The sequence below is a fragment of the Xyrauchen texanus genome, chromosome 24 (genome assembly GCF_025860055.1).
Source record: "Xyrauchen texanus isolate HMW12.3.18 chromosome 24, RBS_HiC_50CHRs, whole genome shotgun sequence".
In the NCBI taxonomy this organism is placed as follows: Eukaryota; Metazoa; Chordata; class Actinopteri; order Cypriniformes; family Catostomidae; genus Xyrauchen; species Xyrauchen texanus.
In genome coordinates, this window is record NC_068299.1 from 11,580,659 (window position 1) to 11,652,747 (window position 72,089).

General features: G+C 40.7%; 1 protein-coding gene across 4 annotated transcripts; it reads left to right on the forward strand.

Moving 5' to 3' along the window:
• Nucleotides 1-32,084: 32,084 nt before the first annotated feature.
• btbd3b (BTB (POZ) domain containing 3b) lies at nucleotides 32,085-44,702 on the forward strand. Of its 4 annotated transcripts, none has more exons than XM_052089444.1 (5): nucleotides 32,085-32,447; nucleotides 32,605-32,997; nucleotides 36,253-36,343; nucleotides 38,844-38,962; nucleotides 40,442-44,702. In XM_052089444.1, exons 2-5 carry the CDS (start codon nucleotides 32,687-32,689, stop codon nucleotides 41,472-41,474), a joined length of 1,554 nt encoding a protein of 517 aa, XP_051945404.1. In that variant the 5' UTR covers nucleotides 32,085-32,447; nucleotides 32,605-32,686; the 3' UTR covers nucleotides 41,475-44,702. The 4 variants fall into 4 exon arrangements, with proteins under 4 accessions (XP_051945404.1, XP_051945403.1, XP_051945405.1 ...); XM_052089443.1 differs by having other exon boundaries at nucleotides 32,675-32,997; XM_052089445.1 differs by having other exon boundaries at nucleotides 32,745-32,997.
• Nucleotides 44,703-72,089: the final 27,387 nt, after the last annotated feature.

A 72,089-nucleotide genomic window follows, 5' to 3' on the forward strand; every position in this document is an offset into this window, starting at 1 on the left:
CGCGTGAACCAGGTGGAGGGCTGGGCAGAGGAGACGACTGAGGCGCTGTGCACCTGCCTTGAACAGCAGAGGAAACTTCAGATCAAAGTGCTTGACTTAGAATCACGATCCAGAAGAAATAATATACGTGTCTTTGGGGTGCCAGAAGGACAAGAGGGAGACTCTGTAACGCAGTTTATGGAGAAGCTTTTGCAGAGCCAGCTACAATTACTGGAGGATTTTAACTTTAAAATACAACGCGCACATCGGGCTCTTGCAAGTAAACCCCCGCCTGGAGCATCACCGAGGGCTGTAATTGTCCATTTTCTGGAGTTTTCTACGAAAGAAATGATCTTGAGGGAAGTGTGGAAAAAAGGCAAGATACAGGTGGGCTCCGCATTTATACATTTCGACCATGATTACGCACCCGAGATTGTTAAGAGGCGCAGAGAATACAATGCCATTAAAAAAATACTCAAGGACAAAGGCATACGTTCACTAACATAAGGATACATTGGGAGACAGGCGTGCGCACATACTCCAGCGCTCGGGAAGCCTATAAGGAGATGAAGAGACGCGGATTTCAAGTGGAGGAGCCGGTTACAGCCGACGGAGGGACCAGCGCGGAGTCTCGTCTTCGGGAGCTACTGGGCTGGCAGCCGGCGAGCAGCAGCGGGCCCGCTGTGGTGCTCAGAGCAAAGGCCAAGTTGCAAGTATTCCAGAGGGATCAATCTGATTAAAAAGGAGCAGGGCATCACGCTACAACGCGATGTTTTTCAGGCCAGGACTTGATTATCTACTATGTGGGAGAGGTTACACTTTTTCGTTTATGTTGGACTAATAGGATGGACGTGTTTTTACATCCAGACACATCTACTGTCTTTTTCGGGCCCTCTCGTCCAGAGAGACTTGACCCTCAACCTGCCAACGGGGTTACAGGGGAGGAGGAAGAATCCTCTTTTCGTTTGGAAGTCAGTTCATTAAGGTTCATTTTTGTTTTTGTTCAATGTGCGCTTTTAGGGGTCGCTAAATCATGTGAGTGTGCTTGGTATTATAATGGGGTCATATGATTTAAAAGTTGCTTCTTTAAATGTAAATGGCTTGAGTAGTCCAGTGAAAAGAAAAAGGGTTTTAACTACATTTAGAAAAGATGGGATACAAGTAGCTTTCCTACAGGAGACGCATATGTCTAAGCAAGAACATGATAAATTTAAATCATTAGGGTACTCAAATACATTTCATAGCCGGTGTAAAAAAAATAGTAGGAAAAGGGGGGTGGCTACGCTCATTTCCAACTCTTTAAACTTTTAATTAATTTCTGAAAAGGTTGATAAAGAAGGCAGGTTTATTATTATAAAAGGGAGAATTGATAATGTTGTGGTCACGTTTGCTAACATTTACGTCCCACCCGAAAGTGACAGGACATTTTTAAAACTGCTTTTTGATACAATAATCTCAGTAAGTGAGGGGATTCTAGTTTGTGCTGGAGATTGGAATACAATCTTAAATTATGCCATGGATACAACCAGCTCCAAAAAACAAAAAACTGGCAGGTCAAAAGATCTTAATATTTTAATTAGAGAGACGAGTATGTTTGATGTCTGGAGGGATTTCCACATTAAAGAGAGAGATTTTACCCATTATTCCCTCACACATAAAATCCACTCCAGGATTGACTTCTTTTTGATGAACACCACTGACAGGTTTAGGGTAAAGGAATGCAGAATTGGAACATCTGATATATCTGACCACAATATTGTTTATTTGTCTAATCAACCAAAAACAACTTTATGGAGATTAAATATAAGCATTCTCAACAAGGAAACCACAATGAATGACATTAAGAAGGAAATAGCAGAGTGTATAGAAGGTAATAACGATGGTCAGGTAAATCCTGCTTTGGTTTGGGATACAGTTAAAGCAGTAATGCGAGGCAGACTCATTTCAAGAACTGCCTATTTGAAGAAGATAAAACGATTAAAATATGATGAGTTGGAAAAGACACTTAGGAGTTTAGAACTAAAGCAACAAGAAAGTACTAATGATCAAGAATTAACCGAACAAATAACAGTTATTAAAAATAATATAAACGATATGATACACAAGGAGATAGAGAAAAAATTATGATTTTCAAAACAGATTTTTTACGAATCTGGTCCAAAAGCCACAAGAATTCTAGCAAGGCACCTCCGAAAGCAGCAATTGAAGCACTCGATTACCAAAATTAGAGACCCTTTAACTGATAGCTTGACTTATGATATTAATCAAATTCACAACATTTTTGAAAGCTATTATCAAACACTATATACATCCCCAAAACCAGTGAATGAAAGTGTTATTACACAGTATTTGGCAAGATTAGACCTGCCTTAGGACTAATACAAAATGTAGCATTAACTGCCCCTATCACTCGAAAAGAATTGGATGCAGCTATTGGAAATCTGAAAACTAACAAATGCTCAGGGAGCGATGGGTTTTCAAATGAGTGGTACAAGATTTTAAAGGAGGAGCTTGCTCCCGTTCTGCTGGAGACTTTTAATTGGACTCTGAGTAGAGCAGAGATACCGCCATCATGGAGAGGCTGTAATATCTGTCCTCCCTAAGGAAGGAAAAAATATAGAATACTGTGAGTCATTTCGCCTGATCTCAATACTGAATGTTGATTACAAACTCTTTACCTCTATAATCACTAAGAGAGTGGAGTACTAACTTATAGATTTGATTCATGAGGATCAAACAGGGTTCATTAAAGGCCGTCAAACTCACAACAGTATAAGAACATTGCATGTCATAGACCAAGCCAAGAAACAACAACTGAATCTGGCTTTAGTCAGCCTCGACGCGGAGAAAGCCTTTGACCGGGTCAGCTGGCCCTTTTTATATAAGGTACTCGAGCGTCTTGGCTTTAATATTCAATTTATTAGGTGTATCCAGTCACTGTATCATAGTCCGAGGGCCAGGGTAAAAATTAATGGCCACCTAACTGATAGCTTTCAATTGTATAGAGGTACTCGACAAGGCTGTTGCCTCAGTCCAGCGCTCTTCGCGTTATTCATAGAGCCCTTGGCACAGGCTATTAGGCAAAATGAAGAGCTTAGAGGCATTACTATTGCAAATACTGAACATATAATTGGACTTTTTGCGGATTATATTATTGCCTACCTCCAAAACCCAGATGTAAGCCTCCCTAAACTTATGAGTACTCTGACAGAGTTTGGTCAGTTGTCTGGTTATCACCTAAACATTACCAAAACACAAGTCCTGACCATTAACTACTCCCCCAGTAAATCCATACGACACAATTATAAACTTAAATGGGAAGACAAAAAGTTAAAGTATCTAGGTGTGTTTATTTCTGAAGATCTAGATGATTTGTTCAGTTTGAATTTTGAGAAAGTTACTGACTCAATACAAAAAGACATGAAGCGCTGGGCAATGCTTATACTAGACTTCAATGCTAGATTGGAAATAGTGAAAATGAATTTGCTTCCCAGTTTTTTGTATCTTTTCATGTCATTGCCTATCAGGATTGCTGACTCACACTTTAACGCTTGGGACCGGTTAATATCACGATTTATTTGGTCTGGGGCTAGACCAAGGATAAAATTTAGGACACTTCAGATTGATAAAGATCCTTTAGCCCTTCCAAATCTGAAGGAATACTACTACGCATCTCAAATGAGAAATATGGTCCACTGGTGTTCCCCAGAAATTGAGGCTCGATGGAGACTGATTGAACTAACCCAGGGACAGAGCCAACCTCAAACCCGTCTAGGAGGTAAAGTTATCACAAACAAAGATGGGAATCGTATAGATGAAGATACGCTATTAGTTTGGAAGGAGGTTGTAAAAAAGTACAAATTGGCTAACGATATTAAACTTTTGACCTGGCCCTCCTGCAACCCGAGCTTTCGACTAGGTGAAATAGACTCTTCATTTTTGAGTTGGAAAGATCAAGGCCTCGTGGCCCTGTGTCAGTTTGTAGACGGCAACACCTTTAAGACATTCGAACAACTCAAGACACAATACAAACTAGAGAACAGAGATTTATTCAAATATTTTCAAGTGAGACATCTCTATAACAGTGAAATAAGAAAAGGTATCTCTCCTGAAGGCAATGACATTGTTAAAGTTTTTATTAATGCTTATAAGCTCCTACCAAGTAAAACTGTCTCTAAATTGTACAAAGCACTGCAGAAACAAAATGGAAATAATACCTTGTATATTATGTCAAAATGGGAAAAGGAGCTGTGTATGGAAGTGTCAGAGGGTGATTGGCTTTCGATGTGTGTGACACAACAGACGTCTACTAGCTCTAAAAGATGGAGGGAATTTGGGTGGAAGAGTCTGGTCAGATTTTTCATTACACCTCATATTATTAGTAATCAAAGGGGTGAACAACAGCAATGCTGGCGACAGTGTGGACATCGGAACGCCAATCATTCTCATATATTTTGGACGTGCTCAAAGTTAGAACAATTCTGGGACAGTATCTTTTTAATTACTTGGAGGATATGACATCCCTAAAGACCCTAAGTTTTTCTTGTTAGGTCTACTACCTGGTGAGGTGGTCCAAAAAGACGACACCTTTCTTTTTAAAATGATTATTTTATATATATTCTAATGATTGCATGTAAAAAGGCTATCACTCGGTCTTGGCTAAAGATTGACCCACCTCGGACTGAACAATGGAAAGCAATAGTGGAGGAGATACACTCAATGGAGAAGATGACATACCTTTTACGTATCAAAGGACACATATATAATAAGCGCTGGACAAAATGGTTTGCATATAAAGAAGCAGAACAATTTTAGTACTTTATTTTAATACTTTATTTTGTTATTATATAATATATAGTGCCCCTTGTTCTTTGTCTTTGTATGTTGTGTTGTAATAAGAAAATGCCAAATAAAGAGTATACAAAAATAAATAAAAAAGTGCAATAAGTGCAATAACATTAAAAAAAAATAAACATGAGAGGAGCACGTGCCAGCATTACTCATCAACCGGAAGAGTGTAAATAGAAAAGAGAGAATAAAACCTGTGATAAAGGGAGGTATGTAACTTTCAATTCAAAGAACCAAACAATGGGTTTTGTGTTCAAGATGATTTTATTCACTGTTTTGTCTCACACATGTCTCGAGTGAAAGGTGCACATTTCATTGCGACTCATGTTTGTCGGGCTTAGCCTTCTGTGCCTGTAAATGAGAAAAGGTGAATGTAATTTATATAAATGAGCTGTTTGTTAATGGTGAATCTTTGTCTTACCTTCTTCCTGGAACTTCCTAATAGGAGGGGCTCGCCAACAGGAAGCCTGATGTGGCAGCGGGGGCATGGTCAAGCGCCCGTCCGGGAGAGAAAAGCGGTAAGGGCGCTCACACCTGAGCTAAATTATGTCTAACACCTGTCTCTAATTGCAGTAGAGCGAGGAGAGCGGATAAAAAGCCAGCGGCCACAGAGCAGAGAGAGCCCGACCTACAGCAACCCAGTGTTTCTGTGTTGATATGTGTGTGTGTGCACAGTATAAAGTGTCAATAAAAAGGCTTACCTTGTGCCGGAGACCTGTTTCCCTGTCCTCTTTCAAGGAAGTTGTCACACTGGTGCTGAAACCCGGGATCATTAATAATGGAACAAAGTCGCCCCATAGAGTCCTCCCAGCTGGCGGAAGTCCTCCAGTCCCTCGCGACACTCCATCAGAGCCACCAACAATCCCTGCTTGAGCTCCGGCAAGACCAGGATCGTCGGTTCTTCGAAATCATGCGGGCTCAAGCAGAGGACCGACACGCCATCCGGAGCCTACTCAGCCAGGAGGCCGCTCCAGCCGCAGCCGCGACCCCGGACACCAGCGCCACGTTGCTCCCCACCAGCTGCAGAAGATGGGGCCGGCAGATGACCCTGAGGCGTTCATCGACCTCTTCGAGCGGACAGCAGAAATTTGGGGTGGCCCCAAGACCAATGGGCGGCCCGTCTAGTCCCTCTTCTGTCCGGGAAGCACAACTCGCGGCCCAACAACTGCCGGCAACAAGCCTCCTGGCCTACCACGACCTGAGGAAAGCCATCCTGCAACGGGTTGGTCGGAGCCCGGAGGAAAGTCGCCAGCTCTTCCGGGCCCTGAAGCTCGAAAAGTCCGACCGCCCGCTTGCTTTCGCTCAGCGGCTCCGTGATGCCTGTCGGAGGTGGCTGCTCTCGCGGGACCGCGCGTCGAGGAACTAATCGACCAGGTGGTACTGGAGCAGTTTGTTCAGCGTCTGCCCCGAAGACGGCCGAGTGGGTCCAGTGCCACCGCCCGGCGTCGCTGGAGGAAGCCGTCCAACTCGCGGAGGACCACATGGCGGCGATTCCCAGGGCGGATGAGCCCTCTCTGTCTGTCTCCCCTTCCCCTGTGTCTTCCCCTGTTTTTTTTCCCTCCCCTCTTCCCTCTCGCTCTGCTCTCTCCCCAGGGTCCGTTCCTGCCCCCGCAGGCGCGGAGCGCTTATGCACCCAGCTCCCCGGCCTTGGGAACACCCGCCAAGCCCTTCCCCATCCTTCAGCCGCTCTCCTCCTCAGGTGGGGGCACCCGCCAGCACGGGTGCGGCCGCAGCGCCTGGGCCGGTCTGCTGGAGGTGCGGAGACCCGGATCACTTCCGGGATCAGTGTCTGCTGATGGAAATAGGGGCAGTGGTGCGGGTCTCCGATGTTCCGCAGGCTGCCCCCGATCGGGCTGGAGCGTACCGGATTCCAGTAAGAATCCAGGGGGGTACATACCAAGCTTTGTTGGATACCGGCTGTAACCAGACCACCATCCACCAATGCTTGGTTCAACCCGGGGCTTTGGGCTCAGCTAAACTTGTGAGGGTAAGGTGTGTGCACGGGGATGTTCACAAATATCCCGTGGTGACTCTGGCGATCAAATTCAGGGGAGAAAAACATAGTGTAGAGGCAGCGGTTAGTTCCCGCCTCACCCATCCGCTAATTTTGGGTACGGATTGGCCGAATTTTAGAAAGTTATTGGAGGGAGTTTGTGCGGATGGGTCCTGCGTGAAAGCAAAGGGGTGTGTGATGTGCGATGCTTTGGTGGGGGAGGCGGAGCCAGGGCCGTCCTCTGCTGCTCCGAGTGACGTGGGAAGGGGCGAGGTGGACGCTCCTCCTCTCCGGGAATTCTCGGAGGGGACTTCCCCTTGGAGCAGTCGCGGGATGAAACCCTTAAGCACGCCTTTGACCAAGTGAGAGTAATCGATGGTCAACATCTCCGGCCGGGTGTCGCCGTTTCATACCCGTATTTTTCACTTATTAAAGATCGGTTATACAGGGTGACGCAGGACGCCCAAACAAAGGAGGAAGTAACCCAATTATTGATTCCACGGAGCCGCCGGGAAATGGTTTTCCAGGCGGCTCACTATAATCCCATGGCCGGTCACCTAGGGGAACGGAAAACACTTCTCCGTCTAATAGCCCGTTTCTATTGGCCGGGCATTGGCGGTGACGTCCGCAGGTGGTGTGCGGCGTGCCGTGAATGTCAGTTGGTAAACCCACCGGCCACGGTAGTTCCGGAGAGGGCGGAGCTCGGACCGGAGATAAACAAAAACTACAATCTCAACACTCCGGTTCCCTGTGGAGACCAACTCTCACCGCGGCAGCTCACAGAGGTTTCTGAATTACAAAAAGAATTTGCGGACGTGTTTTCCCCTCTACCGGGCCGCACAAACATCATACAGCACCACATCGAGACCGAGCCGGGCGCGGTGGTGCGTTGCCGCCCCTATCGCTTACCCGAACATAAAAAGAAAATAGTACGGGAGGAATTAGATGCGATGCTTGATATGGGCGTAATAGAGGAATCCCACAGTGATTGGTCCAGCCCGGTTGTTCTTGTTCCCAAGAGTGATGGGTCTGTTCGATTCTGTGTGGATTACAGAAAAGTCAACGCGGTGTCTAAATTTGACGCATACCCAATGCCCCGTGTTGATGAACTGCTCGATCGGTTAGGTACTGCTCGATTTTATTCGACCTTGGATTTAACGAAGGGTTATTGGCAGATCCCCTTGACACCAATGTCCCGTGAGAAAACAGCCTTCACTACGCCGTTTGGATTACACCAATTTGTGACGCTTCCTTTCGGTTTGTTTGGGGCACCAGCCACGTTTCAGCGACTCATGGATCGGATCCTCAGACCGCACACCGCGTACGCCGCTGCCTATTTAGATGATATTATCATTTACAGCAATGATTGGCAGCGACACATGCAACATCTGAGGGCCGTCCTGAGATCGCTGCGGCGGCGGGCTCACCGCAAACCCCAAGAAGTGCGCGGTTGGGCGTGTGGAGGTACGGTATCTGGGGTTCCACTTGGGTCATGGCCAGGTGCGTCCCCAAATTGATAAGACCGCGGCGATTGCGACTTGCCCTAGACCTAAGACCAAAAAGGGGTGAGGCAGTTCCTGGGGCTGGCTGGCTATTACAGAATATTTGTACCCAATTATTCGGACGTCACCAGCCCGCTGACTGACCTCACTAAAAAGGGGCTCCAGATCCGGTCCAATGGTCAGAGCAGTGCCAACAGGCGTTTACGCAGGTTAAAGCTGCACTTTGTGGGGGCCACTTTTGCATGCACCTGACTTCTCTCTCCCTTTGTATTGCAGACGGACGCTTCAGACAGAGGGCTGGGGGCCGTACTCACGCAGGTGGTGGAGGGAGAGGAGCCCGGTGCTGTACATTAGCCGGAAGCTCTCCTTAAGGGAGACTAAGTACAGCACCATAGAGAAGGAGTGTCTGGCCATCAAGTGGGCGGTCCTCACCCTCCGATACTACCTGCTGGGGCGGGCCTTCACCCTCTGCTCGGATCATGCCCCACTACAGTGGCTCCACCGCATGAAAGATACTAACGCCTGGATCACCCGTTGGTATCTGGCCCTCCAGCCTTTTAAGTTCAAGGTGGTCCACAGACCGGGGTGCAGATGGCTGCCGCTGACTTTCTCTCCAGAAATGGGGGAGTGGTAGGCAGGCCGGATGACGCCCGGCCTGAGTCGGGCGGTGGGGGTATGTGGCAGCGGGGGCATGGTCAAGCGCCCGTCCGAGAGAAAAGCGGTAAGGGCGCTCACACCTGAGCTAAATTATGTCTAACACCTGTCTCTAATTGCAGTAGAGCGAGGAGAGCGGATAAAAAGCCAGCGGCCACAGAGCAGAGAGAGCCCGACCTACAGCAACCCAGTGTTTCTGTGTTGATATGTGTGTGTGTGCACAGTATAAAGTGTCAATAAAAAGGCTTACCTTGTGCCGGAGACCTGTTTCCCTGTCCTCTTTCAAGGAAGTTGTCACACCTGATTTATACCTTCCCAAAGGAGGAGGAGTTTAAGTATTGAAAATGTTGAATTGTATTACATTGAATGCATGTTTTTTAAGATTCTCGTTGGTTTTCATGATGAAAATAGAGCTTGATAACGAGGATGCTAATATTCATGTTTGAAGGTTGATATTATATATGATATTATAAATAAGTTCTGTAGATCGTATTTAAGACAGCCTTGCCATTGGTATGTTTGAATTTGAGGGGAGGAGCCTCAACTATAAAGAGTCTAATTGTTTGGACAAAAAGAAAAAAAAAAGAGAATGAAGGGTGACCGTTGGGCCAGTAGCCAACGTGTTTGATGTTTTTCATGTAAATATTATTTTGTTATGTTTTTTTTTTTTTTCCCCTGTATTGGAATTTGGTGGATGGAACCCTGTTACACTGTTTGGAGCATGCCCTGACAAGAAAATTAAATCACCTTTGAGAGACTTCAGAGTTTTTTACTTTTTCTTGCTGCCTGCCTAGCCACAGAAAAGACTATCTTACCACAAAACCACAGAAATTCAAGAAATAATTTTGTGACAATAACTTTTAATTGTCCAATTCAGCCTATGTCATGATAATGTTTTTTTATTCAAGCATGAATTTAAAGACATATTTATTTTTCGCTAAACAATTCTGGTACTGCATTCAGACAGCCAATTGATGTCCAATGTGAAATTTGTGTTCTAAAGCAAAAAGAGTTGAGAAACACTGGTTATTCAGATGTTTTCTAAACATTATGATCTGCCAATCTGACCAAACACGTATTGTTATCATCCGAGATGCACACTAATTATCTAAAGAAGAATAAAGTCATTTTGATTCATCAAGAACCATTAGCTAATTGACTGTCAGTGAATGATATGCTAGCTGGTCTCAGAACTGGAAAATTCTGAGCTGGGAATTTATATAGTATTCTGAGGTACTCAGAAATAGCAATGAAATAATCAGTTTTATGAAATCCTCCATGCCACAAATCAAGAAGTGCTCACCTGTGGAGATATCCGGAGAAAAATTCTGCAGCTGTGTCTGCCTTTCATCCCTTCCGCTCTATCCCTGCGCCCTGGGTTAATACTAAAATTTCCCTGGAGACCTTTGTGCTATTTTGTAACCTGCGTCTATAGTGGTTTCTTTTGGTTGCGTTTGTTTATTGACTTTTTTAAGCTGTACTCCTTGTATGAAGCCAAATTTATTTTGAAAATGTCTTGGTTCACTGATGTGTTTATTCTTGCGATATTCACAGGGATGGAAACGCAGCATTTATGAAAATGTTTTCATTCAGAACATACCTAATTAGCACGGTGTATTGGAAGGGAAGGGCAGCTCTAATGAATGTCAAATGTCAATCAACAACCAGCTAAATGTTTTATTTTACATTAGCAAATCAGTAAGTACAGCATCAAAGGTTATACACCTTTAAGAAAGCAGCAGTCTAATATGAGGAACCTGCCATGTTATTAGTGAGTCAGATTCAGAGCTTCAGAGCAAACTGTTTTTGTCAGCTGCCCTGCTGCTTTAACCAGCCTAATCTGGTTTAAGCTGGTATTCCAGGCTGATTAAGCATGTCTATCTAGTCTCCTAGCCTACCTAGCTTAATATTGCCCAAAACTTCTCTAAAACCAGCCGGCTGTGCAGCCTTAAATCAGGCTGGGAGACCATCTAAGACCAGCCAACCTGCTTAATCTTGTGTGGTGATTTGGGCATGGCTGAGTGACGTCTGTGGAGACTGAGAATGGGAGAGGAGAACGGTAAGGATTGACACCTGTGGGGAATTATCTCTAACAGCTGTTCTGTGTTAAAGTGATAGCTGGAGAGGGATAAAAAGGGAGTCCAGACCACCGGAGGAGAGACAAAGCTGTGTAAGTGCGCATTTATGTTGAGCTGAAAAGCTACCAGTTTGTGTTGTACTGAAAAGTATCAAAAATAAAATGCTTACGTTGGATTGTTCACCTGGTCCCCGCTTCCTCCTTTAGCAGAGGGCTAGTGATCTGTCACAGCTTGTTTTAGCGGCATGGCTGTGTCTGTATTTTTGCTTGTAGTATGAGGTACAAAAGGGCAGTGCATGTGTGTTGCCTTTAATGTTAACACCTCATTATCCTGATTAGCATCACATGTTAGCTCTGATGAAAACTGAAAAGGTCAGACTGAGGAGACATGTTGTTAAGCTTAGAGGAAATCATTAGGAACTAGCTTTAAAAATAAAATGGAACTGGCTTTGAGGATGTTAACCAATCCTGGTCTGAAAAACAACTGTTTGCTTATTTTAGTGTGGACTAGGGGTTGCTCAGACTAGTAGACACCATCAGCCTGAAGTTGACTAATCGCTCACCAAATACAGTGGGTGTGAAGACTGGTGGCCTCAGTGGCTCAAATATAGGCTGTGATGTTCTGTCAGACTCACATTAAAAGAAGCACACACATAATGCACTTCAGAACTGGTGGTTTTATTTGACTGTGTTGCTCTGCTCAACAATGTATCAACAACAATCTTACACATTCTTAATATCTGTATTGCATATATACATAGCATTTTATCAACACTGATAATGTTGAGAACATTCCATAAGCTACTCTGATAAAGATGACACAAATGCTACGGAAACCTGCAATAACTGCAAATTGGCTTTCAGAATTAACCGGAATACTGGTGCTATGTTCAGCGACAGTTAGAAAAGGTCAGAAGACCTGACAGTATACATCCTGATTGTCGAATTTGTGTGTTGGGACATCTGACTTTATTGATGTTCGTTCCTTCAAGAATGCAATTTGGTGACAGTTAAGAAAAGCACTTCAAATTGGAGTCCAATGATGTGACGGAATGCATTTGCATAGTTAGTGCACATTAGATCCCTGAGCCGTCCGAAGCCATCCGAAAAAGCAACTGCAAAAGGATGAAGATCTGTCTGCAGCTACAGGTAGTCCAGGCTGAGCTAAATATGTTCAGATACTTATGTTAACTTTTATCTACGTTACAGTTCAACATATCCCTACTTATTGTGGCACTCTTCCAATTAAAAAGGTGCTTATGAGGCGATAACGTTATTATGGATGTTCATTTCATATGCTCTGATCTGTTTACATACAAAACAACGCTCAGACCATCGTCATTATTTTCCCTTCAGGTGTCAAACTGGGTTTCCATGGCAACGTATAGGACCCCAAGCACAGTCTAACTGGCATTCTAATGCCAGACGACATATAGCTGGGTAAAACTTTACACTAAGGTTACAGTATATTCATTAACATTAGTTGATGCATTAGGTATCATGAACACACAATTAACAATATATTTTCACAGTAAAGAATTTTAGTTCATAAAATAAATTGTAAAATAAAATAATTGTAAAAGAATTGTTCATAGTTAGTTCATGTTAACTAATGTTGTTAACTATTTTTAACAAATAGAACTTTACTGTAAAGTTTTACCAACATTTATGTAAATACATTACATTTTAACCCATGACATTGCAAATGTAGCGAATGTAGATCTACAGTATCTACTGTGGGCTGTGGTTTGGGGGTTTATTGACATCACAAATATTCAAATTCGACTTGATTAATTGTCACGAGCACACTGGGCTCTCCCTCACCATCAGCCACCCGCTCTCACTCACCCGAGTGTTAATCATGCACATCTGCAGCAAATTATTATCTCCTTTGGACCTGCACTTAACCCACTCACTCACACTCAGTTAGTGCCAGGCCTTGTTGTAGGTACCTTGGACTCACCTTTCACTCTGACACAGTGGCAAACTGCTTCTCTTTGTATCACCAACCTGTTTATCAATGACCTGTTCAGGATTTGCAAGATAAGTGACTTTGAATACTCTGAGTGTATGGCATGCTGACTCACCTGTATTAACCCCACCTGTTTATTGATTAACTGCTCTGGATATGGAAGAGGAGCGATCGATGTGAAACCTGAGTTACCCATGTATACAGGTCCTTCTCAAAAAATTAGCATATTGTGATAAAGGTCATTATTTTCCATAATGTAATGATAAAAATTAAACTTTCATATATTTTAGATTCATTGCACACCAACTGAAATATTTCAGGTCTTTTATTGTTTTAATACTGATGATTTTGGCATACAGCTCATGAAAACCCAAAATTCCTATCTCAAAAAATTAGCATATTTCATCCGACCAATAAAAGAAGTGTTTTTAATACAAAAAAAAAAAAATCAACCTTCAAATAATTATGTTCAGTTATGCACTCAATACTTGGTCGGGAATCCTTTTGCAGAAATGACTGCTTCAATGTGGCGTGGCATGGAGGCAATCAGCCTGTGGCACTGCTGAGGTGTTATGGAGGCCCAGGATGCTTCGATAGCGGCCTTAAGCTCACCCAGAGTGTTGGGTCTTGCGTCTCTCAACTTTCTCTTCACAATATCCCACAGATTCTCTATGGGGTTCAGGTCAGGAGAGTTGGCAGGCCAATTGAGCACAGTAATACCATGGTCAGTAAACCATTTACCAGTGGTTTTGGCACTGTGAGCAGGTGCCAGGTCGTGCTGAAAAATGAAATCTTCATCTCCATAAAGCTTTTCAGCAGATGGAAGCATGAAGTGCTCCAAAATCTCCTGATAGCTAACTGCATTGACCCTGCCCTTGATAAAACACAGTGGACCAACACCAGCAGCTGACATGGCACCCCAGACCATCACTGACTGTGGGTACTTGACACTGGACTTCAGGCATTTTGGCATTTCCTTCTCCCCAGTCTTCCTCCAGACTCTGGCACCTTGATTTCGAATGACATGCAAAATTTGCTTTCATCCGAAAAAAGTACTTTGGACCACTGAGCAACAGTCCAGTGCTGCTTCTCTGTAGCCACTGGTTCAAAAGTGGCTTGACCTGGTGAATGCGGCACCTGTAGCCCATTTCCTGCACACGCCTGTGCACGGTGGCTCTGGATGTTTCTACTCCAGACTCAGTCCACTGCTTCCTGCAGGTCCCCAAGGTCTGGAATCGGGTCCTTCTCCACAATCTTCCTCAGAGTCCGGTCACCTCTTCTCGTTGTGCAGCGTTTTTTGCCACACTTTTTCCTTCCCACAGACTTCCCACTGAGGTGCCTTGATACAGCACTCTGGGAACAGCCTATTTGTTCAGAAATTTCTTTCTGTGTCTTACCCTCTTGCTTGAGGGTGTCAATGATGGCCTTCTGGACAGCAGTCAGGTCGGCAGTCTTACCCATGATTGCGGTTTTGAGTAATGAAACAGGCTGGCAGTTTTTAAAAGCCTCAGGAATCTTTTGCAGGTGTTTAGAGTTAATTAGTTGATTCAGATGATTAGGTTAATAGCTCGTTTAGAGACCCTTTTCATGATATGCTAATTTTTTGAGATAGGAATTTTGGGTTTTCATGAGCTGTATGCCAAAATCATCAGTATTAAAACAATAAAAGACCTGAAATATTTCAGTTGGTGTGTAATGAATCTAAAATATATGAAAGTTTAATTTTTATCATTACATTATGGAAAATAATGAACTTTATCACAATATGCTAATTTTTTGAGAAGGACCTGTATATCCTTATCTGAGTTAAACTTACCTGTTACCTATCACCCCGCTCTGTACGTGCTGCAAACTTCTCTTTAAGAACACTGTATGTACTTTGTGTATTGATACACAGACCTGCTCAACAGTTTATGGAAGGAACTCCCTTTAAGGCCTGTCTGAAGCTTAAGTTTCCTCTTTTGGCAAGTGCTGCGTAGGGATTTATGGTCGTGCCCTCTGCAATTGTTCTATGTTTAACTGAAAAATGTGTTCCAAGACTTTACTTTACCTGAATACCCTGCTGTCACTTCTTACCTGTTTCTCCTGTGTTTTGTGAAATAAATTCCCACAACTGGGTTCATCAGAGCTCCCGACTCGGTGTGTTGTTACACTAATGGGCTTGACTACTCAAGTCTTAGTGGTTGTGCAACTCCTAGTGTAGACCAGAATGGACCTGGGTTGAAAAGTTTGGTTGCGCCAGGAACAGAAACCCAGAAACTAACCTCCAAACTTTAAACGAAACTCTGTTTTTGGAATTGTTACATTGCACCACTTCATAAGCTGCTTTGAAAATGTTCTTGTGTGATTGCTGTGGTTTGTTAGTTAGACCCTATCTCTCCCAGACCCTCTTTCACAAAACTCAATTTTCTACAAACAATACCTTTTATCTGCACAACTGCTCTCCCTGCCTAGCTCTCAGCTCTGGAGAAAAATAAATGAATTATCATAAATATATGACAGAGAAAGCTTTTTAATTGACCAGTGTAAGAAAAAATGTGTTACATTTTTATAATGATCCAGCACTCCAAAGTTTTTCTTTTTTCCTCCTTACGCTCTCTCCTCTACATCTCTTTCTTTAAATGTCATTAGAAGAAAAGGACAGCATCATTATTGTTATCTTAAAAACATCCATGCTCACTTTTGTTAAGGCAAAATAGAGACTTTTTTCCTCCTGCTCCTGACAAAAGTGTGTTCATTATAGACTTTCTCCCTCCTTTTCTCAATGTGAAGAGTGTCAGAACTGCCAGCCCTCATTGTGAAGCCTGGTTTATACTTTGGAAGAAGCAGAACTTTTTTCTCCTGGATGAACTAAAGCACCCAAGGCGAACGAAATTGCCATTTATACTACGCGCAACGTTGTTTTAAAATAACTTTGCTTGGGGTGATATCACAGTGTTTAACGTACTGTTCCAGTCACAAGTAAAGCCAATAATGCAATTCTCTCCGTGGACCACTGCTTTTAGCGCTGTCCCTATTCTTTGCTTTAGTAAACTTCTCATGGCCCCTTTCACATTTAAAACTTGAATCTCTCCACTCATTTGTCGTGGCCATGCTGTCTTTGTAGAGTTTGTGTTGCAAATCATGTAAAAAGGTATACTTCCACGCAATCTCTGAGAGACAGCTTCAAAATAATCAATAGTAAAGACCGTGACCTAGGTAACAACTCCTAAGCTAACACGTAAAGTGTCATGTCCAAATCACACACACAAATAGTTTTAACCAATTATCAATGCTTTTCGAACAGCCTAGCTCTCTTGGGTCAAGAATTTCAGAGATGTGCGCAAACAGTCGGAATCTCACCAAACGAACACCTTGGCAGAACAAAAACGTCACTGCATTTCGTTATCATTTGTAGGCGAACTAAGCAAAGCCTGTTCGCCCAGTAAGTATAAATTAGCCTTAAGACTCCCATACCTGGGGTGACAACCCCACATGCCTTTAAATCTACCCCATTTGATGGGAGTTTTGTTGTATTGAGGATAATGGAGAGGAGCTTTCTAGCCTTTCATCAGTACTGGGTTACAGGCTCCACATCAAGGAAAAAAATACACTTATGTGTGTAAAATTTGTACATACATGAATCTTCACTGCAAGATAAGGACTAATACAAATTTTATTGGAACACCACAGACTTTTATTAGGTCTGGTGTCCCACCCTGCTAAAAAAACAAAAAAACATCTTAAACCTAAAATGGTTAGCTGGTCCCACAGCCTAATGAAGTGATCAGTTGGCTGGATTTTAGAGAGGTTTGGGGCATTTTTTTTAGCTGGTCAGGCTGTGAGACCAGCAGTGTTGGAGGATCTGCTTTAAATTATGAGTACATTGGGAAGCTTCAATTTCAAAGTACTTGAACTTGGACTCAAGCTATTCTTTTAAAATGAGTAGTTAGTTACATTGAAGTTTTGTGTGTGTGTGCGTGTGTGTGTGTATAACAATTGGAAGATTTTATTTAATTTTGCAATCAGAGTTTGATACTTCACAATGCAAGTGAATAGTGGCCAGAACTCTGAAGGATCAAATATTGCATAAAGGAATCCTAAAAGTAATCCATACAACTCCAGTGGTTTAATCAATGTCTTCTGAAGCGATAGAATCTATTTTGGATGAGAACAAACCAAAATATATATTTTTTTTTACTGTACACCTTGCCATTGTAGTGTCTAGGCGCCATCGTTATATCAAGCTCAACTACACTTCTTAGTGCTTGAAGCATGTGCAGCGCGTTTGATGGCGCTACAAGAATTGTAATCAAGCTTGAAATCATGATCGCTAAGGAGACTGCTGTGAAGATTTATATTGGAAATGGAGATACATTTTGATTTGCTTCAAAAAGACATTGACCACTGGAGTCGTATGGATTACTTTCATGATGCCTTTATGTGATATTTGAGCCTTCAGAGTTCTGGTCACCATTCACTTGCATTGTGAGGACCTACAGAGTCTAAATATTCTTCTAAAAATCTTAATTTGTGTTCTGCAGAATAAAGAACATCATACACCATCTATAATGGTATGATAATGACTAAATTATGAGAGAATACATTTTTTGGGGTCAACTATCTCTAAGTTCGTAGCATCACTACTTTTAGGAACTAATTCCCAACACTGACCAGATAAACAGTTGAGTACTAGTTTGGCTAGGCTGGAAGACCAGCTTAAACCAGCTAAAACCAGCAAACCTTCTTAGGCTGGTTTTAAGTTGGGGGATGAGTAATGCATCTATTTTCTTTCCCCTCCATGTTTGTGAGTTGCATGCTGAATATGATATGACCTCTCTGTCACTGCATATGGCCAGGCACATGATCACTGTGCAGCACTGATAGAGCCATATGGTGCAACGCAAAGAGACACATCAAATTATAGAAAAAATACTCTCAAATCTGTCTATAATTAGTCTGTTAATATCTGGGAAAGGTGGCTGGGGGATTGAGAGACAGATTGTTTACAGTAGTAAAGATGGACTCTTTGGACTGAAGATGTGAATTGACATGTTGGTGTAATAACGTGTGTGTGTGGAAGAGTGAGAGAGAGAAATGAAGGAGTAGGTACTTGTGCTCTGTGCTCTGTGCTCTTGGCTCGGAGTGAGAGTGTCAGCTCTCCATGCAGTCTGCTCAGAGCAAATGCACTCCTCCACAAACAGGACTCTTGCCCAATCCTGTGTCTACTTGACTACAATGTGCTTCCAATCTCCACAAGCATCTCCCTATCAGCAGATTCTAATTTAGGAATTTAAAAGCTGAGAAAAGCTTCTAGTTTTTATAACATTATTCTAATGCTGTCTTTACCTAATAGTAATAATGTACAGAACGATGTTTTATTTTTTTTTACAATCCGCAGGCTAATTGTAACTTATCTTATTAATAGTAACTAACAATTTTGTCTCTTGATCACATGTGTTCAGATTGCAAGGTGAGAGTCTCTATATCCACGATGACATACATAAATCATTACATCAGTGTGTTACTGCATGATAATAAAGCATGAAAAACTAAAAATAATAAAAGTGCTAAAAACTGGCACACCGTTTCTCTTAATTGTACTTCAATTTAATCTTAGTGCAAACATGACGTTTAGAGCAGAATTATCATGAGTATTTACACCACGAGCCCAATGTGGTAACGTGTTTTGAAGTGGACAAAAGAGTTTGCACCTGTCTTTAGCATCAATACACATATTTACACCAGGAGTTAATGGGGCCATAGTGTAAATGTTCATCCCTTTGAATGCATTCAATCAGCATCGAAGCACAGCCTGTAGGATTAAATGATTTATGGGACCAGAAATCCATCTAAAGCATACAGAAGTATCAGTTTCAAATAATCAACATTATTTGTCATTCATCTTACATTGCTTAATGTTCTTGAACAGAAGTAGGACATATGTCTGGATCAGCATCCTTTTTTTTTTTTTTTTTTTTTTTGGAGCAACAAAGCAGCAAGCCCACTGTTTTTATCAGTAGTGTTTAATTGTTAATAGTAATGCTGTTGCAAGGAATGCTGATCCAACAATATGCCCCATTTGTGTAACTCTTGTTAAGTATCTTACATATTATATAGATTTTATTTTGTGTCATCTGTTATTAATATATTTCCCTGCTCCATCACAACAATCTATACGATGTCTCTGTGGATGTTTCAAAAGTCATGCATAATGTTAAATCCCACTGTATACATTTGTTATTCATTCTTTTACTTTTTTAAATATAAAGGTCCTTTAAGGTCACCTTGCTCTCTCTACAGTGGTGTTTACAGTTGAGATGGAAATGGAGAGGTGACCGAGTGAAACCAAAGGGACTGTCTGCAACTAAATGAAAAAAGGTTGTCTCACTCACTCCTCCTCAGAATCCAAATAAGCCAGAGTCACACACCTTCCCTCCTCTAACGTCACCCTGCACCTGTCATGTCTGACCTAATGGGCCAATGGTCAGAGAGAAGGAAAATACAGTAATGCCCCACAAAGCGAAACACAAAAAAAATATTTCATAATTGTATAACTTGCTCTAAATATTGATTTTCTTTTTGACTGTTGTCACATTCTACCACTTGTCAAAATCAGTTTGGACCCCAAAGGGTAACAATTTGAAATGCCTGATTAAAAAGCCCTTTAGGAAGATATATTATGATTTTGTGTAATACATTTCTTAGGGTGTATTATAGGTTTGCAGGCTAATCGGTTAGCGTTATACTACGCTATCAATTCTCCTGTTTAGTCCATATTGTTATCACCTATTAAACTTTCTGCTTTTTTTATTTAAGGGAGATTTTTAAGATTGTTTTATCAAAATAAATATTGATTGTTTTCTGGGAATGAGAAACCAGTGAATTTAGGTCTTTTTTTTTGCTGCTGCCTTTAAGCAGATGGCAAAATCACCTTCCCTCCCACACGCACATATATATACACACACCCTCTACAGATATGCTTGCTTATACACACCTACACAATGCAGACTCTCTCATGCAACTTATTTGTTCCTATCAGTGGTCCTATCAATGTATAACCTACTCCACAGAATGAAACAGATCCAGACATGGATCAGAGGTCTCTAGCATTTAGTCCCGGTCAGGCTTACAGAAGTGGAACCTGACATGGTTCGTGTTGTGCATTGATGACACTGAGGTAGTATTCATCACTACCTCAGTGTGATGAGGTAGTGATGAATACTACCCCGTCAGCGACACCTGCCTGGAGATCGGTCCGGCACATACTTGCATTATCCTGAGGCCGAGAATGAGCTACGTGCCCAAGGTTCCTACGACCCCCTTCAGGGACCAGGTCGAGAACCTGCAAGCGCTGCCCTGGGAGGACGCAGACCCAGCCCTTTCGTTGCTGTGGCCAGTATGTGCTCAGGGTTGAGTCGTCTCTTCCCATGTTGTGTCAGGTCCGAGCCGGTAGAACTCGATAATGCGGCACAACCGACCAGGTGTTCCATTTGCACACAGCGCCCTTCACCCAGTTGATCCAGTGTTCCTTCTCTCCCAGGTTAGCCACTAAGCGTCGCTTTCTGGATGTTCTCCTCCCTAGCCTTCTGGCCTGCGAATTCAGCAGAGTAATTCGCATCCAGACCCACTACAAGCCACAAGTGCTCTGTACTGGGGTAGGGCTCCACAGGCTAAGTTCCCTTCTCAGGCAAAATCCCCGTGATGTATTTTCCTTAGGCAAATTTCCCTGTCTGCGGACCCGCGTCTCCTTTGGGCAGTCCCACTGTCCCACAGTCCGACAGTGTAGATTCTGTCGGTTCTGCAAAGTATGTCAGTAAATTTGATTTATTGAAAGGTTATTGGCAAGTGCCTTTAACCACTCGTGCACAGGAGATTGCCTCATTCATTACCCCTTCTGGACTATACTCTTATTCGGTAATGAGTTTTGGCCTTAGAAATGCGCCCGCTACTTTCCAACGTTTGATGAACCGTGTAACCTATGGGTTGAATGGTTGTGCTGTTTACTTAGATGATGTGGTTGTATACAGTGATACGTGGGAGCATCATCTTTTACGTATCCGAGCACTTTTTGAGCGTTTGTCAGAAGCTAGGCTCACGGTCAACTTGGCAAAGTGTGAGTTTGCCAAGGCGACTGTGACCTATTTGGGGAAGGTAGTTGGGCAGGGTCAAGTGCGTCCCCTGCGCGCTAAGGTCTTGGCCATTGATAATTTTCCTCCACCTAACACGAAACGAGAGCTTATGCGGTTTCTGGGTATGGTGGGCTATTACAGGAATTTTTGCTAAAATTTTTCTTCAGTGGTAGCTCCTTTAACTGATTTGTTGAAGAAAAACGTTTGAGTGGACCTTGCGGTGTAAACAAGCTTTTGAGAATGTGAAACTGTTGCTTAGCACTGCCCCTGTGCTGGCTGCCCCACGCATTGGACAGCCTTTTCAGATCCAGGTTGACGCCAGTCAAGTTGGGGCTGGAGCGGTACTTTTACAAACTGATGAACAGAGTATAGAAAGACCAGTCTCTTATTTTTCTAGAAAGTTTTTTGAGGTCTATGTAACAAGTGGCATTTTTCCAATTGTGGTATTTTCAGACCACAATCCACTCACCTTTTTGCACTCTTTGCAGAGCCCAAACCAGCGTCTTATTCGGTGGTCTCTCTTTTTGCAACCCTATCCATTGGAGATTAGACACATAAGGGGTGTGGAAAATGTGCTGGCTGATGCCTTATCTCGTGCCCCGTGTGACCGTTTTTGCGACTGATTTAATTGATGTTCTTTCTTCTTCTGTTTTCTCTCATCTGTGACTGTTTTTTTCCTAGGTGCTAGGAGTTGCTGTATTCAAGTTGCAAAGGGGGAACCAGACTAAGAAAGCCACATGTAGGGTTTGTTATAATGATTTTGAGTTAAGTGGTAGTATTTATTTTTGTTGATTGAGAATTAACAATTTGGTTTTTTGCTTTAGAGGTCCTTTGCAAGGAACCTCTCTTTTAAGAGGGGAGGTGTTAGGGGTGTGTGTTTTGTTTTTTCTTTTATCTCTTGTTTTGTAGGTCGTAGTGGAGATGAGGAACACCTGGTTCAAATTAGGAGGTGGAGATATAGGTTTCTGTTTCGTGCATGGAGGGGGCAGCAGGGAAATGACATCATCCGTGGCTCGCCTCTTGTTCGCCTGATAGTGGGATCCGACGTCGGTCGGCACTTTGGAAGATCTCGTATAACATTAATTATTGCACCTTGTGAATCCCCTAGATTTACCAATAAACTGCATTGGTTATATTGATCTTTTGGTTTTGGGTTTTCCTATGTTGTTGCGGCCACGAGTTGGCCGTAACAGTAATTTACTACATTCAGCATGAAATAAAACATTGCAGGAGTGAAGGATGCTGTAAACTCCCAGCTTGTACGTCTTCCCCATGGTGGATTGTGGGAAATGAATAATTGTCGAGTGTACATCAAATGTACACTTGAAATTAGAGTGCATTGTGGGTAAGAATGAGTGAACAAAAGTAGGGAACAAGTGGCTCACTCAGAATTCAGACACTCCTACAAAATAGTGGACACTCAAATTAGTGCATTATATAGTGGATGGGGGCGGTTTCAGACACAGCGAGTGTTCTGCGACCAGAGTTGGTGCACTACGTAGGCTGCATACTCCGTATTTAGAGAGAGGCAGTACTGCTGTACAGAATTAATGATCTAAATACTTACGACACTGAAATCTGGAACTACACTGAAATAAGAATCCACTCAGGACTTTAAAAGCTATGAAATAGCGAAAGAAAGCATTAATAAAGCATGCTATTGCTTTGGTTTATATATCAGCATTATATATATAATGTCCTTTTGGGACATTTTCACTTTTTCATTGTAAAAACCTCTCTTATTGACAAATTCATCCAGATCTCACAAGAGCCCTTAAAGGGATAATTAATCAAAAAAAAAATTACAATTCTCATTATTTACATTATTTGCCACCCCCAGATGTGTATGACTTACTTTCATCTGCTGAACTCAAATTAAGATTTTTAAAAGAATTTATCAGCTATGTAGGTCCATACAATGCAAGTGAATGGGTGGCAACATATTAAAGCTAATCAAACAAACATAAATCAGCATAAAAGTAATCCATAAAACTCCAGTGTTTAAATCAGTATCTTCAGAAGCGATGTGATAGGTGTGGATGAGAAACAGAGAAACAGATCACTTTCACATTCTTCTTCTTGTGTTTTTGGTGATTCACATTGTTCTCTGCATATCGGGCCCTCCTTTCTAGCAAAAAATTACAAATATTGTTTCTCAACTACATCTATAATATCACTTCTGAAGACATGGATTAAACCACTGGAGTTTTATGGATTACTTTTACACTGCATGTATGTGCTTTTTGGAGCATAATAATGTTGGCCTACAGAGCTAAAATATTCTTTTAAAAATCTTAATTTGAGTTCAGCAGATGAAAGAAAATCATACACATCTGGGATGTCACTTTATACCTTGCTGCTATCTCAATAACTGCTATATCCATAGAACACTATCTCATAGTATGTTATGTTTAAATTTGGCATTTTTAGAAACTGTCCTCTTTTTGCACTACTGTGCACTGGTCTCTCACTGTGCCTATTGTCCTGTTATTTTTTAGTAATTTATTGTACTGTCCCGTACGTTTTGCACACTTATGCACGTGCACTTTATATAGGTATGTTATTTAGTCTGTGTAGTCTCATGTGGTTCTATGTTTGTCCTATGTTGTTTTATGTAGCACCATGGTCCTGGAGGAACGTTGTCTCATTTCACTGTGTACTGTACTAACTGTATATGGTTGAACAACAATAAAAACCACTTTACTTGGGATGGAATGAGGGTGAGTATTATGATGTGGGAATTTTAATTTATGGGTAAACTATCATTTTTTTCATTAAACTATAATGATTCTGTCATCATTTCTCTACCCTCATGTTGTTCCAAACCAGTGTGATGCTTTGTATTTTGTGGAGCACAGAATGTTACGGACTAACAGTCTAGATCACCATTCACTTTCAAAGTGTATATATATCTATATATATAAAACATTCACAGAAAGTAAATTGTGACTCAGGCAAACATTCTGGCCAATATCTTCTTATTGTTTTGCATGGAAGGTCATAAGGTTTGGAACATAATAATAATTCTGTAATACATGTTCAGTGTGTATTATGTAATGGAATTCAGGAGAGAAAACATCTATTATGTCATTTGTGAAAGTAACGAGTTACTCACTACTTGAATACTCTTTTAATTGGATACTTACTCAAGTAATTATTTATGTTAGTACTTTACTTCTACTTGAGTAATACTTTTTTGAAGTAATTGTACTTTTACTTGAGTACAGTTTTTGGTTACTCTGTCAACCTTGGCTAGATAGCTACTTGCCAGTCATACATCAGCCATTGCTTTAAAATCCTACCTTCAGTCTACGTCTTTGCTGTTTCAGTTTGCCAACGCGACAGCCTCCCCACCATTCCGTCCAGCACGGGGGTAGGTTCCTCGCCCCTGCCTCCTATCTCCAGCAGGATCTGCCGGTTCAAGTAGCAATCTGATCGGACTTCCAGACAGGGCTTACGCCAAAAGAGAAAGTATATTCTGTGATCATTTAATCAAATAAATTTCACATCAACTTTACAACATCTTCTAATCTTTCTGATAGAACTGTCGCTCACTGGATGTTTTTTGTTTTTTTTTGGGGCCCATTCTGAGTAAACTCCAAAGACTGTTGTGTGTGAAAATCCCAAGAGAGCAACAGTTACAAAAATACTCAAACCAGCCCATCTGGCACCAAAAAGCATTCTACGGTCAAAATCACCTGAGATCAATTTTTTCCCCATTCTGATGGTTGATATGAACATTAACTGAAGCTCCTTGCCTGTATCTGCATGATTTAATACATTTCACTGCTGCCACATGATTGGCTGATTAGACAATCGCATGAATGAATAGGTGCACAGGTGTACCTAATAAAGTGGTTGGTGAGTGTATATATTTTACTGTATATCTTTTGTAAAGTCTTTAGTAATACTTTTGAATAGGTTTTGTGGATATTTAAAGGAATTGTTCGCCCAAAAATGTAAATTATGTCATCATACACGCTGTCTTGACTTTCTTTATTCAGTGGAACACAAACAAAAATATTTTAAAGGATGTTTGAGCATGCTTTAGTTTAGTCCATACAATGAGAGCCAATGGGGTCCAAAAATATCATGCTACAAAAAAGACATAAAGGCAGCAAAAATCCATACTTTTACCAAGATTGGTCTCTTTTGTCCATATTGACCGTCAATGTCTACTCTACTGCTCTAGCAGGGACAGGCTCTGCTGGTGTTCTTCTGTCAGGGACAACAGAAGGTCATCCATGACCAAACATTTGATTTCAATGCCATGTAGCGAGAGACCTCACTCTCCCTCTCTAAGAACATACTTTAGACACCCTGTTATTTAAGAAAATGCCTTGATTGGCATTTTGTTTTTTTCTGAAGGATATCTTCAGTGAGTCACCTTGTTGTGCTTAACTGAAAGACAGTAATTTAGAGTGTGAATGCCAAAACACAAAGGGAAATTGTGAGATCTGCACCACTTATATAGCAATACTTATTATAGCCACACAGGCAGATATCAGTAATCTGGACACGTGTACATGTGGCCACATCTGACTACAGGGGAGATGGCCAGTTTTTATCTGGTTAGATTGGGACTTGAGCCACAACACACACACACACACACACACACACACACACACACACACACACACACACACACACACACACACACACACACACACACACAAGCAGACTGGCAGCTCCCTCCATCCACCAACCCCCTCCTCAATTAAATCGTTTCAGATCATTCTAGTGAGCAAGTCTCCTGTTTGGACACCAGTGTGAGCCCTGTCCCTGGTCCAAAGCCACAGCTTCCACCACTTTTCACACCTGTCAGGTGTTCTTAGCTGTTTTAATGGGGAAGGAGAGAGAGGGGAGGGGGCCAGCAGCCAGCCTGCCGGATCCAATGCTTGACTGCCTGCTTCTCCGTGCCAACCTTTACGACTGTCTTTCAGGTCCGCTCCACTTACTCTAAGCCAAGACTCCCAGCAGGTGTCCCAACAGAATGAAGATCTGTCCGAGCCACCTCGGAGGTCCAGCTCATCTCCTCTCTTCTGTCTGTTGACAGACAGAGAGGTCACACATTTCCGAACATGCACAGGCTCACACACATATACTGAGCTCGTATTCTCAATCCTGTGGTACTACTGTGAAAAAGTCAAATTTATAATAAGTATCTTTGACTTGTTTTTTTAGAAAAATATTAATCTATTACATATTACAACTTTTTGCTTATCAGAATAATTTATCTTCTTTTAAGGATCTTTAAATGTTTTTACTAGAAAACAACACAAATATATTTAACTTTTAGTTTTTTTTACATGTGTGACTTAACATAAAATCTCACGGCTCCTCACTTACATTTTAATTACTTTGTAAAATATGAGAATCTTATTACCTTGATGACATAAATTTTTGTTTTGCCATCATGTTTTTCCCAGCATTTATGGTGGAAAAATAGGAAATGCAATTTGTCATGCTTGCAAAGTGTTAATGAGGCTAGCAAGCCTTTGGCGAAGTGTGCAACCAATACACTGGACCTAACTGTTGAGAGACCATGGAATTACGAAAACAGCAAAACCTTTGAGAATAACAGGTACCTGTATATCATTACAACCTCACAATTATCAGCTTCAAACATTAGTGCAACAGTTTCAGTTCAGTTTAGCTGATGGAGGATGCCTTGAGAAAATATAATGAAATGCTAAACTATTAAGCTATAATGATCACTGTTTAAATTCTGTAGATTCTGCATCATCTCTGTTAAGAACAACAGCAGTCAAAGTATGAATAGTATTGCAGTCCGAATAATTAGAAAGTACGGATAGAAAGAAGGTTTGATGAGTGTTAAATTACTGTTGAGAATGAATGAACGTAACTGTTGGTGTACATTTAAAAAATAAATTGTCAGGATATTAAAAACAAAAATGCTCAATGTGGTAACATCTAAATAAACTGGTTTTAATCAAGTAAAACATATTATTTAAAGAGATAGCTCAACCAAAACATTCAAAACATTTACTCACCCACATTTCAAAACTAGAAAAATCACTCAAAGTAACAACTGCATTTTTTTTAAAGTTTTTGCTATGTATCATAAGCAAATTGTTAAGAAACAACTAAGCTTTAAAACTATTCTAGTTTACTAACTATATGAGGCTACGCTACGATCAAAGCAGTTATAGATTTTAGATTTTCAATAATCAGATATATCAGGAAATGTTCAATGAGAAAACATGTTCTGGCGGTTTCTCATAAATCTCACCTTCTTCCTGTCCCCAGCTATCCTATGAACACTTTTTCCAGGGCAACATCACTGGTGGCCAATGGATGTAGAGAAGAAAGATTGTCCAAAGCAGAGGGGACAGAGGGGCCTCTTCAGAATCTGAATTGTCAAATTACACATGGTAATTTTTTTTACAAGCAATCGATTTATTATCAGTACAACAACTATATCTACTATATTTGTTTTACTGCTTATCACATAAGAAATATTATGGTACAGTATATAGATAGACAGACAGACAGACAGACAGTCAAAAAGACATTCAGACCTTACTACTGGCAATCTCATCAGATTTATGTCCTTTTACAGGAATGTGTTCGGTTCCCTGATATCTGTAATGTGTTCCTCAGCTGAGGAACAAAAGGCTTAGCAATGTAATTAAGCAAGAGCAGAGGGATGTGTAGAGCTGAGCTCTGTCCTACATGCATTAAACATGACATGTAGGTCTACATGTATGGTGACTGGGACCTAAAATGAACATGCTCTTAGCAGGTGAAGACAGGCTTTGAATTCTGTGCTGAGCAGCACATCATTGAAGGGATTTAAAGTGGGGCAGTTAGAATGGGCTGTGAAAAAGACAGAACTGGCCTAGGTCAAGGGTTTTCGTTAATAAAATTTGTATTGATTCCATTCACAAATTAAATAAACATAACAGAAAATATGACACAAACACACACTCCAGTTGTCATAATTATTTAGAATAAATATTAAAAAAAAACAAAACATCAAAAGTATACTTTAAATAAACAATAAGAATGCACATGCACATTTAAAACTACAAATCCCTCTCCACTAACCCTCCTCGAGAGCCCTCCAAAAAGGCCAAATATCTACCCCACTTCCTATTAAACAAATCCCATTTTCCCAGCATTCTATATATCACCTCATCAAATGCCGCCACCCTGCCCATCTGTGCACCACTCCTGAAATAAGGGTGCTCCAGCCAACATCTATACATTAAGAATGATTCATCTGCCAATCATAACTCTGGCTAGGACCCAATTATTTATATATCTTTCAAATATATTAATGACTGACCCATGGCCTAAGATACAGAGCCTGGGGGAAAATGAAAATTGAGTGTTCATTACATCACACATAAAACTCTGAACCTTCAACCAAAATTCTTGGATCTTAACATGCCACCAAAAAACATGGGTTGTGTCCTCATCTTCTGATTGGCATCGCCAGCAGGTGGATATGTCTTTAAGACCAAGCCAATACAATCTAGAGGGGGTCCAACAGAATCAATGTAAAATCTTAAATTGCATAAGGCGCACCCTTGCATCTCTAGATGTAGGCTTGATGTTTTTTACAGTCCTAGCCAACTCTCCCTCCTCCAATACCAAGTTTAAATGTTTCTCCCATAATCTCTTGAGAGAAGTTGATGCTCTGTCCCCATACTCTGAATTAGAAGGGAGTAATGCACTGATGCCTTATGACCTTTTTCAAATGCATAAATAGTACAGAGCAGGTGGCACAGCTGTAAATACTTAAAGAACTGAGATCTGGGAATCCTAAAATATTGAACAATATTTTCAAAGGATCTCAACACTCCATTCTCAAATAAGTCACCGAACTTATTAATCTCCCTCACAATCCACTCTGACCAGCACATAGGGGACTTAATACATAATTTGGGGTTCAGCCGTATGCTCTAGGCAACATTTAAATAAATGTCAGAATTAAACACTCTGGACACCTTTGTCCATACCGAGTGCAAATGTGAGATAACGGGGTGTAACTTAACTTCTCCGGTTAGTTTAATCGAAAGGCTTTGCAAAGGTGAAATGGGGCAAGAACTTCCTGTTCAATACAAAACCAGGGAGGGGCTCTCTCAGGTTGAAGCAACCAATGAGCCAAATGTCTGAGACCGAATGCATAGTAATAAAACAAAATCTTTGATAGAACTAGCCCACCTTTGTCAATCGGCCTATGTAACTGTAGAGCGGAGGAGGGCGGGGCCGGGCTGGAACAACGCACCAAATGAGATGGCAGCGACCGGAGACTGATCATTCGCCACTGACCACATGATATTGATGAAATGCCTAATGTTAACAGAAGAGCTGTGGCCCCGAATAAACCACACCAGATCTATATGTATAAGAGATGTCATAACTTTACTTAATCGGGTAGCCAAAATGTTTTACAATATTTTAACATCTAGCTGGATCAGGAAAATTTGATTGTTTTACACTCGTTTGGACCTTTCTCCTGTTTAAGAATCAGACTGATCCGGGCTTGTGTCATGATTGGCGGAAGCTTTCCATTCTTTAATGATTCCGAATAAACTTCTAAAAAAGTGGAGCCAGTTCTGTAGCATAAGGTCTAAAAAATTAAGTGGCAAAGCCATCTGGCCCCAGAGCCTTGCCTGTAGGCAAGGCCTTAATTACCTCGCCAAGCTACTCCAAGGTTATCTCAGAATTATTTTTTTTGCTCTATTATCAGTTTAGGAAGTTTTAATGGTTCCACAGAGTTTCTATTATCTTCATCGTAGACAAAGACATGGAACTATAGAGATCAAGATAGAATTCTTTAAAAGCATTATTAATATCAATGGTCGAGGTAAATATTTCACCACCATCAGATTTCACTGAGGGAATGATAGAAAAAGACTCTCTCTGCTTTATATATATATCCAAAAACTTCCCAGCTTTGTCTTCCTACTCAATGTATGACTGTCTTTCCCTGAATAGCCAAAATTCAACCTTCAGCAGCAAAATAGCATTATATCTGTATTTCAATCGGGTCAGTTCTCTGAGGCCATCAGACGACATCCGGTGATTCAGCTCTTCCTCTGCACTTTTAATATTCCCTTCCAATGATTTTTTGGTGAATGAAATATACTGTATGATCCGGCCCCTAAGAACCACCTTAAGTGCCTCCTAAGCCACGCCCACAGAGGATACTGAGGACCCGTTGGTCTCCATATAAACATTGATTTCAGCATTTAACATTGGTTGGAATTCAGGATTTTGCAAAAGGGACATATTAAAGTGCCAACTATATTATTTCCTTTTATCCATCTGTGGCAACACCTCTAAACACACCAGGGCGAGATCTGAGACTAAAATGTTTCTAATTGAGCAATCAACAACAGATGAAATGAGGGACATGTACACCTATGAGAGTCCGAATTGATCTGGATCTGTCTCCCTCAGAGGATCGCCGAGCCGGAACCATGTGAGCTCACTCGATTTCAAGCTTATGGCCTGTTATGTCGAGCAGACTCGGAAAAAGGCCATCCAGGAATTTTACCATATCCTTATCCTCTTCAGCCTCTGGAATTCCAACAATACGGACATTATTCTGCCGGCTATGGTTCTCCATGTCCACCAATTTCTCCCAGACACACACCAAATCCACCTTGGTCACTAGCGATGACTCCAGATAATCGATCCGTTTCTCGACATCCCCCACTCTTTTAACCACCTCAGTGAATTTTATCACCATGATCGATCAATGTATTACAGCAAGATCCTCCATGCCAGCAATGACCTTCGTCAGCATTGTCGACATTTTCAACATTTCTCGCCTAATTTCCCACATTTCTCCTACCAAATAGACTCCCGGGCTCAAGGCCTCCACGGAGGTGTCAGCTTGAGCACGTAAGTGTCTTTTAATGTCTCAAGAGCCGAGGATTTTGAATTCTTTGATATGTTGTGCGCAGAGCTGAACCTCACATGGCATCACATGACTCTCAAATGTATTTGTATAGCACTTTTCACAAAGGCTGATTCACAAGAATAGTCTTGTGAATAAGAATTTTCTTTTTTCCATAATACATTAAATGAAATGTAGATTTGTTTTTATTGTTTACTCCTGATGGTGGTTTCAGAAAGAAACTGAAAGTAATTAAAAAATTATTATATATATTTTTTTCACATTTAACTTATTTTTTCTCTATTTTTTGTGGACCCCCTAGCACCCTCTTGTGGCCCCTTGGGGGTCACCGGAACCCTGTTTGAAAACCCACTAAGAATTATTAATTGTTAATTCATGTTAACTAATGTTAACAAATGGACCATTATTGTAAAGTTACTTTTAAAATGAGAGAAAAACATATTCAAGAAATAAGCTCATTTAAATAAATGTTTAAATTAATGTTTATTATTATTATTATATACATATTTTGACATGAAATCACTCCAAATTATTCAGTTGTGTTATTTAAATTAAATTACTTAAGCCAATCACATATTATTACACAATTATGCAGAATGTAAACCTCAGTCAACATTCACTTTCACTGCTTCTTTTTTTTCCCATACAATGAAAGGGAATGTGACTGATACTTTCATTCTCCTTTTGAACAACATGAAAATGAGTAAATGATGACAGAATTGTCATATTAGGTGAACTATCACTTCAATTTACATTATTCATATTTCATGACTTATTGAATTTGTGGTTCTTTATTCATAATATTCAACAATAGACTGCTTAGGGAAATGCTGAAAATCAGTGTGCATTATTCTAGGGGGAAAGGGGCTGTCACTTTAATCAAAGAGGTCTTAGCATATTCTAGAAGGTGCTGTGCATGGCAGTTTCAGCCAATCATGGCTCTTGAGAGTGCTCATTGGTTGGGCTGTAGGGGGATGTCTGACTCCTATCGGTAGGGGGTTACTCTCTCTGCTCCATCCTTCCATTCAGCCCCCACAGTCAGCAAAACACACGTCAGAGCATAGGTCCACAGCGAGCAAATCCTGCAGAGCTCTGTGTATGATTGTGTCAGAGCGTCCAGAGGAGAGAGAGAGTGAGAGAGACAGTGTGGACTGGCTGCTTCTAAACCACTGCAGGAACGCAGGAACACTAAATCTGGGACTAACACAGATAAGAAGAGAGATAGGGAGAGAGAGAGAGATAAGGATTCTAGAAGGACAAGCATTTGTTTATCAGCACAGTTATGGGGACTTCTCTCTGCTGTCCAATAACGGATCAATCTAAAAGCATAGGACAGAAAAGTTACTAAAAGCATCGTATCCGCTTTAATCTTTGGTAGAGGACGAGATTAAATTGTCAGTTTTCTCTTACAAGGTGAAGACTTGGATTGGATTTCTCCTTCTTTCTTTCTTTCTTTCTTTCTTTCTTTCTTTCTTTCTTTCTTTCTTTCTTTATTTCTTTCTTTCTTTCTCTGTTTAAATTGATTGCTGTGCTTTCGAGCTCCTCACCCTTAACACTGTGTCCCCTCAAGCCTTCAGCTCTCTCAGATTCTTCCTTTCCATCACAACATCTTCTCTGCATGCTTTCCCACTGCTCTGCAGGTGAACACACTCATGGTGGATGCCAAGGGAAGGAACATGAAATGTTTGACATTCTTGTTGATGCTTCCAGAGTCAGTTAAAAGCAAGTCCAGCAAAGTCTCCAAAAAGGCAAGTCCCAGCAGCTCTTCCAAGCTGCCCCCTGTGTGCTATGAAATCATCACCTTGAAAACCAAGAAGAAGAAGAAGATGTCCGCAGAGATTTTCCCCACCAAGAAGCCAGCATCGGCCACTACGGTGCAACAATACCAGCAGCAGAACTTGAACAACAACAACACCATCCAATGCTGCAACTGGCAGGGTCTCTACTCCACGATTAGAGAGAGGTAGGTAAACTTTTGAGCTTTTAAATGCCTCACTCAAATAGAGAAATTGAGAGAGAGAAAAGTGATGGGCATAAGTCTGCTCTGTGATTCGAAAATCTGTCTACAAACAGAGCATTTACTTGTTGTCAACATTAAATTAAATGCAAATATAATTTTTTTTGCAACTCTTCTGTTCATCCATAAAATAGGGATTGTATGCAAAGATACCTTCTTTGTAGATGAATGGAAGTGAGTTGCAATTGTCTTCTATTTAGATTGTGAAAGACTTGCTACCACGTTATATTGACTAGCTGCAAGACATCAACTAATGTGCAAGATCATTCCAATTGACACAATGTAACCATATTTCCTAATTATATTTTAGATATTAAAGAATTTGTCATACGTTCATTATAATGACCGTCAGAGAAGGGTGGACTTTTCTGAATGTTTTTTCCTGTTCTGCCTAAACACCTTCCACTGCACAATAAATAAATAAATAAAATAATTTCTTACTAATTATTTTTGTCTTGTTATCCAGTAACATTATCTAAATATTCTTAAAACAAGTTAGATTTAATACAGAAGACTTAAGTCTTGTTTTCAGAGAACTCAAACAACATTTATTGGGATTATGCTTAAACAACAAAATACAATATGCCAATGAGGTATGGAAAGTAAACTTGTTGTTCTCTTGAATCAAGTTTTATTTCTTATCCCATTGGCAAGCAGTTTTTCATGCTATAAGCATAAACATTACTAAATTTGGTTAGATTTCTCTGAAAACTAAAAAACATTATCCTGTCATTTTGCTTCTCAAGTAAATTTAACATGGTAATATTTAGTATTTTCTTTCATTTCTTTTTAGAAAAATATTGTATTGTTGGTCTCTGTTCTGTCCTATGTGCATTGTCCCACAGGAGGCAAAAAAAAAGGAACAAGGTTTGTTTTATATGCACAGTGTTGCTCCTTGTCAAAGGGTAATATTTACTTTGTTGTCATGGGAAAACCCCATGCTGGCCAAAACAAATGTGCGCTCTCGGACACCGCTTTATAGTCATCCTGGAACACCGTTCCTTGTTTATCCATGGTTCCAATGTGGCCCAGAACCCAATAATACATGAGAAAGATGCCATTGTTCACTCCAATTGTCAGGGGCCAGGGATTTTCCTTATTTTTTTTACCACAAAAAGATGATGTTTAACCATTTTGCAAGTGGATAGCTAAAGCACATAATTCTGATGTAGTTCTGCTTTCAAACTGACCAACAGTCCTATCTAGTGAGCACAGGAAAGGAGTGAGGATGTTTTTTTCTTATTGTTCTATCTTTCAAAATAGAATACATACATTCTAAAAGCTAATTGCTCTTTATTTCAAGTAATGTGAAGTTGCCATACAGTACTGTAAGTACTTATTGAACAGTTAGAATAGCGTTGAGAAAGGTGTCTGCACCACTTGTATAAAATCAATTAGGGGTTACACTTTATAATAATAGTCCATAACTATGCAGGAATTCATGAGTAGTACCACACTAACATTTTAGTTACTACAATTAACTAATATGGAAGCATGATTAACCAATCAGTAAGTAACAGCTAACTCTGATGACTGTGTGTTCAATAATTACTGAATTTCATCTGCCTCATTGAGAACTATCAACAAACTATGGCTAATTTAAAAGAACTACTAATTCATTACTAATCAAAGTCATAGAAGCACGTAATTAATTAATGAGATCTTACACTTTTAACTCTGCGAGTTAAGGGTTATCTGGACCATTATTCTAAAGTGAAAACACATTATAAACCATGAGTTGTTTCTTGTCAGTTAGTAATGAATACTCAAATGTTTGTTCCTACATTTTATCCATTTAATCAAACAGATAGTAAACAAATTATTCAAAAATAAATTATTTCATTGAATTATGAATCATTTAAATAACTGAACATAATTGCATACTTAACTATACACAATGTATTTTAGCAAACCTTTAGCAGGAAAATGCTTTTAATCGCTGGTATTCATGGTTACTACATATTTTAAAAGGCTTATCTCTTAACATAAAGTAAAATAATAAAATTATGTGTCTATAGGATATGTGTAGGCTATTGATCTCCATAAGACTTCAACAGAAAACGGAGAGAAAACCGATGTGCAGCATGAGGCAGATTCCACCTGTGTATTTCCGCCCTAGACAGCCCACTCTATAAATATGTCCAGTTTTTATCAAATTAATTTGACATGTTTCCTCCTTTGCCTTTGTTCGTTTTGAACAGAACAGAAGTAGGCTATGTTCCGCGTGCCGGCGGATCGACGGGAGGGCGGAGGAAAATCACACTCGCTCTTCTTTCAGTTTCAGCGCTGAATATGGTGAACCCTGATTGGATTAAAAACTTGATGGACGTGACACTTTTTTTTTTTTTTTTCATTGGATCCATTAAGTTACTTAAAAAAAAAATGTACTTCATATAAAATTAAACACTTCTTTTAAGATTAACCTACAATAAATATGAGAAAAAAATTCATTTGAAAAATGTTTTGTAAAAACAAATGTTGTGTATGTCCAAGTGTGTATTAATTAATTAAAAATGCTGTATCATGACCCTCACTTTAAAATAATTGTTTATGTGGTAGCACTTGACTCTCAATTACTTATGGGTTACCAAAATTATTCTAAAAAGACCTCCAGCAATATCAAACCTGCCGAAGTTAATAATGTGTAATGAACAGAAGAGATATCCAAAGGAATACACATGTTGAGCACATACATTTTCAAGCTCTCTATGATACCAGACACTTTATCCATGATTTACAGAGCTGTTATGTTCGTAAATGAATTCCAGCAAAGAACACATGTGAGGCGCATGTTTCTCTGAAGGCACATTTCATGATCATTTTCACAATAAAAACATAATCATTCATATTTTAGACACATGTTAATGTTTTGATTAGTAATTAATTAGTAGTTATTTTTAATTAGCCATAGTTAATTGATAGTCCTCAATGAGGAAAATCAAATTCAGTAATTATTGAATACCTAAGAGTGAACTACCTCAGTCATCAGTTTGCTCTTACTTACTGATTGGTTAATAATGTTTCCATATTAATCAATAGTAGTAACTAAAGAGTTAATGTAGTACTACTCATTAATCCTGCATTAATTCCAACATATTTACCTATTAATGACAGACCATTATTATAAAGTGTTACCCAATTAGGAATGCTGTTCTCTTTTCCAACCCATGATAATAGCATTACCTCAATCTTTCCATGCAGAAATGCTGTGATGTTCAATAATGAACTGATGGCTGATGTTCACTTTGTTGTGGGCCAGTCAGGAGGGACACAGAGGCTCCCAGGACACAAGGTAAGCCCTTCAGACCTGCACCTGACAGTCACCTCAGCAAAATCAGAGAACAGCATGATGATTTAGAGTTTGTGATGCTTCACTGTTGTTGCTAATGACAGCCCAAATCATTCTGTTGTGTTGGCTGCCTGGCTAGCCGGCCATGTGCTTTTCTGAGACACTCTTCAATTATTGATGTAAACCAGGCAGAGAGACTGTGGAGACAAGTCTGTTTTTTTTTTTTTTGCTTCAAACTCGCTTTCATGTGGATTTATGATGCATGTAATGAAGTAGTTTGAGGGTGAAGTTCTCAAAATTTAACGAAAGCAATGCAAAATAACTTTTTTTTTTTTGCTTTAAATTTACACACTGTTAACATTTTCTCCCAAAACACACCTGACATGTCTTGTTTGTCATTGGTGCCATATTTGTTTTGCAAAATAAAACTAAAGACTCATTGCGTTATCTTGAAAATGAAATTCAGATTAACCACACTAGTCTTTTATTCCTACTTAATTTAAAGGTGAAGAGTGTAATTTTTGTGCCACTAACATCACCAAAAGGAATTGCAAAAATAGTGACTGCTTTCAAAAAGTTTTCCCAAAGACGTTTTCCATCTCCCATTGGTTTGACAACAGATAGCCTGCCTCAAACTCATTCCATTGGCTGAGCCAATGTTGCTATGTCGGGCTGATAGGGATGCTTTGAACTCTTCTACTCTGACCTTGTGTTAACCAGCTTTTCCAATGACTTATCTTCTAATATTTTCATGGGGACTCTGGGATTCGTATTATTGTTTATTTTTTTTATTTTTTTTTTTACCTCAATTTTGTCTCTACTAATAAAATAATAATGATGATAAAAAAAAAATCAATGGAAATTGGTTCTTGTTTTACTCTGACATTTTATTTAAACAGGCAGGGCTAATTTATCCTCAAAAAAACTGGTGCCTACAATTCTGGCATGACTCATATTTGATCTATTTAAGAGGGTAGAATGGAAAGCTGTGATTGGCTGATATGCTATGTTTTATAAAGCCCATTTAGGCAAGGCTATTGTATTTCTTTGCTGCTTGGACACAGACAATATTGCAATGGGCTGTGAAGAATTATTGCCAAGCACCTATATTTTGATGTCCATTTGGCTGGCGTTCAGATATGCATAATAATTTTTATTGGAAAGGTTGTGTTTGCTTCTAGTAAAGGCTCCAAATCCTCTGAGTGCTTTGCAGAATTACTCTCATCTTTTATTTGATGCTCTTCATTGTAACAGCATATGTTTTATGGATTTTCCACATGAGGAACACTGAAGGGAATGAGAAAATGTCTTTACTGAAACAGCATTAAAAAATACACTAAGAATTATGTTTGCTAACTGTAAAAGATGCACCTAAATAGTAAGGAAGAATCACTTTTTCTCATATTATATACTCCATCTGCATCACTGTGTTGCCTTTGATTTCATCAGTAAGATAACTTTTACTTCCAGTAGCTATTTTCACAACATTGCTTAGAAGGGAAGACCGTACTGTATTTACATGAATGGCATTTGTGTGTCTCATAGGTGGAAATTACAGCCGTAATTTATCATCGCTCTGTGTGGGTGAAGTTTGTGTGTTTCATGCTCAAATGTTTCCAGGGGAATGGGATAAAGCAAAAATAAAAAAAAGAGAAAGAGAAAAAAACAGAATTGTTACTTATACAATGCAATAGAATCAGAAAAAAGAAAACCTCAAGGGCAACATGTGATGAATTTAAGATTGCTATATAATTCAAGCTGGGTCATTGTATGTTCCAGGTTTATACCAGAAATTGTGTTTTGGGGATGTAAGTAATTACATGAAACCATCTTTACTAGTTTTTATTTTTCATCTGCCACTTGAAAGGTTCTCGTGATAAGTTACAGGGGAATAACCAGGACAGCTTAAAGGCTTTTTTTTTAGTAAAGGAAAGAGACATAGAAGACTTTAGAGAGAGGTCATCAAAATGGGTCACTTTTGGAAAAGTAAGGAACAGATTGAAAAACAGCAATCAGCTTGAAGACAGAACAGTCTGAGACCTTGAATCTGTCTTCATCACTTTTCCATTTGAAGGGTCTTGACTTCAAACTCAAATAAATACTTCAAAATAAAGCTGACTTGATTGGTTTGGAATGATTTTGATGTTTGAAACCACCATTGCTCTTGAGTTGACATTAAATCCCTGACATGATTAGAATTTGTCTGGGAACAAATTTGGACCATGTAAATTATTGTAAATTAATAGTGAAATATGAATTTGTACAATGTTATAACACTTTCTTCTATTCCATCTTAATGTTTGAGCATCCCAACCAACTAGAAACAGCAATGCTAGCTCAACCAATTGTGTGAGATTAAGGCAGGACTACCTATTTGTCAAACAAAGAGTGTTCGAGAAACCTGTTAATCCATTGAATGTAAATTATCCTATTGTGTCTTCTGCTAACTGCTAAAATGGTTAACTTGAAAATACTTTATATTATAATATTTTTTCTTTGATAGTATGTCCTCGCTGTGGGAAGCTCTGTTTTCCATGCCATGTTCTACGGAGAGTTAGCCGAAGACAATGATGAGATCCGAATCCCTGATGTGGAACCCCCAGCCTTTCTGGCTATGCTGAAGTAAGACTTTTCTTCTGGCTGACCCTGTCCTCATCTGCATTTTAAAACCATTATCATCTTCCTTTTTATATACCAAAAAGCTTAATTGAATTTCTTAAATGTCCTCACTTGAGGTACTACTGGTTAATACATTTTCAAAAACACACTGGTTTGACTTTAACCTGAAAAAAAAGCTGTATCTCAAGAATGACTAGAACTCAGGCATGTTCCATAAGTATTTTATAATCAGCTTTTAAAGTTTGAACACTGAACACAAGTGGCAATGCTAACTTAAATGTTGAATAAAACTCTACCTTAAACGAGTAGAAAATAAATGATGTAGTAAGCTTAACTTGTCCGCCTCTCTAAAGGGTTAGGACCATGACAGAAGTATCTGATAAATCTAAGTTCATGCTTTTCATCCCATCTAGAGAGACATTCTGTGTTCTCCACTCTCTCTCTCGCTTGCCTTGGCTCATCTCTCTCTCAAATATTCTTGTTCGTTCTCTCTCCTTCTCTTTCCTCTCACTTGCCATTGTCATAAAGTATAAACTTGTAAATCATATTTTTTTTTGCTTTATACTATATTGTTTCAGTTTGCAGAGCACCCCTATAGGACATTGCGTGCCTTTAGCTGTTTCCTTCTAAGTTACTGCTTGTAGACTGTTCTAGTCCAGAATATGTTACAGGAAATGTCAACAATCTCATGACAAGATGCTGAGAACATAAAATACAGCATGACTTGGCTCATATGAACAGGTTTTTATTGCCATAGAAAACAACCAATTAACAAACAGATTTTCAAATCGATACAATACAGGGATCAAATTAAACTAGTATAACAACCAATCCTTTATTTTAAGAAAGGGAACATTTGTTTACAAATCTAGTTACTCATTCCATATTTATTTCTGCTATAAAAATGGCTGATGTCAACAACCTGTAATAATGCTTCCCCTTTCTCATTCCAATATCAATAACTTTATAGGTACATTTAGCTTTAGATTAGGGATATTAAGGGTTAAACTTAGAAAGAATTATAATAAATGTATCTGTTGGGTTAGTTTGTGGTTGGTTTGTATGGAGTCAATTTCCGAGTTGGAAAATGTAGTGTAAGATGTGCTGTAGCTCTGCAAAACATATAATTGTATGAGCGGTGGCGCTCCCATGGACACAATCAAAGGTCACTATGCCAACAAAATAATTTATATTCTTCTCTAATATTTCCAGAATATTGTTTTTTGATATTAAAACTAATTTAAAAATAGAGTGGTTCCATTATAGTTTGAAGGCTTGCAATACTTTTTCTTTTACTTGTGTGGACCAAATATTCATAGCAAAATGCATTGTGTCTCATGCTGCTAGCACATCATAAAATATTTGTTTCTAGCTGTGCTAGTAATAGCAGGATACAGTGCACTCTAAAGTACTACATACTTTTTAAATTACTACCACAGATTGTGTACTGCACCGTTAACCCTGAATCTTTGTGTTTCTCAGGTACATTTACTGTGATGAAATTGACTTGAGTGCCGACACTGTGCTGGCGACATTATATGCAGCCAAGAAGTACATAGTACCGCACCTAGCTCGGGCCTGTGTCAACTTCTTGGAAACAAGTCTGAGTGCCAAGAACGCATGCATTCTCCTATCTCAGAGCTGTCTGTTTGAAGAGCCAGACCTAACCCAACGCTGCTGGGAAGTCATTGATGCTCAGGCTGAGTTGGCACTTAAATCTGAGGGCTTTTGTGACATTGACGCTCCGACCTTGGAGAGCATACTCAAGCGGGAGACTCTAAACGCCAAGGAGATTGTAGTGTTTGAAGCAGCACTGAGCTGGGCGGAGGCTGAATGTCAGCGTAAAGAGATGAACACAACTATTGACAACAAACGCAAAGTACTGGGCCAGGCTGTTTATCTAATCCGAATCCCCACTATGGGTCTTGATGATTTTGCCAATGGTGCGGCACAGACAGGAGTGCTGACACTAAATGAAACCAATGACATTTTCTTATGGTATACTGCGGCCAATAAGCCTGAGCTGCAGTTTGCAAGCCAACCTCGAAAGGGGCTGACGCCGCAAAAGTGCCATAGATTCCAATCTTGTGCCTACCGCAGCAACCAATGGCGTTACCGTGGACGTTGTGACAGTATTCAGTTTGCGGTCGATAAGCGGGTGTTTATTGCTGGTTTCGGGCTCTACGGCTCTAGCTGCGGATCTGCAGAATACACTGCAAAGGTCGAGCTGAAGCGGCAGGGTGTTGTGCTGGGAACCAACCTCAGCAAGTACTTTTCAGATGGTTCCAGCAACACCTTCCCTGTTTGGTTCGAGTATCCGGTTCAGATCGAGCCCGACACTTTCTACACGGCCAGTGTGGTTCTGGATGGCAACGAATTGAGTTATTTTGGACAGGAGGGTATGACGGAAGTTCAGTGTGGGAAGGTGACCTTCCAGTTTCAGTGCTCCTCGGACAGTACCAATGGAACAGGAGTGCAGGGGGGACAGATTCCAGAGCTCATCTTCTATGCCTGAATTTCCACATGCAAGACAACTGACTACCCAATTTACCAGTGTGAAATTGGAATAGCTTTATATTGCATACAATATCTTACTTTTTCTACCACATTGCAAAATGATCCTCCAGTGTTGTCAACTCAAACTGAGAAATAAGGCAATTCAAGAGTTTAATTTTAAGATTGGGTTTTTGGGGGGTCTGTCAAAGCGTGAAGGGTTTTCTCCAGGTATTAAAAGTTGCTAATTAAATATTTTATTTTGTGCTCTGCATAAAGCTATACCTGTTAACAAGGGATAATGTTCTCATTTCAATAGGCTATTGCTATTTTATCTTTTTATCAAATTATTTCTTTTTTATTTTAAATATATTATTTTCTATTTAATTTGAGAGGGGACAGTGAAAGGAAAAACGAACAAACAAGCAAACCATGAGCACTGAATATAATGTTTTACATGTATAGTATTCTGTATATTTAAATGTGTTTACTAAATTATATTATATATAGATATACGATATTACCACTCCATGGCTATATCTGCTGTTAACAATTACTATGCCATGTTTGTGAACGCTTGCACATGTATATTGTAGCAATAGTGAACAAAATATTCAAATTCAAGAAACTGCAGTATTTCTTCACATTACACTTCAAGGCAATCAAGATACCTAACACCAAAGTTACTATCACTATCCCAGCATCAGGCTTTTAATAGATAACTACATTTAATTAATAAGCATCATTTGCAAGCACAGATCGCCATAGAGAGACTTTTAACTATCTTTAAAAGTAATCAAATCATTTAGGCCAATCACACGGAAAAATCAAAACTATGAAATATTTTTATCATTAACGTGCGCGTTGTTTGCAGTGCAATAAACCCTGCAATGGAATCTAATGTACAGTGAACTGCCTCATATTGTATTATACTCAGCATAAATAGCATTTTAAATATTTATCTTGGTATTAATACACAGTTTTCTGAGTTTTATAAAACATTACTTATTTATTCAACACTACTCACCATCAGTATGCTTTTAAGTACATTATTCTCTTTAACGTGTTTTGTAACGTGTTTACTAAATGCTGTATTTACCATTGTTAGTTTTTTCATTAAGGTGTCAAAAGCAAGAAGGCAGAAAGTATATACTTTTTTTTTCAACCTATACTTTTGCCCACTGAAATGAAAGCACTTCACCTGAAAATCCTCTCATCTCATTTAGAGGGAGTTTATCCTCATTTAATGCAACAACATCTATGCTGAAGTCATAACTGCAGTAACTTCTTTGTTCTTGGTCAATTTAGATGATCTTTCACCTCGATCTTAACATCCCATTTCACAAAGCATTATTAAAGATTTATTACACCAGTTCTACAAAAAGCACAGTATTGATGCTCAATTTTATCCAGCAGTGGGTAGCATTGTCGCCTCTCAGCAATAAGGGCCTTGGGTTTGAGTCCCGGCTCAGCTGGGCCTTTCTGTGTGGAGTTTGCATGTTCTCCCTGTGATCACATGGGTTTTGTGTACTTTTCTTCCAGGTGCTCCACAGTCCAAAAAGACATGCAGGTTAAGTTAATTGAGACTCTAAGGTGTGTGAGAGAGTGTGGATGTGTATGTCTGTGTGTGTTGCCACACACCTGTCCAGGGTGTTTCCTTGCCTTTGGCCTGAGAAAGCTGGGATAGGCTCCAGCACTACCCAGATGTACCCTGCACCGGACAAGCGGCTACATATGATGGATATATTAATTTCATGCAGCAGGGGCAGATCTACTGGGGTGGCATGGTGTGGAAACTGCCACCCTAAAAAAAAACAAAAAACAATCACATGATAATTTACAGCTGCGGCCAATTGCATGTTATTGCACGCTACTGCAGCATGTGCACAGCTATTCTGCATCTGATTCTGCATAGTTGCTTAGTCAACTTATAATTAAAAACTTTGGGCTTGTTTTTTCATAAAGTTGCTTGCAAACACAGGCACTTATTTCCAGAATAAATTCTTGTTTTTGGGGTCTCCAGCACATCAGCCCTGTGCAGCTTTTGGCCCTAGCGTATCACATGCTGACTCTCATTTTTCATTGGAAAATTTAGTGAAACTGTCACAAGGGAACCCAGTAGATTTTTCCTCAACCAAGATAATATTGAAAACATGGACTGATACATGGTAAAATAGAGGTTTAATGTGAATGTCTCAGTTGTTTCCAGTTAGTCTTCACTAAATGAGTATTAGATATCATGCATTAATACAGATATAGATCGGAGTTGACATGTAATTACAATTATCTGTGCAGTGTATTGGCCTTTTACATGAAGGTTCCATTTGTTCATATTAGTTAACTACATTAATTAACATGAAGTAACAATGAACAGTACTTTTACAGCATTTATTAATCTTCATTAATGTTAGTTTCAACAAATACTAATACAGTTTTAAAATCAAAAGTTGTATTTATTTATTTTTTAAATTTTACATTTTACACTGCTCTTCATAACCTTCCATGAATAATCAATTATTAGTTTGTTTCCATATTTGTCCCTTGTTTCTGCCTTTCCCTGTCCCTACCCCAGTAGATATATTTAAGTAACTATAAGGTTTTAAGTTAAAAGTCCAATTAAACAAATGTGTTTTCTCTAGCAATGGTTTTATATGCTGGTTTCACACAGAGTTCAAAAACCCTCTTAAATTAGAATATATTTGTGCTAATTCTATCAGGGGTGATGACATGAAAGTTTACATGAAACCTATGCCACTGGTTTGATTGCAGGTTCCATTGTGACAACTAACACCCTAGTGGACAAAAGATCAACATGTGTGTGTGAGATCAGTTAACTTTGATCTTTTATTCAATGTATGTGGCAACACAGATATACAAGTTTTAAAAAAATAAACCTTCCTCCTATTCTGATAAATATTAAGTTACTGGAATAAAAGTGTGACAACTAGCACCGGTCAAGATTAGGAACATTTATAATCTGTTGATGCATTTAATAGACAATGTCTTATATGCTCTGGAGATTTATATTTGGTTATTTAATTTGGTAATATAATTTAATAATGCAAAAAAGTTATACAAATTAGTTTAATATTATTAAAAAGTAACACAATTATTACTTTATGGCCTCTCTGTGGATATTAACCGTGCATATTTGCAGGCATTTTTTATTTAAATAAATGAACTAGTGCTTGATGCATGAAGCTTGATATCTTGATCCAGAAGATCTATGCATGAGCACTTAGGTTTTGCCACCCCTCATGGTTCTCATTTCACTCCCTTGCCACCCCATGAATTATTTTCTAGAACCACCCCTGACATGCAACTGATGCAACAGATTCTTTATGTTCATGAGATTTCATTTCAACTACACTGCAGATTGCTTTATAAAACAAGTAACTCAAAATGCACAAGTAGGCTGGAGAAATCCCTTGAAAGGGCTGCTTGGCATGTCCATGCTGGCTTGTTCTTTGTCATGAAATGTCTAGCAGAGAATTCAGTGTCAATTGACCTTTTCGGTACATAATGCATATACAGTAATGACCACTTGAGTATTTTCGCAGACATTCTTAAATCCCAGACTCCAGTTTGGGAGTGTCTTTCTTAGAATCCTCCCCTTCACAGAAAAAGCACACTGAGACATTTGAGGACCGTATGGGTAATAACAGTAATTACATTATAATGTAGTAATAACACAGGGCTAATTTTACATACTATTCTTACAAGTACACATACTCTTACAAGTAAATGTTAGTCCTCATAAAAAGCGTAGACAACAATGTGACATTTAAGAAACCTGGAGTCTCACAAAATGACCACCTTGCTTCATTATGGTTGTATATGTGAATATGGTCCTTTATTATAGTTCTCTTTGAAATGGAAAAGTTTCCTCGCAGTATACAAACAGAATAAGTAAATACTTTTTTTTCTATTCAGGAGTGCAGGTAAGAGTATTGAGGTATTTTTTGGTGTTTTGATTTGAGTCCAGAATTTTTTTTTTCCCCTGTCTTGTTAGTGCTGGTAAAAGACCAAGCTAAAGGGCAAAACTATTGAAACACTAAAGTTGCTGACAAGATAAAAGTTTAATGTCCTCAATTACAAGAACACACACTTGTTTGTTCACATGCAGTGATGAAAATAATTTTTCTTTCACAGCCAATTTTGGTCACATGCCAAAAACAGACAGATAAAATGCATTTTGACATCTCAGATCAAATCACTGTATTGAAATCTGACAGTCAGAGTCATTTTCATTTATGCCGGTTCCTATAGCAGGAAGCAGAATAAAACAACTTATTTATATGGTTCACATGCTGTCTTTAAAATCCCTTCATCTATAGAGTCTAAGTCCTATATATTTTTGGGCATTTAGTAATAATAAATATAGAATAAGTAATCACATTTGTTTACTGGCTTTTCAAAAATAAAGTATTTGATAGGAGAATTGTTAATTTCCTCAGCAACAGGAATGAAATCTAATTCATCCCTCTTTCATATAAATGATTTCTCAACTTGCTACAGTATATACCAGCAAGTGCATTAGGAAGCTATCAGCTAACCCAAAGAAGCTTTTTATTGACTAACTCATGATAAATTAAATCAATCAGTTGAACAATCACATCTGAATGATATTGTTCAAAGGTGTCAACACAGCGACCAGAGATATGGCTGATAATATGAGAAGTAACATCTTAGAAGAGTGAGTTTCAAGCTTGAGAAAGACTGGACTAATTCAATTGATCACCAAGTTAATGCGTTCAAAGATCAATGGATCCAAGAAGCAATTACAGTAATGCAGCATGCTGGATGCTTAAATCCCCTGCTACCAATGCAGAACATCTCTGATCTGGAAACTTCTGTCTGCTTAAATCGGAATTCTTCTAGATCTGAAGATGGAAATCCAAATCTAACTGTCCATTACATTGCCATGATTACATATCTTATTTGCCATATGATTTCTTTAGTTAAATCAGAATTTGTATTATCTCTTTATACAGTATATAGACAAATTATTGATGGCCTTTTTCAGTTTCTCTCAAAGTCATCAGGACAGTCTGAAAAATGTAATCTCGATGATCAGCTCTTTTGTTTTTGTATGTGATGCATAATACAGAAATTGTCGTGTGTATACCTGTGTGTATATCTATTATATGAGGTGTAAGATTGAAATTGCTTGATCCTATATTGATTGAGTCCAGGTTTTACTCACAGCTTGTTTGTGGGGTTGTGGTTTTGGAATAGGGGTTGGAAATGTTAATTTGGTAATATTGATCAGAGGTAAAAAGAAAGTATTTGGTAAAAAAAAAAAAAACAGAGCGAGAGAGAGAAGCCAAGGCTATTACAGATGCTTGTAAAGTCGATACTGAAACCTTTCTTCACAGTCTCTTCATGCACAGTTTCCCTAATAGCATAGAAATGTCAGGTTTTAATCATACATGAAACATAAGTATTGGCCATATATTGGAGCTGCATGTAGATGTCTAAGATATGATTACCCTAGAAAGACTATTTTAGAAACTCATACTGTGTGCCAAGCAACCATCTACATTTGAGGTTGGTTAACCAACAGTTAAAAGCACACACAGGCAGATATTCAGAAATAACTATTATAACTAAATGTGGTGAACATTGCAATCCTTTATACTGTAGGTAATGTCACAGAACCAATCAATTCAAAGCATTTTTTTTTTTTACATAATTTCCTTTTCCCTGGCTTGTCACAATATAATCTTCTAGGCTTATAAAATGAAATCTGAGATTTCATCTCCGTTCACTGTTTATTTATTCATTGTGAGCGGCCGGTGGTAAATCGTCTCAAGAGGCTGTGGGTGGAAGCGCAACATGGCTTTATGTAAGATTACCTTTGCTATTACTGAGCACAACCGTTTCAAATAGATCAGTATGACAGGGATTTCAGAGTAGGAAAACATTCCAGTCTGCAAGAAAATTTCTTGGCACATCATTCGTGCAGAACTTCAGAGTCATGGTAGAATATATTTAACAGTCATGCATGTAGTATTCTGTAACTGAGTAACAAGTATTGTGTTTTGTGCTTACAATCTCTGCCTACGCTATCAATAATATATTTTGTGTGTTGCCCAAGGAGATTCTCTGTTTTGAATTTGTAGGTGCTATGCAAAGCTAATCTGCCTTCTCTCAGAAAGCTTGATTCCATATACCTGACATATTCTGCCAGAATGGCGAGGTGTGATCAAAACCCTGGATGCTGGCAACAACACAGAGAGGAGGGAGAAGGGCTGAGCAGAGCACTTTTTTAAAGGCAAGGCTCTTTATATCTGCCTTGCAAGCCTGTGCTGTGTCTTTTAAGGCAGCCCAGAGCCATGAACGGAGAGAATCAGAGGCCGTATCCCAGGGGCCCAGTATAACATTGCTAGGCTAACTAAACAGGGATCTAAAAAAGATATAAAGACCAAAAACACTAAGGCCTGACAGATAGCAACACACAATCCTAGCTGTCTCCCTTTTGCAAGTTGCATTAGTTGTGCATGTGTTCAAACCAAGATGCACCTTTGGAACTTCATGGAGTTCAGTACCAGTTTTATGATCCTCAAAGACTAATGAGGTTTGCAATACATTAGTCAAGAACAGAAATATTGTAAATACGATGTGTAATAATGCTTGCCTGTATTATGCAGTGTGCAAAACCTCGATAGAGCACAACAGTAGGGTTCTGGAAGTAAAAACCCTATATATTTCTTCAGTAGAGGAATTGCTTTTTAACAGTATCATGAAAACATTTCAAGGCCCGCTATGAGAAGTAGTTTAAAGATGGTATGATTCTGTAAAAGACACAGAAAAAGTGATTTCAACCAAAAAAGCATGTTTATTAGCCGAAATCCCACCAGTCCAGAGGAGAGATTGACTGACAATATAAAGATTCAAGTACATAGACTTGTACTTGAACCAAGCCCATTAAAAAAAGGTTTTTGGTCACTTTATTATCTGAGTGTCTAAGAGACAAAATATACTATCCAGGCGGAAGTTTGCTCAGCATCACTTTTACTCAGGCTAAAGACGACATGGAAAATACCAAGACCTAATTAGAGTTAATGGAAAATACGCTTTATTGCCCTGTACGGATGAGATGAATGGCGTACCACACAGCGAGATTATTCAAACTGATTGCATTTTGCTTTCACATTCAGCACAATTTGAATGGGTTAGCACAAAAACACGCTGATAGTTGAATGCTTTAACGTATTGTATGTTTATCGGCCATATTCATCTTATTGTTTGGCACCAGATTGCTTCTTTTGTGTCTGAGAGGGGAGGTTGAAGAAATGAATTGGAGTCACTTAGAATAGGAGTCAGCACAATTTCACAACACAGGCATAATGCGTTTTTTGGCCCCTCCACCTACACACAACGTGCAGAGAATTCCAAGCGGCTCAATCCATGTTACCTCTCTTTAACCTTCTACTGACCAGGATGATGCTTGGTATGGTAGAATTGTTACAGAAATGTGTTTGGATTCAGGCAAGGAACTATAGCGGTGAAAACACTTTAAAGATTTTAAAACCTGACTACATTTACTCACCCCCATGTTGTTCAAGACCCATATGATTTTTTTTGTCCTCTGTGGAATCCAAAAGGAGCTATGTAGAAGAACTGACCACTCCATTTCAGCTGAATTACAATGAAAGGGAAAAGCACCTTAAAACCAGCAAAAACCTTTTATTAGACATAAGACTTTAAATATAATGCACACATTGAATGGACCACTTTTACGTTTCTTCTTTAGGTTCTCTTTTGGCATTTTGGAGCTCAACAGCCTTAGTTCATTTTCATTATGTCCAACAGAGTGACCGGTATAGTCTACAACATTTCTCTTTTTGTGCTTCACAGAAAAAGGTCATATGAGTTTGAATGCATGATTTGCATGATGAATGCAGAATTTTCATTTTTGGGTTAAATACTCCTTTAAATGGTCACAGAACAACATTTTGATGCCACACACTGTTGATTTGTGTTGTACTACGTGCTTGCGGTTACGGAACAGCCAGACGGATCACACCGTAAAATCGAGCAGCTCTGCCTCTCATCTTCTGCCTTTTTGTCATCTCCTTCCAGAGGTTTTTACAGAGTGGTGAAAACAAGCTCTTCAGTTTATTTTTTCCAAATGTCTATGCTGAAGGAACCCAAATATATGTATTCTACAAGCTCTTTGCAAGGTATCATATAAAAATTGTGCTAATGCAAATATTTTTTTGTTGTTCATTTTTTTCTGCATTTCCTTTTTATCTTAGTACTTCAAAGTATATGACTCTACAAATCTGAATAATGGTAAATAATGAAAATGCATTCCATTCTGTCGTCTTCCATTTGCAAAACGTGAAATAAAATTAAAACAGCACTGCACAACAAACCTTGGAATACAGAACTGGAGGTCCAGGATAATTTGCTGACCATCTTAACCTGTAAACAATTCGTCATATTCAACATAACATGCAAGATGTGATGAATATGAAGTTTGATTTGGCCCACATATAAAAATAATAATTTATAAAAATAAAAAAAAATTAAGTCATAATTTACTCACCCTTATGTCGTTTCAAACTTGTATGACTTTCTTTCTTATGTGGAACACAAAGAGAATGAATATTGTGGTACATATTTTCAATGCAATGGCAGAAGATAAGTAAAAAAGGACCCAAATTAAAAATAAAATATGGTAAGTCTTCAGAAGACATTCAATAGGTTTTGATGGAAATCTACCCCAAAATGAAAGTAATTTTTCAGAAAATTTCGCCATACATTTTGCGTTCAGGCAAAATGTTTCATGAAATATTTTCAATTGAATAGTGGACAGAGATGTAGTTTATGTGATTGCATTTGGACAGTATCCTATTTTGATAGATCATGATCTTTAGTTCATGAAAAAGTATTCCTTCAGGGGTACAACAGCATGTCACTGGGACAGTACCCTCAAAAGTACTTACCTCCTTTACACTTTGAAGGAATATTCCAGGTTCAATACAAGTTAAGCTACATCAGCAGCATTTGTGGCATACTATTGAATACCACAAAAAAATTTATTACTTTCTTAAAATCTATAGTATATTCACAAGACATAAACAATATGCACGTTAACATGTTAACATTTGAGTGTGATAAAATTGCATACTAACCTTTTCTGTGTAAAGTTATATCCAACCATGACGATGTAATGTCAACAAACCTTAAAACTACTGTAAAGATGATGATTTAAACAAATTTACGGCTCAAATAATACATGAGTTTTAAAAGAAGAAATAATGTAAGTGCTTTTATGAAATTTAAGCTTCACATGTCTGCCTTTAAGCCCTCAGAAATTGGCCTCATTAACATCCATTGTAATTGTCTCACTGTAACCTTGATTCTTGCTTTTTTTTTTTTTTTTTTTTTAAGAAAAGTATGTTGTAGTCAACATTATGCCACAAATGCTGTCGATTGAGCTTAACTTGTATTGAACCCGGAATATTCATTTAAGATACCTTTTTTTCCCTACAGTTCATACAGTTTCAGTATAAATGTTATCCTTTTTGCAAACTTTCACCAAAACCTCAAAACCCCACCCTCTACAGGTATGTCATGAAACCCAATGTCAGCAAACCAAATGCTTAAAATGATTCACAGGCAGAGAGCGTTTTCTCATTTGCTAGTATTCTGATTTGTTTAAAACACATATAGGCCTCTCCCTGGACACTTATATACTGTTTAATGAGCCTTTGGCTATCACAGAGACAGGTGTGATTTCTCAGGACATCTGTTTCAGTGATATCTGTAAGGTCGTAGGACCATTTTAGGCATGGTATTTCTTTTAAATAAAACAGCTTACAGCACAAATAACTTCATATCTCATTCTGTAAATAATCAATTCCTTATCCTTTGTTGAGCAGGCCTTTAAATGTAAGTGAAATCTGTTTGATCCCTCGTTGACATAATTAAAAATAATGATTTAAAATATTGAACAGACAGTGAGCTCAACTCATAAAATATAGACACATATGATGATGTTGCATGAAGGTTGCCATCCTCACTTTTAAATGTAGAGGAGAAACAGCAGATTAATTTGGACGGGTGCATTAGAAAAGCCTTTGTTTAATGGCACCATTGGGGAAAATGGCATTTTCTTTGATCTTCTTTAAATATTCATTCATAGCTGTTTCTGCTGTAGTACATTACCACTGTATCATCAATAAACTGTCAAGAATAGCAGCCTCAACCTCCATCCATCAATAGCCCCATATGACAGGCAGCTAAAGGACCAAATGAACAATGATGACCAAACCCAGAGTGAAGCATTTACCTTGTATTGGCTCTGCATGCACTTACCTAAGTGGATAAGAGGAGGGAACAAACAGTATGGTAGACTTAAATAACAATAATCAAATGAATGACGTCTACATAGAAGATTGTAAAGAAGGACTGAGCCTTATGCTTTGCCTTGGTACTAAAAATATATCTTAAACAGGCCTAGTGGTGCTCCAGCTGGGCCAAGATGATTATGCTGCTATATTTTGATGCTTTTATAGGTATTTAGGGCACTTGTCAGCAGGTCAAGCTGAGAGACCAGCTGGACGACCACCTAAACCTGTTACAAACAAGCTTGGCCATGCTTAGAAACCAGTTAGACAAGAAAAAAAAAAGAAAAGAAAATGCATTCCAAAACCCAGAGTGTGAAAAGGGTCTATTGTTTAAGCAGAACGATGTCACAATCTGTCAGAGAGCTGAATATCACAACTGTCTAAATGAGCCAAGGGGGCAGAAATAAGCACACCACCCATATAAACACAAACATATGCATGCATTTATTCTCAGATGCCGATCACTTTCTATGAGTGACTCTAAAACATTCAATGAAACTGCAGCAGCCCTCTTCATTATTGAATTCTTCCTCAAGGCTTCTCTCTCCACCATTCTCTCTTCTCCAGTCTAATTCCTGCCTGTTCTCTGTGTGACACAAAGACAGGGATAGGAAAGAGACTAAAAGTGCCCTCCTTCATTCAGACCTCAAACTGTGGCTTTCCTAATTAAAGGGAGTTAGCAGACTGCTCTGGAATTAAAACCAATCCCCACTTTGTAAAATATAAATTATTAAATAAGCACTCTAAAACTTAAGAGCATATGCTGTTTGTGTTTCTATCTGATTCTCAGAAGATGGTTGACTTCTTCAATATTTCATGCTGAGAGAGCAAGTCCCACTATGACACACTGTTGGGAATCAAAGTTAGTTGCTCTGAATAAACTGGGGTGGAAATCCACATGGAAATCTTTCCATGCATTCGGAGAACAAGAAAAGAAATACCCTGTGGTGAAAACATCTGTCTGCATGACAAAACCATATAATCTATAAAGCTTATCTAGACTTTTCAATGGCAAATCAAAATCTACAGCACTGTATATGTTAGCTGTGTATTTCAGAAACCACATACCATATTTATTTTAAAAGGCCAGTGAAAATAAATATGAAGTGTTGTGTTGTCAGCTGATAGTCAGTTGCCATTGTGTTATTAAGTGAAGTATAAAATGTGGGGTGATATGTGTGGCTAATAAAGTGCGGTGCTGATATATATGTATCATGACCGATCAAGAGTTCAAAAGCCTGCATGTTTGGGGCGAGTAGCTGTCATGAAGTCAGCTGGTGCGGGTCCTGATGCTGCGATACCGCCTGGATGATGGTAGCGGTGAGAGCAGCCCATTTCTCGGGTGGCTGGAGTCTTTGATGATCCTCCACCTTTTTTCATATACCACCTGGTATAGATGTCCTGGAGGAAAGGAAGCTCACCTCCGATGATGTGTTTGGCAGTTCGCACCACTCTTTGCTGGGCTTTGTAGTTGAGGGAGGTGCTGTTGCCATACCAGGCGGTGATGGAACTAGTCAGGATGCTCTCCACAGTGCTGGTGAAGAACCAAATTCCAAATTTCCTCAGCCCTCTCAGGAAGAAGTGCTGGTGACCCTTCTTCACAACGGTCTCAGTGTGGACCGACCATGTGAGTTCCTCAGCGATGTGGACACGAGGAACTTGAAGATGCTCTCTCCACCGGTGCTCCATCGATGGTGATGGGACTGTGTTCTCTTAAATACCTTGGCCGACAGTGGGTGCTCAACACAGTTTTCCTTCACTGAAAATAAAGTATTTCCAATATTTACATAGACGATGCTTCAAAATTGATTGTAATGAAAAAGAAAATTGTGTTATTAATGCAAATAATAAAAAACACAATTAATTTTGTTACCATCGTAGAAGCCAAAGTCTTCTGGAGACTATTTAGCAGAGACAGGCCACTTCTATTTAAATGAATGGGAGAAATTGGAACGCCCAACCAACCAAGAAGCTCTAGCACCCAACGGTCAATGGATGTAGAAAGGAAGTCCCCCATTACAGGTAAAAGAGCCAACCACCTTTTAGATACAGACATTGCCTTTCAATTAACTCACTAACATCTGCTGACGTTATGCGCATTAGCTGTACAAGCCGGGAAAATTGCAAGTTTTAGCGTAATTTAAGGTAAAGAAGCCAATCTATGATTCCATTATTATCCCATTTTATTGCTGATTTGAAATGTATTGCTGATTTGAAAATTTCCCCATTCAAGTAGATCGGAGCTGCACTGGCATGACTGGAAATAGCCTCCCGATGAAATAGCGTTCCAATGACAGTGGACTGACTAGCTAGAAAGACTTTGAAAGTCTCAACTTAAGGCATATTTTAGACCTCAGCTGAACACACAAGCTCAGCTCACAGTTATTTTCCATGGCAACAGAGAATGTAAACAAAAGTTAGCTTAGGGGCATGCAGTCTTACATTTTGGTCTTCAGTTAGACTGATATAAAATTATATGCAATTGACTGAAAAAGTAAAGACCAAAGTTTTAGACAATTAACTATTTTAGACTAGTCAGCCTGCAGTGTGCGGTCAGCCGGCCATGCACGACGCAGCTTAAAGGGAACAGTGGTCATTAGGGCCACGTTCACACAGCAGCAGAATACGGTTGTCAGTCCTGTTTTGAGTGTTTAATACCATTATGTTCACACAGATTTCGGTATTTATGTGTAACAACCACTTTGTATAATCAAACTGACACCTCAAAATTGTCAGGACTCACATCCGCATTTTAGGCAAACCTGTGCTGTTTGAAAAGAACCGTACTGGGCAACTAGTATTCTGTCATGTCACTTAATGTGAGAAATCCACGCTACACTGTACACACGTGTGTCTTAACTCATGGAAATATTAGCTGCTTGTCATCCGCTGTTTTCCACAGGCTGCTCACTGGCACGAGCAATAGCATATTAAACAGAAATGTGTTAACTACCTTTTCACTGTTGAGGTTGTTGCCATACTGGTTCTCTTCACATGATGTCACGACTGTCATATCGGAGCTTTCATAGAATTCCGAGTTCACAACCTGTAATTATGAGCTCTACGAAGATGTGAACGGTTTTTACAAGTTGGATTATCGTAATTCCGAAATGACGTTAACGCACTACTTCATTCACTGTCACTATTGTTACAGCTGTTAGAATACTGATAATCTGCAGTTTTACCTGTGATTTGTGAGAAAGTAATTAAAAGACATTGTTGTTGTAGTCTCTCTAGTGTTTATTTTACCAGGAAAAGGCTGTGATACGTATAATGAGCCATGAGAAAAATCATTTTGCAAAAATAGGTCTAGTAATGTGATTCCACACATGAGACCAATCTGTTGTAGGTTTAAACCCCACAAGGAGCGATCCTTCAGTTATCACCAATATGTCCTTGTGCAAGGTAAATTTTAACCCCAGGTTTCTCAGAGGGGACTGAATCTGTAATAAGTGTACTGAGCTAAATTACTTCTTGCTAATTTTGAATGCCCTTGTTATACATTACACATGTCAATTACATGTCTCTGTTAATTCAGCTTTCATTTTTTTCTTAATGAGGAAATTAGTTAGTTTGAAGTTCCTCTGCATATGATCTATCAGCCACTGTAGCTAAATAAATATATTAAATGTCTCCATAATCAGTAAGCACTTGCTGAAATGTTGCTCAATTCACATACACTGCATTACATCAATTACACTTACCCATAGCAAAGCAAAATTGAATATGAGATCTCCTTTATGTCACATTTACATCTCCTAGATATAAATGAGCACTAATTGAGACCAAAGTGGTTTACTCATTCTTCTCAAATGTCTCTCCTGACAATTAAGTCTCACATTGAGCACAGTGCAAGTTCTCTAAATTCTCTCACAGCTGTCTCTTTTCCTGATCTCAACTAAGAGAAAAATGAGACATACTGTGCCGCTTTCAAATATGTCTCAATTTGATCTCAGTTATATCTCAGTGAGAAATATGTCTCGTACTGCTCACTATTTGAGTTCTCAGATTCTCTTACAGTTGTCTCTTTCTAGTGTTTCAGCAAAAAGAAAAAATAGAGTAGTGCAAGCTCTCAAATTAGTCTCAATATGAGACATTATTTAATATTATAGCTCAATCATATCTCAGTTTATCTCAGCGCAAAATTTAAGAAAAGAAGTCAATTCAGGCAAATAATTTGAGATGGTTTACATAATGTTCAACGTACAAAATGTGTTGATTTCTGACACAAGCCATACAATTCATTAATTACAATTTTGAGTTCCAAAACGTAACCCATCAAAACATAAGCCATGATGTGCTCAAGAGAGCTTTGCTGTTTCTTCCGAACTCGAGCCATTTCTGCCCCACACTCAACAGCGGGCAGTGCAGTAACCGCCGAAAAAAGAAGAAGAAGCTGAACATTGCACGCGCGGGAGACGTGACCGGTAGCGCCAAGACCCGCCCTACGAAGCAGCTCATTGCATGGCTCACGATTGATTAGACTTTTCACCTCGAGTGGTTAAGGTTAGGATAGCGGATTGGTCAGGGGATAGGACCTGAACAAATAAAAATTTTGTTATCTTTTTTAAAGAATACAGGGCTTTTAAAAAGAATTTAATAGTATAAAGGAAATATAATATGTGGGTATACTCCAGTCCAGCGGTGGCGGTAATACAACAACAAGTTGTCAACCGCCAGATAAAAATAGAAGAAGAAGAAGAAGATTGGAGGGCGGGTCTTGGCGCCAATTCGTAATTTCGCTGGGGTGAGAGTAGTGCGTTGGTCACTGCTGCTGCACCTGTTGGCTTTTGCCCCTGCCACGCCGAAGAGGTAAGAATGAAATGCTTTTGACATTATCATAATAATGGAAGGTGGGGATTAGGTAATTAGGTGTCTGTCCAAAAAGTAATTGACAAAGAAACTCCGAACTAGGGCTGCACGATATGAGGAAAAGCTGCGATGTGTGATAACATTGTTTAATATTGCGATGACGATATGACTTGCGATAAATGTGATAGTTAACTACACTGTTCCCATGTCTTAGTGCTTTAAAAGGTTATTTGCGTGATAGGTCAAACGTTTATTACCTGCCTGGTTCAGAATACACGATTTTAGCGCGATTTTGGCACGATCCGTTTGACGTATGGGTGTCGTGGAGATTCGTAATAACGACAACGGGCGTCGGGACGCAAGATTCGATCGTTTCATCTCGTATAGTGTGTCATAGTGGGCGACAACCTACGTCGCGTCTGCGATGCTTCATGACAGAAAGACTATAGCATGTTTAATTCTTTAACGGTCCTCCACGACGGGTTGAATATGTGAGCGAGACGAGAGTGAGTGAGTGAGAGTGCAACAGTGAGTGTGTGTGTGCGCCAGTGAGCGTGTGTGTGTGTGTGTGCGCGAGTGAGTGAGCGAGGGACAGTGAGTGTGTGTGTGTGTGTGTGTGTGTGTGTGTGTGCGCGAGTGAGTGAGCGAGGGACAGTGAGTGTGTGTGTGTGTGTGTGTGTGTGCGCGAGTGAGCGAGGGACAGTGAGTGAGTGTGTGTGTGTGTGTGCGCGAGTGAGTGAGCGAGGGACAGTGAGTGTGTGTGTGTTTGTGTGTCTGTGCGTGCGAGTGAATGTGTGTGTGTGACGGCACGCGATGACTGGTCGGAAAGCAACGTGTAGTCTGACATGTTTCTTGTCCACGACACGACAAGATTTTAGGAGTCAAAAACGTGTAATCTGAACATTATTCATCGTGTCAGGCTGTCTGTTGCGATGTGTTCATCGCGGGAGTTCATATCGCGATGACGATGAAAATTCGATGTATCGTTCAGCCCTACTCCGAACTGTATTCAGCCCCTCGAAAATGGGATGGTTGGCTAAGTTAGCTAATGTTAACGTTAGCTAACGGCTAATGTTAGGTTCTACGTTGCATATCAAACTGGGGGTCCTTGAAATGAAAACAGTTTGAGAACTGGCGATCGGTGGATCTTAATTGGGGAAGCTGAGCTCATATTAATGACCGGACTGGGAGAAACAGGATGGTGTCACATGCTTGGTGTTGGTGGCAGCTGCGGCCGGTAGATCTTAATTTGCTAGGGCGGGTTCATGTTACGCTCGGGACTGGAGCTTATGGAACGGGCCGCAATGCACAAAACCCAGTATGCAATACCATTCTGTTTCGTTCCATTCGCTCCAGTCCCGAGCGTAACATGAACTCGCCCTAGCTAATTAAGATCCACCTGTGGTGGCTACCAACAACTCGGTGTGGAATACCATTCCGTTTCGCCCAGTCCGCGAGCAGTACACTTGTGAAATATCTAATTGAAATATTGATTAGCCTACATGTTACCAGATGTTCATTTATTTTATTCATTTTCTTTGACTGTGAAATTCTAGGGTGTGGCAATTCTTGAAAACCATGATTTGATTTGACTTTTGATTTAAAAAAAATAAAGGTCACGATTTAATTAAATTTAAATTTGACTTAGTTGACTGGACTCGCCCTCCTATTTTTGCTCTACACTAGCTAAATATCTCTGAAATTTCAGATCTGCAAGTTCATAAATATTGTGTCACGAGTCCGTATGTTGTGAGCAGATTTTCTGCAAAAGCTCACCCAAGAATAGGGATGCTATCATGGTTCATGATCTTTAAATTATTTTAATCTTGGTGGTTTTATAGGTTATAAAACTAACAATCAATTAGGAAAATAATTTGATTTGATTTTTGCTCATTTTGATACCGTTCTTGCCTCAAAGATATGAAGTGAATTAGGTTAAAATAGTGTCTATTTATATTATACTTAGCGTTAATGATCTAAAATGTATTTTTTTCATTAACAGGATGGAGAAAAACAAAGTGCTGTGTGGCAGCGGGGGCGTGGTCAAGCGCCCGTCCGGGAGAGAAAAGCGGTAAGGGCGCTCACACCTGAGCTAAATGATGACTAACACCTGTCTCTAATTTCAGTAACATGAGGAGAGCGGCATAAAAAGGGCAGGAGTGACAGAGCACGAGAGGGAGAACCCGACCCAGAAAGCGAACCCTTGCACGTTGTCAAACAAAAGAGAGAAAAATAAACTTACCCCTTAAGTTGACGTTTGTGTCTGTCCCGTCCTTGAACAGTGCTACAGTGGTGCAGAAACCCGGGACTATTTTTTTTTTTGTGATGGAACCAAGTCGCCCCGTAGAGTCCTCCCAGCTGGCGGAAATCCTCCAGTCCCTCGCTAATCTCCATCAGGGCCACCAACAAACCCTGCTTGAGCTCCGGCAGGATCAAGATCGGCGGTTCTTTGAGGTCATGCGGGCTCAGGCAGAGGACCGACTCGCTATCCGGAGCCTCCTCAGCCAGGAGGCTGCGTCAGCATCAGCCGCGACCCCGGACACCCGCGCTACGCTGCCCCCGCCCATGTTGCAGAAGATGGGGGTGGCAGATGATCCGGAGGCCTTCCTCGACTTGTTCGAGAGGACGGCTGACATCTGGGGCTGGCCGCCCGAACAGTGGGCAGCCCGCCTAATTCCTCTCCTGTCCGGGGAAGCACAGCTCGCGGCGCAACAACTGCCAACGACGAGCCTCCTGGCTTACTCCAACCTAAAGAGGGCCATCCTGCAGCGGGTTGGTCGGAGCCCGGAAGAGAATCGCCAGCTCTTCCGGAGCATGAAGATGGAGAAGTCCGACCGCCCGTTTGCGTTTGTTCAACGGCTCCGGGACGCCTGTCGGCGGTGGCTGCTCGCGGGGGACCGCGACGTCGAGGGAGTCATCGATCAGGTGGTACTGGAGCAATTCACGCAAAACCTGCCCAGGAGAACGGCGGAATGGGTCCAGTGCCACCGCCCGGCGTCGCTGGAGGCAGCTGTTCAGCTCGCGGAGGACCACCTGGCGGCGATACCAAGGACAGATGAGCCCTCCCCCTCTCTCCCCTTCCCCTGTGTCTTCCCCTGTTTTTCCCCCTGTTCCCTCTCGCTCTGCTCTCTCCCCAGGTCCCGTTCCTGCCCCCCGCAGGCGTGGAGGATACAGTCGACCTGCTTCCCGGTCGTGGGAGAACCCGAGCAACCCTTCCCCGTCTTTCAGTCGCTCTCCTCCTCAGGTGGTGGCGCCCGCCAGCACGGGTGCGGCCGTGGTGCCTGGGCCGGTCTGCTGGAGGTGCGGGGACCCGGACCACTTCCGGGATCAGTGTCCGCTGATGGAGGTGGGGACGGTGGTGCGGGTCTCCGATGTCCCGCAGGCTGCCCCCGGTCGGGCTGGAGCGTACCGGATCCCGGTAAGGATCCAGGGGGGTACATACCAAGCTTTGATGGATACCGGCTGTAATCAGACCACCATCCACCAACGCTTGGTTCAACCGGGGCTTTGGGCACAGCTAAACGAGTGAGGGTGAGGTGTGTGCATGGGGATGTTCACAAGTATCCCTTGGTGACTCTGGCGATTAAATTCCGGGGAGAAAAGCATAGTGTGGAGGCAGCGGTTAGTTCCCGCCTCACCCATCCGCTAATCTTGGGTACTGATTGGCCAAATTTTAGAAATGTATTAGAGGGAGTCTGTGCGGATGGGTCCTGCATGAAAGTAAAGAGATGTGTGATGTGCGATGCTTTGGCGGGGGAGGCGGAGCCGGGGCCGTCCTCGGCTGCTCCGAGTGACGAGGGAAGGGGCGAGGGGGTCACCCCTCCCCTCAGGGAGTTCCCTGAGGGGGACTTCCCCTTGGAGCAGTCGCGCGATGAAACCCTTAAACACGCCTTTGACCAAGTGAGAGTAATCGATGGTCAACAACTCCGGCCGGGTGTCGCCATTTCATATCCGTATTTTTCAGTTATTAAAGATCGGTTGTATAGAGTGACGCAGGACGCTCAAACAAAGGAGGAGGTGACACAATTGTTGATTCCACGGAGCCGCCGGGAAATGGTTTTCCAGGCGGCTCACTATAATCCTATGGCCGGTCACCTGGGGGAACGGAAAACACTTTTCCGTCTAATAGCCCGTTTCTATTGGCCGGGCATTGGCGGCGACGTCCGCAGGTGGTGTGCGGCGTGCCGCGAATGTCAGCTGGTAAACCCACCGGCCACCCCAAAAGCGCCTTTGCGCCCCCTTCCATTGATCGAGGTTCCCTTCGAGAGAATTGGAATGGACCTCGTCGGGCCATTAGAACGGACGTCACGCGGACATCGCTTTGTGTTAGTCCTGGTGGATTACGCAACGCGGTATCCGGAAGCAGTGCCTCTGAGCAACATCTCAGCACGCAGTGTTGCAGGGGCACTCTTCAAGATAATCTCCCGGGTGGGGGTTCCGAAAGAAATCCTCACCGATCAAGGCACTACATTTATGTCACGTAACACTTCGCGAACTTTACGAATTGTTGGGCATTAAGTCGATTCGCACTAGCGTGTACCATCCTCAGACGGATGGGCTGGTGGAACGATTTAATAAAACGTTAAAAAATATGATTCGTAAATTCGTGCACGAAGACGCTAGGAATTGGGATAAGTGGCTGGACCCCCTGTTATTTGCAGTACGAGAGGTTCCGCAAGCCTCCACGGGATTTTCCCCATTTGAGCTGCTATACGGACGACGCCCACGCGGGGTCCTCGACGTCATCCGTGAAACTTGGGAGGAGGGACCTTCCAATGCCAAAAATGAAATTCAATACGTTCTTGATCTTAGAGCAAAACTCCATACACTGGGGCAATTAACACAGGAGAATTTGCTCCAGGCTCAAGAACGCCAACGCCGGCTGTATGACAGGGGTGCTCAGCTACGGGAATTTGCACCGGGAGATAAAGTGCTTGTATTACTCCCAACATCGAGCTCAAAATTACTCGCCAAGTGGCAAGGACCCTTTGAGGTCACACGACGAGTAGGGGACCTCGATTATGAAGTTAAGCGTACCGATAGAGGGGGCGCGCGTCAAATATATCACCTCAACCTCCTAAAATTGTGGAGGGAAGAGGCGGCCTCTGTGACGTTGGCAACGGTAGTTCCGGAGAGGGCGGAGCTCGGACCGGAGGTAAACAAAGCCTGCAATCCTAACACCCCGGTTCCGTGTGGAGACCACCTCTCACCACGCCAACTCGCAGAGGTTTCCGAACTGCAAAAGGAGTTTGCGGACGTGTTCTCTCCTCTACCGGGCCGTACAGACATCATACAACACCACATCGAGACCGAGCCGGGCGTAGTGGTACGTTGCCGCCCTTATCGCTTGCCCGAACATAAAAAAAAAATAGTTCGGGAAGAATTGGACGCGATGCTGGACATGGGAGTAATAGAAGAATCTCACAGCGATTGGTCCAGTCCGGTCGTCCTTGTTCCCAAGAGCGACGGGTCTGTCCGTTTCTGTGTGGATTATAGAAAAGTCAATGCGGTGTCTAAATTTGACGCGTACCCAATGCCCCGTGTTGATGAACTGCTCGATCGGTTAGGTTCTGCTCGGTTTTATTCGACCTTGGATCTAACGAAGGGTTATTGGCAGATCCCCTTGACACCAATATCCCGTGAAAAACGGCCTTCACCACGCCGTTCGGATTACACCAATTCGTGACGCTTCCTTTCGGTTTGTTCGGGGCACCAGCCACGTTTCAGCGCCTCATGGATAGGATCCTCAGACCGCATACTGCTTACGCCGCTGCTTATCTAGATGATATCATCATTTATAGCAATGATTGGCAGCGGCACATGCAACATCTGAGGGCCGTCCTGAGATCGCTGCGGCAGGCGGGGCTCACGGCAAACCCAAAAAGTGCGCGGTTGGGCGTGTGGAGGTACGGTATCTGGGGTTCCACTTGGGTCATGGCCAGGTGCGACCCCAAATTGACAAGACCGCGGCGATTGCGACTTGCCCTAGACCCAAGACCAAAAAGGGGGTGAGGCAGTTCCTGGGGCTGGCTGGCTATTACAGAAGATTTGTGCCTAATTATTCGGATGTCACCAGCCCGCTGACTGACCTTACTAAAAAGGGGGCTCCAGATCCGGTCCAATGGTCGGAGCAGTGCCAACAGGCGTTTATACAGATTAAAGCTGCACTTTGTGGGGGGCCGCTTTTGCATGCACCTGACTTCTCTCTCCCTTTTGTTTTACAGACGGACGCTTCAGACAGAGGGCTGGGGGCCGTACTCTCGCAGGTGGTGGAGGGAGAGGAGCGCCCGGTGCTGTACATTAGCCGGAAACTCTCCTTGAGGGAGACTAAGTACAGCACCGTAGAGAAGGAGTGTCTGGCCATCAAGTGGGCGGTCCTCACCCTCCGATACTACCTGCTGGGGCGGGCCTTCACCCTCTGCTCGGATCACGCCCCACTCCAGTGGCTCCACCGCATGAAGGATACTAACGCCCGGATCACCCGTTGGTATCTGGCTCTCCAGCCCTTTAAATTTAAGGTGGTCCACAGGCCGGGGGTGCAGATGGCTGCCGCTGACTTCCTCTCCAGAAATGGGGGGGGAGTGGTAGGCAGGCCGGATGACGCCCCGGCCTGAGTCGGGCGGTGGGGGTATGTGGCAGCGGGGCGTGGTCAAGCGCCCGTCCGGGAGAGAAAGCGGTAAGGGCGCTCACACCTGAGCTAAATGATGACTAACACCTGTCTCTAATTTCAGTAACATGAGGAGAGCGGCATAAAAAGGGCAGGAGTGACAAAGCACGAGAGGGAGAACCCGACCCAGAAAGCGAAGCCTTGCACGTTGTCAAACAAAAGAGAGAAAAATAAACTTACCCCTTAAGTTGACGTTTGTGTCTGTCCCGTCCTTGAACAGTGCTACATGCTGGCAAAAAAGAGGCTACGGGTTCCCACTCAGAAAATGAAGGACCTGAGCTCCCCTCCCCCAAATGAGCAATCTGGTAAGTATTAACGTAATAGTTTCTGTTACATACGGGGGTAATAATCATAACATTATTGTCCAAATAATGTCTAAAAATACCAGTCTAAATTGTTGTGGCCAAATAGAAATAGAAATTAAACATATTCTCTCTCTCTCTCTCTCCCTCTCTCTCTCTCTCTTTGGGATTCTTGGAGAGAGGAGAGAGCAAATTTTCCATCCTTAAGTCAATGGTGGGATGTCGGCAAGGTGCAGATAAAAATATTCTGCCAGCAGTTTACTGCTCATACCAGGGGTGCCCTAGTGGAGAAAATGAAAGCCATTGAACAAGAAATCCTTGGAGAAAGCAGTCACAGTGCCACAGGATCCATCTCCACTGACTCTTTTGAACAAAAGAAATTTCTGTTACGCAGCTTGGCGGAAGAACAAGGAAAAACTGCCCTTTTAAGGGCAAAGTTCACCCGCCTAAATAATATGGATTCTCCTACTGCTTTTTTCTTTGGACTTGAAAAAAAGCCAAGGGCGCATAAGCATCTTCATCAACTGAAGCTTCCAGATGGTAGAACATTAACAACACAAACAGAAATGAATACTTTTGCTATTTCCTTTTATGAAGATTTATACCGTTCAGAGCCCTGTAATGGAGTAGAAGCTGATGTTCTTCTGAGTGACTTGCCTCAATTATCAAACAGGGACAAGATGGATCTTGAGAGCCCTTTGAAAATGGCTGAACTTTCGAGAGCTGTCCAGGAGTTGAATCCTGGAAAATCACCTGGTTTGGATGGTCTTTCATCCGAGTTTTATAAATCTTTCTGGAACTTAATTGGCCAGGATGTGTATGATGTTTTGGCGGAAAGCATTGAAAGAGAGACCCTTCCTCTAAGCTGTCGGAGAGCGGTTTTAACTTTGATCCCCAAAAAAGGAGACCTTGGTTGCTTAAAGAACTGGCGCCCCGTCTCCTTGCTGTGCGTTGATCTAAAAATCTTTTCGAAAGCCTTAACCAACAGATTGAAGAACTGCATAGAAACTGTTATTCACAACGATCAGTCTTACTGTATTCCTAACCGAACAATATTTGACAACCTTTTTTTGGTTAGAGATATAATTTCAGTGGCAAAAAGGCATAACTTGGACATTGGTCTACTTTCTTTGGACCAAGAAAAAGCCTTTGATAGAGTGAACCACTCTTATTTATTTTATGACTCTTGAGGCTTTTGGCTTCGGTCATCATTTTGTGTCTTTTATCAAGCTCATGTACAGTGATATTTATAGTACCGTAATTTCCGGACTATAAGCCGCAACTTTTTTCCCACGCATTGAACCTCGCGGCTTATACAATGACGCGGCTAATATATGGATTTTTCCCGCTTTCAAATTTTATTAAAAAAAATAAATAAATAAAAAAATATTCTGTGACGTGCTCAGTTTTTCGGCAGCGTGAAGCTTTCATTAGACCAATGAAATTGCCGAACGGGTTAAGGTCAAAACAACTTTTTTTGTTTACGGTTTAGATTAAATCGAGCGTGCTCAAACTTCCCATCATTCTGATTACGGTAGTAATTTTATCACCCTCACCATGGCAAAGACATGGAAAAACGCATATGATGCTGCTTTCAAGTTGAAGGCGATTGATCTGGCTGTTGAAAAGGAAATAGATCTGCTGCACGGGAGCTTGGTCTTAATGAGTCGATGATAAGACGTTGGAAACAGCAGCGTGAGGAATTGACTCAGTGCAAAAGACAAAATCTGAGGCTATTCAACTCCGACACCGAAGGAGATGACTTCAGTGGTTTCAGTGCACAGGACGAGGAAGATAGTGACCAATTACTTTCTTGGTAGGCTACTATTTACTGCAAATGTTTTATTACAAGCCGTGTGTGGCAGCGGGGCGTGGTCAAGCGCCCGTCCGGGAGAGAAAAGCTGTAAGGCGCTTACACCTGCGCTAAATTATGTCTAACACCGGTGTCTAATTTCAAGTGCCCTGCTTCACGTGTCTTCTTGGGAAAACTGTCACACGGGCACCAGTGTGACAGTTTTCAGCAGGGCACTTGACGTTCCAGGTAAGGCTTTTAATGGCCACAGCAATGTTTACAATCAATTTTATAAAGTTTCTCAATTCTTCTATGCGCCAACACAAGACTGACGTGTGTCACTCTCTCAGCTCTGTGGCTGCTGCCTTTTTAAGCCGCTCTCCCCATGCTTACTGAAATTAGACACCGGTGTTAGACATAATTTAGCTAAGGTGTAAGCGCCCTTACCGCTTTTCTCTCCCGGACGGGCGCTTGACCACGCCCCCGCTGCCACACCGTGTTTCGTTAAAGCCTATTTATTTTTGTTACAAGCCGTGTTTCGTTAAAGCCTGAGTAAAGTTCATTTGTTTCAATGTACCGGTAGGCACCTGCGGCTTATAGACAGGTGCGGCTTATTTATGTTTAAAATTATATTTTATTTAAAAATCAGTGGGTGCGGCTTATATTCAGGTGCGCTCAATAGTCCGGAAATTACGGTATGTTAAGAGTAAATGGAACATTAACTAGACCTTTTTCAGTGACAAGAGGAATAAGACAAGGGTGTCCTTTATCAGGTCTACTCTATTCTATTTCTACTGAGCCTTTTTTAAGTCAGTTGAGAAAAAGATTATGTGGTATTGGTGTTCCTGGTTGCCCCAAAGTACCCCAAGTAAAACTTTTAGCATATGCAGACGATGTAACTCTGATAATTAGAAACTCAAATGATATTGAAAATATTATTTCATGTTTGAATATTTTTTCAGAAAGCTACCTCTGCACGCATAAATTGGGAAAGATGTGCTTCTTTGTTAATGGGAGATTGGCATAGTTCAGGACCTCCTAATATACCAAATCATTGTAAATGGGCACAGGATGGTTTAAAAGTTCTTTGCATTTATTTTGGAACTGACCAGTACATGGAGAAGAACTGGGAAGGAGTGGTTGACCGGGTTATTGGTAAAATCCAAAAGTGGAAGTGGATTCTCCCACAGCTTTCATATAGAGGGAGATGCCTGGTGATCAATAATCTGGCCGCTTCGATGCTGTGGCATAAGGTTACAGTGTTAGATCCCCCTAACGAACTGCTTTTAAAGGTTCAAAAGGCATTTGTTGATTTCTTTTGGAATGGCTATCATTGGCTTCCTCCTGGAGTGCTGTATCTTCCCGTTGCAGAGGGAGGTCAAGGCCTTATACATGTTGAATCCAAAATTGCAGCAATGAGACTACAAACATTGCAAAAACTGCTGTACTGCTCTGATGGTATGCCATGGATTGATTATTGTTTGTATATTCTTAAAGAACTTGGAGGAACAGATCTTGACAAAGAGCTGTTCTTAATTGAGAAGCCTTGTGTTAAAAATGTGTATGGTTCTTTTTTCAAGTTCTATGAATCAATTTTTCAATCATGGAGTTTGTTAAAATTTTCAAGAGTGGGTGATGAAAATTATGGATGTGCAGAACCTTTGTTTTTTAACCCTTTTTTTAAGCTACAGCCTCCATTATCGGGTTCTGTAAATGAAATGTTTCTAAATGCTGGAATAACTAGCGTTATAGATCTGCTTGATATAACAAGAGGTCAGTGGCGAACAGCTCAGTCACTGGCTGACCAGGTTGGGTTGAGGTCAGTAAGAATAGTGGAAAGCGTAGTTAAGAGCTTTAAGGCCTGTTTCCCCCCAGATTTCACAGCATTTGTAGATTCTGCTTTAAATAATGGCTTGTTATCTAAGACTTTTCCGGCATTAAAAGTTGTTCCTAAAAATTTGGAAATTGAAGAGAACACTAAGGTTCTTTTGTTAAAGAGATTTGAACTTCTGGATTTCCAAAGTATGGGGAAGAAAACGGTTTATTTTGTTTGTGTTAAATCGGCACACTTTGGACAGTTGAAGGAAAGGGTAGACACTAAATGGAGGATGTACCTTTCAGTGCCCAGAGATGTGGATCCCTCATGGAGGCTGTTGTACAAGCCTCCGATCCCAAAAAAGTGTGGAGATCTAGAGTGGAGAATACTTCACAGTGTGTTGGCTACAAACAACTTTGTTTCTAAATTTAATGAAGTGGTTTTACCTGAATGTCCTTTCTGTAAGGCTTCTGATACTGTTTTTCATTTATTTTGTGAGTGTTCAAGGCTGGTTCCACTTTATGTACTTTTGGAAAAACTAATTATGAAATTGGGTTTTTCCTTTTACAAACACCCTTTTTATTTTTGGTTGCAAGTATAAACAATCATGGCGCTGAACAGTGTGTGCTTGGCAATTTTTTAATGGGCCAAGCCAAGTTAGCAATCCTGAAAACACATCAATGTAAAAATGCTGCTCAAGATGTTGATTTGTTGGTTCTTTTTAAATCATTGGTAGAATTTAGGGTTGCTATTGAATTTGCATATTACAAACAAATTGATAATGTACCTTTATTTACAATGAGGTGGGGCGTGAGAGATGCTTTAGTGACAATTAGTGAGTTTGGAAATTTGGTTTTTAATCGGTAATTTTCTTTTTTTTTTTTCTTCTTTTTTTTTATATTATTATGTGTGTGTTTTGTATATTAGCTCTGTAATGTTTTGGAAAATGGGGTAAATTTAAAGGGTTTTAAAAGTCAAAAAGTCTCTCTCTCTCTCTCTCTCTCTCTCTCTCTCTCTCTCTCAGGGTGTGTTGCATTTGTCAGATGGGAGGATGGTTATACCGGCAAAATCTTTAAAGGATCTGACATTTTGGCAAGATATGAGGCTCCTGTGCAGCTGCAAGATCTTAGATCAGGAGACCCTGTTTTAGCAAAGTGGTCAGATGGTAAATTTTATAAGGCCACTGTTGAATATATTTCAGGGGAAGATCAGGCTAAGCTGCCAAAAGGCCACCCAACTCCACAGGAGTCCTTTTTAAATATTTTAAAAGGCGATGAGCCATCAGACATTACGTCAGGGTCTGACACTATTATAATAGATAGGAGCCCACTGTCTGAGCATGGTGAGAAAATCCCATCGCTGAATCCATCACCTGACGGGGGACTTGCAACAGGCCGCAACACAGCTGGACCACCACCCTATGGGTAGGTTTGTCATAATTATTACATAATCGCCTGGGCCCATGAGTTCAACACTTTTTATCATTATCCGATCAGATTTGGCAAAGTTCAAAACCAAAAAAAAACAGCATTAGGATAACTTTGTTATCCAATCTATGATAATAGAATAGGCTCTATGCACAGCTCCACTACTTCCTGAACTTAAGGCTGCTCTTTTATTTCCTGCCTTACATTATTGGACAAACTGATTAATCCACGTGTGTCTGAGTCACAATGGTCAGACACAAGTGGATTAATCAGTTTGTCCAATAATGCAAGACAGGAAACAAAGGAGCTGCCTTAAATTCAGGAAGTAGTGGAGCTGTGCGTAGAGCCCATTACTGTATTTCAGTAAATAGTATGTGAGTGACTCGTGGGCCCTGATGAAAATTATTTGCTATTATTTTTGCTTAATGATCAGAATCATTTACGTTCATCTTTTTACGAGCTCACATGTCACAACATATTGTGATCTTGTTGATCAGCTATTTCCAGTATTGAAATGTTTTATGTTTTTAAAGTATAAAATGATTATAAATATGACAGATTTTGGTCATAGTACATTTATTTTCATTAGTGGTACTGGCCATCATATACATAAAAAGAGTAGACAGCCCCAGTTGTCAAGGCAGCATCTACCCTTCATTTATGTCTATGCCAGTCAGTTCTTTGTAGTTATTGGTCAAATCTCTTCTGGGCAATTTGTGTTTACAGAAATGTCATTTCTGGTTCCATGTAATTTTATTATAGCTCTGCCAAAGGGGGGACCATTGGTCCATCACCCTACAGAGGCCATACACCCAGCCCATCACTGTATGACCTCAACACCTCTGGTCCATCACCTGGTGGAGGCCATACACCCAGCCCATCACCGTACAGCCTCAACACCTCTGGTCCATCACCTGGTGGAGGCCATGCAGCCAGCCCATCAGCGTACAGCCTCAACACCATTGGTCCATCACCCTACAGAGGCCATGCACCCAGCCCATCACCGTACAGCCTCAACACCTCTGGTCCATCACCTGGTGGAGGCCATACACCCAGCCCATCACCGTACAGCCTCAACACCTCTGGTCCATCACCTGGTGGAGGCCATACACCCAGCCCATCACTGTATGACCTCAACACCTCTGGTCCATCACCTGGTGGAGGCCATACACCCAGCCCATTACTGTTTCATGCACTTTTTGATCATTTCTTCACTGTTGAGGAGTGTCAAAATGCAGTGCCCTTTGGTCGCCCTGGCAACAACCCCTCAGGAAAGAAAGGAAAGCAGGTCCTTGACCGTAAAAAAGTTGACGGAATCCTAAGTTTTTTCAAAATTAGGCTCTGTGTGTTTTTAGGCCACGATAGTGGGAATGATTATATCCAATCATGACAGTGTAGCAATGATTGATGCAACGTCTGCGAAACTACTTCTGGCAGACAACTCAAGCTGCGCCCATGCTGATCAGCTGATCAGTCACATGCCCTCCTCATCCAAATAGGGCGGGCTATTTAAACCCCCCCAAGCTTACCTTCTCATCCCTGGCTATGCTTCTGCTGCCGTTGCTACTTCCTGCTCTGCTGCCTTGCTGCTGCATACATCTTGCTGCTGCTGCTGTCACCCATTAGCCCTCCAGGATTTTGCGGGCTTTTTTTGTGATTGTTGCGGGCTAAAATGCCTAATATTGTGGCAGGTTTTCTAAAAAGTTGTGATGAAAGTTGCAATTTTTTTTATAGGTTAAAACTGCAAAGGTAGATAGATTTTTACCCAAAGTGCTCATATTATGCTTTTTGTATTTTTCACTTTCCTTTATTGTGATATACAGGTGCTGGTCATATAATTAGAATATCATCAAATAACCTAAAATTTTATTTATATCAGTAATTCCATTCAAAAAGTGAAACTTGTATAATGTATACATTCATTCCACACAGACTGATATATATCAAGTGTTTTATTTCTTTTAATTTTGATGATTATAACTGACAACTAATGAATTCTCCGCGTATATTTAGTCATGGCAAAGTGTTTTTTAATTGCCGATTTCTGTTTATGTTTGACAACTATATTGCACATCTTTCAAAACAGTTTACCCCCGCTTTCGTAAAGAACACCTGGGGGGTATTGCACAAAACTAGGATGAGGGATTAAGCTGGGATTTTCCAGTTATCCTGGATGAATTTAGTCTTGACTTGTTTGCACAAAAGCAGAGGCACCTTAGTTACCATGGAGATTTATTCTGTGCAGCTAGCCTGCTCCAGACCAGGCTAACAGCCAGGATTTATTAATCCTGGGGCCTTTTCTGTTCACTCAGCAGTAGTTTTATCTTATTGTTATCAGCCTGTATTAAAATACAATAGGTGCATAATTGATGTTCAGTTAAGCACTATTACTATTTAAAGTTGTGACCAAGCCAAGATGCACATACTAGACTTGGTCAAGGCTCGCTTTTTCAGTTATCCTGGATTTGTTACATTCTACTTTTGTGCAATAGCCCCCTGGATACTGTTTTTCACCGCCTTTTGCTGTTATTTTTGTAGGCAAATGTGAGACATTGGTAGCACACATACATGTCTGCGGCGTCTTCTGAACAAAACAAGGAAGTGAGTTTGCTGACGTATGACAACGCCCTTTGCAGGAGACCGCAATGATTGGTCAAAGTTGCAGAAACGTTGCGGTGATTGGTCCAAATTGCAAATCGCACTGAATTCACAGGGATTTGTTGAATTTGCGTTAATAGTTGCGATCGCGACATCGCGAAATCCTGGAGGGACTGATTAGGTTTTGCAAACCCACCTCCTCCCCAGCATCCACCTTTGAGCTCTGTCTTCATGATCCCCTGCAGGGGGTCTGCTTCATTCCCTGTAATGTCTTGCAAAGCAGATCATTCAGGGAACAAATTACTGAGTCAGAGCCTGATGCCAAACCTGCTGCATCCATGCTCAAGGATGCTGTGCTTCAGCTTGCAATGCTTATAAATTATTTGTTCTAATTTCAGAGTTGTCTGACTAAACTGTCAGAATAGAAGTTTAAAACCAGAAATGAAGTTTTATCCAGTATCACTTTATAGCACCTTTAAGGATAACACTGTTGTTTTATTTATATTCATGATTGGCCAAAAAATCTTACTTGCTGAATTGCAATTCTCTGAACTGAAATGGACGTCTCACGGTGTTATTTCCTTTTAACCTGAAGTGCAGTTGTATATGGTCTATGTGGTAATTTCTTTTGTCAAATTACTCATGACAGACTTTAATGCTCTTGTCTTACAGCTTATGTCCTGAGATGTGCAACTCTACCGGACTGGGAACCAATTGAGGAGGCCAAGCTCAAGAAAGCCTTTGTGAACAAATGTAGGGCCAGAGCAGGCTCCAAGGAGTAGGCCACTGATATAGCCTGTCCTATGTGGACCGCTATCTCTCTCTCTCTCTACCCCTTTGTTTATTTTTCTTATTCATT

Bases quoted from the DNA above. Each gene is read 5' to 3' on its own strand.
- btbd3b (XM_052089442.1), top strand. From the start codon at position 32,687: ATGGTGGATGCCAAGGGAAGGAACATGAAATGTTTGACATTCTTGTTG. The intron at 36,344-38,843 runs GTAAGCCCTTCA...TTTCTTTGATAG, and splicing joins AGAGGCTCCCAGGACACAAG to TATGTCCTCGCTGTGGGAAG. The intron at 38,963-40,441 runs GTAAGACTTTTC...TGTGTTTCTCAG, and splicing joins GCCTTTCTGGCTATGCTGAA to GTACATTTACTGTGATGAAA.